Source organism: Typha angustifolia, chromosome 11 (genome assembly GCF_048772165.1).
Source record: "Typha angustifolia cultivar Huaian chromosome 11, ASM4877216v1, whole genome shotgun sequence".
Lineage (NCBI taxonomy): Eukaryota > Viridiplantae > Streptophyta > Magnoliopsida > Poales > Typhaceae > Typha > Typha angustifolia.
Window position 1 is genome coordinate 8,833,837 of NC_133249.1, and position 72,089 is coordinate 8,905,925.

The 72,089-nt window shown below is 35.7% G+C and overlaps 3 protein-coding genes across 10 annotated transcripts in view; 1 reads left to right on the plus strand and 2 right to left on the minus strand.

Moving 5' to 3' along the window:
• LOC140769901 (uncharacterized) overlaps window positions 1-700 on the minus strand; it is a 964-nt gene extending 264 nt beyond the window's left edge. The window contains exon 1 of the mRNA XM_073110789.1: window positions 1-700. This exon is cut by the window's left edge and continues 167 nt beyond it. Within this exon, the coding sequence (XP_072966890.1) occupies window positions 1-700 (700 nt within the window).
• Window positions 701-5,637: 4,937 nt separating this feature from the next.
• LOC140769548 (uncharacterized) lies at window positions 5,638-29,369 on the plus strand. The gene is made up of 4 exons (XM_073110276.1): window positions 5,638-5,913; window positions 6,017-6,129; window positions 10,001-10,170; window positions 28,692-29,369. Exons 1-4 carry the CDS (start codon window positions 5,877-5,879, stop codon window positions 29,134-29,136), a joined length of 765 nt encoding a protein of 254 aa, XP_072966377.1. The 5' UTR covers window positions 5,638-5,876; the 3' UTR covers window positions 29,137-29,369.
• Window positions 29,370-48,532: 19,163 nt separating this feature from the next.
• On the minus strand, window positions 48,533-63,383 carry LOC140770150 (membrane protein of ER body-like protein). 8 transcript variants are annotated; one of them, XM_073111175.1, is made up of 11 exons: window positions 63,045-63,383; window positions 61,732-61,881; window positions 60,315-60,881; window positions 59,507-59,653; window positions 56,138-56,242; window positions 55,898-56,044; window positions 55,072-55,239; window positions 54,004-54,108; window positions 53,344-53,583; window positions 52,315-52,376; window positions 48,533-49,188 (listed from the first exon to the last, which is right to left on the minus strand). In XM_073111175.1, the coding sequence occupies exons 1-11, from the start codon at window positions 63,232-63,234 to the stop codon at window positions 48,718-48,720; spliced, it is 2,352 nt and encodes a 783-aa protein (XP_072967276.1). In that variant the 5' UTR covers window positions 63,235-63,383; the 3' UTR covers window positions 48,533-48,717. The 8 variants fall into 8 exon arrangements, with proteins under 8 accessions (XP_072967276.1, XP_072967275.1, XP_072967280.1 ...); XM_073111174.1 differs by having other exon boundaries at window positions 55,898-56,047; XM_073111179.1 differs by lacking the exon at window positions 63,045-63,383 and adding an exon at window positions 62,738-63,020 and having other exon boundaries at window positions 55,898-56,047.
• Window positions 63,384-72,089: the final 8,706 nt, after the last annotated feature.

Sequence of the window (72,089 nt, forward strand, 5' to 3'; positions counted from 1 at the left end):
AGTTTTCACGCCCCCTTCCTCTACCACCTACTCTATCTTCAAATGAAATCTTCAAAGCTTGTTCCTCATTGCTTCGTCCATGTCCCTTCATCCTTTGTTCATGCACTAAGAGGCTACTTTGCAACTCATCAATTGTGAGTTTATCCAAGTCATTTGATTCCTCCACAGAACAAACCACGTAATCAAACTTGGAAGTCATGGACCTTAATATCTTTTCAATGATCACAACCTGAGTCAGATTCTCACCGTGAATTCTCATCTTATTGGCTATGGTAAGAGTTCGTCCAAAGTACTCATCAACCCCTTCTCCTTCCTTCATATGAAGAACCTCAAATTCTCTTCTTAAGGCCTGCAACTGAGCCCTCTTAACCCGAGTTGAACCTTGATACTTCAGGCGCATTGACTCCCAGATTTGCTGCGATGTATCTTTCACAAGAATAGTTTCCATAATTGTACGATCTATAGATTGAAACAAATAGTTTTTCACCTTAAGATCTTTCAGCTTTTGTTCTTCATACAGCTTACGTTGTGGCTCTGTTACTTCCGAGCTGTTTGGAGCCAAAGGCAAACCTTGCTCAATCAAACTCCAATATTCCTTTGAACGAAGAAAATTCTCCATTAGCATTGACCAGTGATCATAGTGCCCATCAAACTTTGGTATTGCCGGCTGCACAAAATTGCTATTTCCTTCTGTAGCCATTTTTCTTCTCTCACTCAACTTCTTTTCTGTGTTTCTTTCTTCTCTCTATCTCACAGACTCACAAACTCTTTTCTTTCTAACTCACAATCAGACCCCTAAGTAAGGAGGCTCTGATACCAAATTGTGAAGACTTAAAACCAAAGAACAACACAGTGATATTCTTAGATAAAAAATCTTAATTAACTCAAAGCAAATTTTTGGCTTATAAAGCCTTACACACATAACAGAAAGGAAAGACAACTAAACCATCACGTTGAGCACTACTACAAACGTGGTAAACAAGTAGAGACTTAAACAAACTAAGTACTAAGTCCCTACAAAGAAGGAATTATTAACAGAAGCGAACAAAATATCCTGAACAGACTTTGACTTGATCAACATTGCCTAGCTCGGGCTCGTCGGAGTCGAGCCGCCGGCGAGAGGCTGGCCGCTGGCTGGCCAGCAGCAGCCGGTGCCCTCCCTGTCGGCCCGGGTCCGCAACCTCCTCCCTCACCTTCTCTCTTTCTTCTGTTTCTTTTCTCCTCTTTTTCTTCTTTTTCTTCTTCTTCTTCTTCTTCTTCTTCTCTCTTTCTTTCTTTCTTTCTTTCTTTTTCTCCTCCTTCCTCAGCTCCTTCTCCTTCTTTCTGCACAGTGCTGGGCTCGGCCCAGCACTGATGGCAGAATTTATTTATTTAATTAATTAATTAATTAATTTATGTTATTTATTTAGGTTTTTTCTTCTTAATTAGTACAAGTAGATTATTTAGTCATTAACTATTGTAATAATATTATATATCCTTCAATATAATTTTATTAATGATAATTTTTATAATTTATGATTAATTAGGTATAAATATAAGTAATACTCATATTTATTTATTTATATCTCTATTAGATTAATATATAGATTTGTAAATTATAATTATCAAATTTAATACTAATATTTTTATGAGATACATTTTAAATAATTTTAATAATTTATTATACATTATTATTTTGTAACAAATAAGATAATTGGCTTATGTATTTATTTATTATTTTATAAAGTAATGACTACATAGTCCCTAATTGATCAAGATATAATTTAATTATAATTAGTTTTTTTATCTATATTTATATTTTATTTATAATTAAAAATCTAATTAGGTTTTACTCTACATTTATATTTTATTTATAATTAAAAATCTAGCTAGTTATAAAAATAAGTAGAAATTCTAAAATCTAATAAATCATCATATTTTACTCTAACGGATTATAATGGGATAAACAACTAACTTTATATTACTTAAACATTTTCAGATCTCGAACCCCTTATTTGAGACCCTATGGACCTTGCTAACGATGAGTGTCACTCGGTTAATTGATGGACGTGAGAGATGCGTGGTTTGTATCTTCTGATCAGACGATGAGTAGTCTTATCTCCTAGACGCCTTTCTCAAATTAGGATATATTATATATTGTATTTTATGTACATGCATGTTTTGGCCTCCAGCATGATTATATGATTTTATCTAGAGATAATTTCAATCAAGCATATTTTATCATGCATTTGATTAGGCTGATCTGAGATATGAGTACATTGGTGATATATAGAGATGATTGGAGATGATTCTACTGCTATAATTGTATACCGAGATGATCTCTAGCATGAGTGTGCATGTGATAGACTAGCGGGAGTATGCATGTGTTAGATACATGGTTGGAGACTACATTGCATCGTTTTTTTCTTGATTCCTGTTCCACATAAAATTCTTGTTATGCATTGACTTGTTATCGTACTGCATATATGCATATGATCTGGCATTTAGAAGGAAAACATGAAATGTGATTGATAGGATAGTTGATAGAAAGCATGAGGATACTCGAGTAGGCACCAGAGTTAGGGGTGCTTGGAGTGATGATTATGGTCGCTGATATTGGATATCTCATGGCCCATGTCCGAGGTCAGTTGAGTCTGTGCGCACGGATAATCGGACACATGCTGTTCGCTAGGGCATATGTGGCGAGTTATCCTCACGAAGTTTCTATCAACTATGTGGGGTGCCCGGTCTGGATGGATATTGATACTCTTAGCGGATGACAAGGTATGATTATATTTGAGATACTCCTTGCAGATGGCAGAGTATGCTCGAAGCCTTCGAACATGATGTTGAGACCGGGTGCTAGGTGTTGATTGTGCATAGTGGTCTAGTATGATGATATATCGAAATGTCGGTGATAATTGTGATGTTGAGAAATGTATATGATTTCATTATCATTCGAGTACTTGATTATCGAGTGGTCAATATACATGATATATGGTTGCATTTGATATCATAGCATGGTCATGGTCGGTATGCATCATGTGTCATATTTGAGAGAAAGTTATGATGATAGTATGACATGTAGATTTGTTTACTCATTGTCGAGGATTATATACTTTTATCAGTTGTGATATGTTATCTATTTTTTATTTATATATTATTGATGATACATTTATATACCCATTCATGACATGATATTCTTTCTGATTCATATTATCCAGTACTTGATTTACTCTCTGTTTGGCATCACTGATTCGGGGTAAGGTCTATTCACTGAGCCTTTTGCTCATGACTCTCTTTATTTCTTTTCTAACCCCCTAGATATTATGATACGTGATAGCGACTTGAGATATCATGATGAGATATTTTAAAGCAAGGATGAGGTGAGCTATAGACGTGAAGCGGTATAGAAGATAATTTAACCAGACTTTGAGTTGTATCGTTGTTTGTTATATTTGTACCTTATTGTATTAGATGATGATTTGTATAGTACATGTCAGATTATAGAGCACTCGTGTATCAGTTGTTTAGTTGTATCTTGATGATGTGTTGTGGTCTGTGTAGGCCCTGCCAGATTATGTAGTGGTCTAGTGTATATTATTATGGACTTGGATATTCATATGTTAACAAGCTTATTTTATTGATAGTATGATGTATTTGGTGATGGATTATGTGATCATAATTAGGTTAGTAGGTCTTATTTGATGATGTCATAATTATATGTGCACAGGAGAGTATATGTGCGTGACGAGCCATGCCCGTCCTATCACGTGCGCCGCATGTGCCGTGTGGGCGTGCACGTGCCCGTGCCGGACGGGAGCGTTATAGTGGAAGAGAGAGAGAGAGAGAAAGAGAGAAAGAGAGAAATATAAGGGGGGGGGGGCGGGGAGAGAGAGAGGCGATAGGGAGGTCAGCGCTACGGCTACGGTGCTGGTGGGCCCATCGGAGCTAGTTGGCTCGACTTGGTTGGCTGGGCCAGCGGCTGGGAGTGCGTGGCTCCCCTAGCCTGCGCCAGCAGCATTGCACGATGTGGCCGACCACAATCACAATCACATATATTTGTTAAAATATCATCTTCATATAAGTGCTATTATTTGTTAAAATGTATAACTCCACTTCTGCACTCAAATTATTTATGCAAGTCTAGGTAATCATGCCAAGATTAGACATTTTGGTGAGATTATAAGATTGTCATGGTTGCTAGTGTAATAACCTATCCCAATAAATAAATAAATAAATAAAACAAAACAAAAAAAGAGCTTAGTACTCAATTCTCATAGATGATCATATGGCTCTTAGATGGTGCATTATATTAAGTTTCAAAGTTTCAATTATGTCAAGTCAAATGTTATCAATCAAGTGACAAAATCCAAAAATACAACCCATCACATAATAGAATCACGCATTACATTCATGAGAACTAGTCCTCACATTAACTCTCCGTGGTGAGATTTAAGGGATGGAGAAATTGATTGTGATAGAGAGGAAAAGGAGGGTGACTAAGAGTGAGTGAAGACAATAGCTTACATTAAGAGAGAGAGAGAGTGAGGGAGAGTATAATGCTCGAGGTTTGCTATTGATGCACCCATTTCAAGGGGTTTTTTTAAGTTTGGGCGCGAAACCGTTGAGAGAGAGACAAATTGTCGCTCGAGTGACTTTTGGGAGAGAAGTAATGAGAGGAAGAGAGGAGAAGAAAGACAGTGGATTTTGTCAAAACTAGGCTTAGGGTTTAGTAAGAATAAAATGTTGTCAATGAAAGTATTTTAATAAGTTAAACCCCTATTCCGGAGAGCATTATGTAAGTCGTGTTTTGGGAAAGCTATTTAATTAGCAAAAAATAATTTTCTAGTATACATTATAAATCTTTGTTTCAGATAGCGATTTATAAGTCGCTCTTTCTAAATAGAGTTTTATAAATCACTTTCCACAGCATCCTTTACAAAGAAAATAATAATTTTTCAAGAAATCGATATATTGATAAAATTACTATGAATCTAAGTCTAAGAAAGTGATTTCTTATGTGATGCTGAACTAGCAAAAGTTGTAGCTTTGGAAATAATTTGAATAGTGCTATACTTTTGGAAATATTTTATCATGTAGCTAGGGATGTAAATGAGTCGAGCCTAAGCGAGCTTGAAATTAATTTCGAGCCTAATTTTTTTTAAGGCTGGACTTCATTTAAGTCAAGCAGAGCTCAAGCTGAATTGACCCTATTTTTAAACCGAACTAAAACCGAGGTAGTCTGAGCCAAGCTAAGCATATAACTAGGCTATTTTTAAGTCGAGCCAAACTGAGTCAATTATTCAAGCTAAATCTGACCGAGGCTAAGTTGCTAAGCCTTAAAATGAGCCTATTTCTCAAGCTGAATGGTCAGACCAAGCTACCAAGCCTTAAAATGAGGCTATAGAACTAAGCCTGATCAAACCTTATAATGTATATAATTTTTTGAGTCGAGCCTAAGCTTCATACTGCCAAGCTCGAGCTCGAGCCGCTCATTTATTTTAATACCCTTGCAGCGGTAACAGCGGCACAAACGGAGTTCCATTTTCCAGGTCGGCCCAAATCCAACCTATCCAAAAAAGGCCATGGAGGGGCCCGACCCAGCCCAGAAGGTTGGCTCGAACGCGACCCATCGCTTCTCGATGATCATCATAATTCATACCCCGGAAGCGATCGGATGCCTCCTTGCCACTGCAAACGCCTGTCCGATCATCTCTCCGCTCATTCTTTCGTAATTATTTCGTTCGAGTCCTGTTCCACACGCTGCTCGACGTCTGACCTTTTTTTGTTTGTTTTTTTTTTAATCTTCCCACGTTTTTTAAGCCTTTCCCTCCCCCCCCCCGTTCTCTTAATCCTCTTTTCGCCGTGATGACCTCCTGCTCTTCCCCGTCGAGATGGAAGCTTTGTCCACTGCCGGTGGCTTCTTGAGCGGTATAGTCCGACCCCCACACATTCCTCGATCCCTTCTTTCTCTCGTCGTCTCAATCGATCTTTGTGTTTTTAGCGTTTCGTTATTTTTGGAAACTTTTTTTAGTGAAGGAAGGAGTGAATGAGATGATAAAGTATCTGGCGAACGAGCCCTCCGTGGGGTTGTTCTTCGTCCAGCAGCACGTCCAAGCTTCCGCGCCTCACCTCCTCAATGTCACGGTAATTCTCTTCTCTTGCTTCTTGGAATCATCAAGGATTCCATGGTTCTTTTATTTCCGTGGTACAAAGTGGAGAGATCGGTTGGTATTTCTTCTTAGAAGATTAAAACTTGTGTTTCTTCAGACACTTTAGTTGTGAAAAGGGTAGATTTGAAGGAGAGCACAGATAATTTTATCTACCCATCTTGTTTGCGCTCATTTTGGTAAAGTCGCATCGTAGATAGATAGAAATCTCAGTTACGTAAATGGCTATGGTATGAAATGCGTACATGATCAATGTTTCTTATTACATTTCAAAACTTTATTTTCAATCCTTTCGTATCCAGTGAACCTCCTATTTGTATCACTCTTTAGTGTGCACTGAAATAAAAATTTGCTACTTAATGAAAAATATATTTTGTTAAGTTGCACAGATAGCGTTATGTGAAAATTGGGGGTATATTGTCTGATGCATCATAAATGATGTCACAATGCTAAAAGCTAAATATTATCCATCTAAGCAATTTTTGGTTCCTATTCGGCTTTGTCTTTAAGAAATATCCCAGATTATACTGTGGTTATGTTGTTAGTTTAATTTTTTTAATATGACTTCCTCAATTTACTTGATCTTTAACTTTGGAACTGTATATGAGGCAACATCATCTATTTTGAAGATTGCCTAATTGATATTCATTTTGGATACCTTGAAAAAGAATTATGTAGAATGCATCTGACATTGATTTGTGTTATTTGATCTAGACTAATTTGAGCTAGGTTTAGGTGTTAAGTTGAAACATATAGGTCTAGGCTGAATTGGGTTGGATCTGACATCATTTGGGTTTTATGTTCTTTTGAACAACATGGATTGTTTTTAGACATTCATTTGAATCAATTTAGTCTAGATCTATTTGGATTTCCGGAGTTATCCCTCATTTGAGTCGGGGTGTGTTTGGTTGCTACTTGCTAGAAACTGGAGTTTAATAAAGTGATTATACTTCAGTGAGGTGACTCTTTCTACTCAAAAAAGGAAATTGAAAAGAAAAGGTGAAGCTAAGTTTGATGAAGGAAGTCACTTTTTTAATTTATTTTTTGCAACCAAACATCAAAGTAAAAAAAGTTACTAAAAGTAACTACTTTCCTCTTTCATTTTCTAATAACCAAACACCTTCTTACTTGGAGAAGATCTATTTTAATTGCGTGATTGCATCTCACCGTCCATTTGAGTTACTTGCCTTAAAATCTTTTTGGACTGCATCTGACCGTTTCAGCAGGTTAATCTACTTCATTCCTTAAGTAGATGACATAAAAAAGTGAGTTTTTTTTTTACATGTATACTCTTCTAAATCTCTTATTTATGTGTATATAGCTCTAAAACTGATACTTATATGCATACCTCTCAAAAACTTAATATTTGTATGATACTCCTTAAAACTCTTGTGTAACAGTTAACCAAAAATTAGATTTTGATCCATTTAATAATAAAAAGACAGAAATACCCTTATTCTATTTTGCATACATTACTCGCAAAGACTCGAGTAAGGGCATATTTTCCATTTGATGCATTAAATATTCAGATTTTAACATATAGTTATCAAAAAGTAACAAGAAGGGCATCCATGGAAAAACAATAGGTTTTGAAAGGTATTTACCATAGTTCTAAGTTTCGGCCAATCCTGATCCATGATTGGTTTTGGCCAAGAATCTAGTTGATACCCGATCCGTATTGAGTTGGGATCAGCCTTACCGGCCGAGCTCACCTGATACGAGCTCTCTCTCTCTTCTCTCACTCCCTCTCTTTTTTCTCTCTATTTTTTTTTTCATTTCTTCTCTTACCAGTGCCCCATCTCTCTCATTTCTCTCTAGTCTCTCCCTCTAGCATCTTCCTCTCTCTTCTTCTTCCTCTTTCTTTTCTCCAATCTCTTTCTTTGTCTGTTTGTCTCTCTCCTTCAATCTCTGTTATTGCAACAAAAAAAATCTGTTGTAGTAACAAAGAATGAGATAAAGAGATGAAAGAGAGTGGAGAGAGAGAGGGAAAGTGAAGGGAGAGAAAAGAAATGAAAAAAAAATTAGAGAAAAAAATTACCTTGCGATAGTTAGAGAGAGAAAGAGAGAGATTGAGTGAGAAAGAGAGAGAAAGAGGAGGGAGAGAGAAGAAATAAAAAAAATAAATTTGTCTTGAGGCAATAAGGGAGAGAGAAGGTAGAGAGAAAAAAGGAAAGAAAATTAGAAAAAAATAAATTTACTTTGGTAGTAATAAAGGAAGAGAGGAAAAGAGTGAGAAGGGGAAAGAGAAGGAAGAGCCAACTCGGTATTCATTAAAGTTTTGAATAAGTTACTGTAATTTTTAGTTTTTAGACTTCACATGTAGATAATAATTATTTTTTTTATCATTCTTCTAAATTTTTAGAAATTTTTCTATATTTTTAAATAATATTTAGAATTTATATGATTAAAAAATAGTCAAATCCGATACTGGCGGCCGATACATCCGATACGTATTGTTTTTCTGAATGGCTGATCCCGATCCCGACACTAAATTTTAGAACCTTAGTATTTTCACAAATATACAAATTTAAAAGGTATGCAAACAAATAAGATACTTTTGAGGCATATACTTGCAAAAATCCTTAAAAAAATAATTTGTTTTTATTATACGAGATCTAAGCTTAGGCTTCTGTTTTTCAAGGTAAATGGAGAAGACAAATAAAAAGGAAATGAAAGAAAATGAAATAGTAGCTTGGTGCTTCTTTTTATTCCTAGGTCAGTGGAAGAGAACAATTATTTACTTGAAATTCTTTCTGTAGTATAATTTATTTCGAGAACTACCTATTCTTTTTGTATGCTGGAAGCAATAAGCAATCCAGTCTGATGTTTTTTCTATGTATAATGTTAGAATAAATTAGCATTAACCATTTCTTCTGATTACAATAGAAAGAGAATAGATAAGTAGCAGAAGAATTTCTAAGACCTATTACTTATTCTATGTTATTTTAACTGTTTATTTTTATCTAGACCTGAAGTTCCTGAAATAGGATATTGTGCATTGTCTATGCAATCAAAGCGGGTTTGGAGGTGGGTGGATGTTGCCTGCTATATTCTGAATTAGATACCCTGTTGGACTTCTACGAGACAGAAGAAGATCATGCTGATTTCTAGCATGATTAAGAAAGTGAGACATTGGAAATATAAACAATTTATTCTTTTCAGGAAAAGGATACCATTTCAATATAGGATTTCCTTTTTGTTGAAGCCTAGGTGGATTTGTGGTTGTGGGCATCCTTTGACATCTGTATATCTAATGGAATTATCTTGATGGTGTCAATATGTCCATGAATTATTTTACTTTTATATAAAAGTTCATAAAGAATAATGTTAATGTCTTTCTTTTTCCCATAAATCTGTGGAGTTATTGCTTTTCAACTTTTCATTCATCATTATCATCCACCAATGCATCATGTATTATGGATCCATTCCCATTGGATTTATACCATGCTACCATTCTACAATGCATCATATATTATGGGTCTATTCCCATTGCATTTATGCTATGCGACCATTCTACGATGTTATGCTCTTTTGTTTGTGACTATAATCATGTTGACTGTAGAATCTTTTTGTCTTTAATTAGTTTTTACCTTTTAATCAAGTATACCACATAGGTTTTACACCTACTAATTCAACTTGCTAGTTTATGTATTCTGGTTTCCTTCTTTTTGTATTTTTCTCCTTGTATTACTAACTTGTTGATCTAGCAATTCACTTTGTTCTTTTATTTTGCAAGTATGAGATCTTGTCGGGTCCTTGTTGCGCTATAATTTATTAAATTGAATGATTTTCAAATTTCTTCTCTCCCCTATTGTAGTAAAAATAAGACAAATCAATTTCGTTTCTAGGATAAGTTTGCAGACAAGATTCATGAAGTAACCTTGCATACGGAAGATATAGAGGATTCAATTTGTTCAGTGAGGTCAATGGCTGAGTATGGGCTTCCTATTGCTGATGAGATGATTAAGGACATCAATGAGTCTCTTCTTCTCATTTCAACATCCCAACCAAAGAGAGGGTAAGTCTGCTATTATCTATTCCCACGAACTAAATTGTTATTTATATTACATGTTCTTGTTTACTTTGATATGTGCCTCCGTTATAATACATCTAAATGTTGTACCCCTATTATTACTATACTGCCAAGACCTTTTGCCATCATATTAGCATCTTCAATGGATCATGAATATTTTCGATAAGGATTTCCTCTTTTTGTTTTTTTTAAGTCTCACTGAGAATCAAGAGTTTTAGGGTCTCATTCTATTTCATTTATTGAATCAGAATATTTTCTCTTTACTATCCAGTGCATAATTTTGTTGTGGAATTATTTTGGAAGTTGCAAAGCACTCTTTTTCTGTCCTAGCCCATCTTGTTGAATTCTTCTTTTGTTGAATGGATTTTGCAACATAAATACTTGGACATCTCAATTTGTTCATATTAATGTATCCATTACCAAATACCTATATTTGTCAACTATTATTTGTATCTATTTTATCTAAGCAAAAAGGAAAATTCTAAATATTATCTTTTTGGTTCTTTCACTCTCTCACTTCTTCTTCAATGCAGCAGATTTTTTTATCTTTTTGGTTCTTCTACATTCCCTCACTCAGTCTCTTTTTCTCTCTTCTCCTTATTCATTTTAGCAAAATATTTTTTTCTTTTTGGTTATTCCCTTCTCTCTCTAATATCTTGTCATTTTTTATAAATTTTTAGAAATTTACCTACATTTGAAAATAATACTTAGAATTATATGTAATTAAAAAATAGTTTGATTCGATCTAGACGGCCAATATGTATAGTTTTTTTAGACGACTGACCCCAATCTCGAGTTTTCGAACCTTAATTATAAGGATTATCATTATGTAATGATAATAATGATTAGCTATCTAGCTTCTTCCTAAGATCTTCTAATGGAAAGAATCTGACAAGCTGCATCTAGCTGCTATAAGTCATGGCTCCAAGTTTGAACTATAGCCAATCTCGATTCAGGCTCGAAACCAATCCAATGATTTGTTTCGGGTTGGGATCGGTCGTATTGGTCGAAATAGACAGAAATCGAGAGAGAGAAAGGGAGAAAGAGAGGGAGGAAAGAAAAAAAGAGAGAAAAAGAGAAAGATGGAGGAGAGTAAGAAAAAAAAGAGAGAAAGAGAGAGCAGAGTGAGAGAGATAAAGAGCAAGGTTCTGGGATCGGTTGAAATGGATCAGGATCCTGGCCGAAACCCGATCCGTTTTGGTTGGGATCGGCTATTTCGGCCAATCCCGACCAAAATGGGTGGGAACAGGTCGGATCCGACCCGGAGGACATCAATAAACCCACTCGCCTCTCTTTCTCCCTTTTCCCTCTCTCTCTCTTTTCTTTCTTTCTCTTTTTCTCTCTTTTCTTTTTTTTTTTCCTCTCTTTCTTACCGGCGTCTGAGTAGATCTCCGGTGACCTCAACCTTCGGCGATGTTCTCTGATGAAGATCTGATGACCTCGGGTGAATTTTTTTTTCCAGTTTCTAATTTCTTTCTTTCTCATTTTTTTAATTACACCAAGTGTTGCTGCTGCTTCACCACACTTGCAGTAGCACTAAGTGCTGCTATTGCACACCTGCAATAGTAGCACCAGTAGTAGGGTGCTGCTGCTGAGAGAGGCAAAGAGGGGTGGAAACTGAAAGGAAGTAAAGAAACAAAAATAGAAAAAAATTGAGAGGGTTTTATACTTTTATTTTCGTATATTTTAAATTATTTTATATTTTATTTTAATTTTTGTTTATGTTTTTCAGTTACAGAGTTAAAATATTAATGGCTCCAAAAGAGAAGTCATATGATACCGACATTGGGTGGTAACATTGTAGCATTATTGGGTAAGATAAAAAACGTATTAAATGCAAATGGTGTGGAAAATAAATGAGTGGTGGTGTCAGCCGTTTGAAAGAACATTTAGCTAGAAAGTAAGGAAATGTAGCAGTTTATACTCAAGTGTTTTTGGAAGTTAGAAAGCAGATGTTGGCTTATATAATTGGCAAAAAAAAAAAAAGAATAAACAATCTACATAACAGAGAGAGTCAATGGTTCATGAAGAATTGATGCATAATTCTGTACACATTGATGATGATAGTAATGAACAGAGTGGGAAGGATGAGGAGAGATAGATGAAGAGGGCAATGAAAGAGAACAGAAATATACATAGAAGAGAGGAAGAGATAAGAAGAAGCACTGGTGGACTTTCATAGATCTAGATCAATTAATATACAGGGAGAAAAAGAATATGGGGATAGCAGCTTTACCGCTAGGACTCTTGGTGTTATAACAGAGTCTGAAAATATTGGACTAATAGATACATATCTTCAGGAAAAAAAGGATTGTACATAAACTTCCATCAAGATAGCTCTCAAAAAAATTAAAAATGCAAATAAATACATTGGTAGGGCTATCTCTAAATTTTTTTATTATAACCATATTTCTTTCAATGTAGCTGATAGTCCTTATTATCACATTATTGTAGATATTATACAATTAGTAAGGCCTGGTGTTTCTCCTCCTAATTCAAATAATATTGCTACTAAATATCATGACTCAGAGGTAGATGAGCTTCGTACTTACATTGAGATATTTAAACAGTATTGGGATAATTTTGGTTGTACACTAATGTGTGATGAGTGGAGTACACAAAATAAAAGAAATTTAATTAATTTCTTAGTGTACTCGGGCATGAGAACAGTATTTCTAAAGTATGTGGATGCTATTGCTCATTTAAAAAAATGCAGATTATATTTGTCAGTTGATGGATGAGGTGGTATAAGAAATCGATAAAAAAAGAGTAGTTCAAGTGGTTACTAATAATGGGGCTAATTATAAAGCTGCTGAAAATTTACTTATGATCTAATATTAGAGGATATTACAAAAGAGCCTGAAATTGATATAGTTATACATGAAGGTCAGTTGTTGACAAATTTTATATATAACCATGATTGGATTCTTAATTTATTTAGGCAGATGACTAGTGATAGGGAGATCATCAGACTCGGTGTCACTAGATTTGCCACTCATTTTTTAGCTTTGGAGAGCATCATATGCTACAAGGATGATATTATGCGAATATTTATAGTGATCTATAAAAATTAAGAATATGAAACCTAAAGATAAATTTTTAGGTGAAACTTTGAAAAATATGACTCTTGAAAATACATTTTAGGATGATATTATAATTGTCACCGCAGTATTTGAGCCTCTCGTCAAAGTACTACGACTTGTAGATAGTGATGACAAGTCTGAGATGTGTTTTTCATATGAGGTAATGGACATAGCAAAAGAATCAATAAAAAAATATGGGCCAAAGTTATAGGAAGTGGTAGAAAATGATTGATTCTAGATGGAACAGACAACTATATAGAAATATATACGTTGCTGGTAGGTATCTTTTTAGGTTTTAAGTTTTAATTTACTAATTTATTTTTATTTATGAATATTTAAAAACTTGAATACTTATAAATTTTAAATTTCTATAAGGTATTTTCTTAATCTAAGATTTCAATTCTCTATAAATATTAATAATGATAGTGAAGTCTTATTAGGAGTTAGGAAGGTCATCATCAGGCTTGAGCTCGATATTTATAAACAAATCCTTTGCGATAAAAAAATGAGTTATGATTTATTTCAAGTTTTAACTTTTAATATAATTAGTATGCAATAATATATTTCTGATTTCAGATGGAGAGATATAAATTAAGAGCTAGGCAATTCAGTATTGCTAAAGTTGCTGCAGTTATATCTTATAACACTCTAGCTGAATGGTGGTCTATTTATGGATGGGAGGAGGCACCAAATTTGATGCTAATAGCAAAGAAGATTTTAAGTCAAATTGTCTTCATTACAGTGTGAAAGAAATTGGATTACTTTTTCCTTAATCCACGCAAAAACATGCAACTGATTGACAATGGAAAGATTGAAGAAGTTAGTTTTTTGTCATTATAATATGAGATTGATGGAGAAAAATTTAAAAAGAAAGGTAGAAAATAAACAACTAATTGATTTAAATCATGTTTTTGAAGAAGACCTTTTGACTTCATGGATTAGAGAAATAGAGGACAGATTATTAGATGACAGAGATAACCCATGATTAGATGAGATATTAGGGGAGACCACGACGAAGGCAAAGGCTGGTACGAGTCGTTCAGCAGCGAGAGATAGTATACTTACTAGTACTAGTCATAATCCTTATTGTCCCATTTACATTTGTTTAGGAAAGTCAAGGAGGCATAAGGATTGAAGACAGAGAAACTGAGGATGTATATACATATTAACAACGTCGTCATAAGAATGTTGCTTTCTATGATTATGGTACATCGAGTATTTATTGTTTGGAGTCATCACAAGAACCATATACTAGTTATTATCCTCAGTATCCTCAGTATTCTCAGTATTCTCAAACACAAAACAAAATCCAAATGCTGGTTATTATTTTCCTCAGACGTAAGTCACACAATAAGATCTATACAATATGACTAGTATGATGGAATCACTTTTTGGAGTATCAGGTTCCAGACATTATTATTTACAAACTTATGGTGATTATGAGGATGAAAATCATAGAAATTTAAGAGAACCAACTCGGTATTTATCAAAGTTTTAAATTTTGAGTAAGTTAATACATTTTTTTTTAAGTTTTTAGATTTCATATGTGAGTAATTTTTGTTTTCTTATTTTTTTCTTATTTTTTCTAAATTTTTCTGCATTTTTAAATAATATTTAGAATTTTATGTAATTAAAAAATTGTTCGATGCGATATGCATAATTTTTTTGGACGGTCGATACTGATCTCGATCTCGATACTGAGAACCTTGATAAAGAGAGCTCATCAGATGGTGTGCGAGAAAAAGAGAAAATATCTTGTTGGAGCTCATCAGAGAAGCATTGCTGGAGAAGAATCAGAAAGGGAGAGACCGAGAGAGAGAAAGAAGGGAATCGCAGAGGGAGAGATTGAGAGAGAAGGGAGTTGGTGAGGGAGAGGGAGAGGGAGATGGAGAGGTAGTAGGAGAGAGAGGTAGTGGGAGAGTTAATAAGAGATAGAGTTAGTGGGAGAGAGGGCGAGTTAGTGGGAGAGAAGATTAATAAGAGAGAGAGTGGGAGAGAGAGTTTAATAAAAGAGAGTTAGTGAGGGAGAGAGTAAGAATTTTATTTTTATTTGTATGAGAGGGAGAGTGATTGGTAGAAAGAGAGATAAAAATTGAGAAAATAGTATTTAGTTTTTGATTTTTAGATTTTATATATGAATAATTTATATCTTATTATTATTATTTTTTAAAATTTTTTAGAATTTTTCTATATTTTAAAAATTATTTTAGAATATAATTCGATATGGATGACCGATACTGCCGATACTGCCGATATTTATCGTTTTTTTGGACGGCTGATTCTGATCTCGATTCCGATACTTGTAACCTTGCTATGAGTATGATCCCTCAATATGTGTCTCCAAGTTCTGCTTCTGCCACTTTCCTTTTCTTGTAGCATCTCTCTACTTGGATAAAGTCACCAAATTTTTTCATATGGATACATTGCGAAGCATGCAGGATCTAATGATGGACAAACTAACAACTTCAGTTCCTATTCAGTGGTTGACAATACTATGATGGTGTGCCTTGGCAGTTGTTAATTGGTATCTCACTAGATACAAAAGAATCATTATTTATGCACTCATTGTTAGCTGCTTTCCTGTTAGTTATGGCAATCTGTTTGGCGCTGGAGACAGTAAGTCTTAGAGGCTGATAAGGGCTAAAATTATTGTACTCTTTTCTGGAATTAGTCCAGTGGTTCCTTCATTTATTATCTAGTCAGAAAGTAGGGTTCCAGATCTTGATGATTTTTTTTGTCTAGTACTGTTTGTGTTACTAATTCTGTCAATTTTATGAGTGATATTCCTTCTATGTACTCATCTAAACTCTAAACTCTTAAACTCTTGTAATCTAGAGGAGCATTGACTATACTTTCCCCAGATAATTAGTAGAGGTGTTGCTGCTCACCTGGTCTTTGAAGGTCTTCGCTTACCAAGTTGGATTGATTGGGGAGTCATACTGAAAAGAAGTATGTGATGCTAAAAAATCTATAAAGTAATTTTTACCATTAATAAAGCCAACTTTCAACTTCAATAGGTACAAATATATCCCTTGAAGTCCCATCACTTGATGTTCGTATTTTTAGCTCATATATTAGAGACTTCTACATGTGATTACTACATCTTTGAATATTGAAAAGTTTCAAAAGGTTCATACTTAACCAGTTAACCATGAAGTTTTTAGAATAAGATATTTCCCCTTAAAATCATGAATTTCTATTAGACACTAGAAATTTATGGAGTATCACATTAACCCAATGTTTTTGTAATATCATACCATCATCATCATCATCGAGTTATGCACTAGTCAAACCCTGAGTGGTCATACAATACCGCTCATCACTCAAGCATTGGCATGACCCCATTTGAGGCGGTTTATGGGCGCACTCCCCCTGTCTTGCGTGCCTACGATAGACTCGCGGCGACGGATAGGACTGAGCTTGACTTGGAGCTTGCTGATCGAGATGAAACATTGAGACGGCTCAAGACTCACCTAGCCACAGACCGCATGAAGCAAACGCATGACAAAGGCAGACGTGAGCGAGAATTTGAGGTGGATCAATTGGTGTTCGTTCGAGCTCAACCGTATCGACAATCCACATTGAGGCCAATTTTGAACCAAAAGTTGGGATACAAGTACTATGGTCCGTACCGAGTGCTACAACGAATCGGTCCAGTAGCTTACCGATTGGACCTACCTGAAGGAACCAGGATACATCCCGTCTTCCATGTCTCGGCATTGAAGGCCCAGATCGGGCCTAACCATGTAGTGGGTTCGACCTTACCCGAACCAATGGAGGAAGATGGCTCCAATGAGCCGGTTCGAGTCCTAAGTCGTAGGAGAAGACGCCAAGGATCCAGATTAGAGACTGAAGTGCTGATTGAGTGGCTGGGCAAACCTACTGACGAGTCTACATGGGAGCTAGAGGCAGACATATAGCTGAGGAAAGACGTGGATGATGATATACCTTCTTAAAGTCCTAGGTGGTGAAATATTACCAAAATGACATAAATATCACCAAAGTTACCCTAAACCCTAACTACGGAAATAATAGTATGATATTTTGTAGCGATTTGCCTATTTAGTAGGTGCTGACATTGCACTGACATGGCACATGCTGATTGGTGTGCTTGACACAATAATTCAAACATAAAACTTATGAAATATGTTCATGTATTTCTAGTTCATAATCATTTAGTTGTTTTATGATGTGATTCATATTTTCTAGTGCTCCTTTGATATATCTATTGGCTTCTCTGTTTTAGATTTAGGTGATTAAACTTTTGTTGGTGATGATTAGCTTATCATTGTCTGTTAGAGACATTGGCTTGTTTCTCTGCTACTTGTGAGTAATCATATATGTCATCCATTCCATCAACAGTATTTTGGATGAATATAGCTTTCCACATAATTTACTATCATTATCTATTTATAGTTTATAACGGATAAAATGTTATAGATAAATTTTTATTATTGATGTATATTATTTTTGATATGTTTCCACTACTGCATGTGTGCTATGAAATTGGCCAGTGGCTCCACTGTCCACATAGCTATGGTGCTTTTCTAAGCCATTGCTTGTACATAATTTTGACCAGTTCTATTGTTTTCATTCTTGTGACAAGTCCCACATTAAGATTGAGGGTTTGATGATTGCCTGAAAATATGACATTGCTATTTGTGTGAAAAAGCTTTCAGTCAAGAAGAAATATTGGACAGCCTGCTGGGTCTTTTTGGCTCTGTTTAGTGTGAGTCTATGCCCCGAATGTGATTAGTTGGCCCTATTTTTTGGTTATGATTAAGGTACTTAGAATTAGACTAAGAAAATGTATCGTTAAATTCTGAACTAGGCTAACAGTGTAATTACCGCCTAGGCGGAAGGTGGGCGCCAAGGAGATTATAAATTTACAATTCACAAATATGTATACATCAATTTTTGAAAGGCGGCCGCGGGTGGCTGGTGGTCACCTTATTGCCTAGCGCGTAGGCAGAAGGCGGGCGACAAGGTGGGTGATAAGGCAGTTGATGTGGGCATCATCTTCAATTTGACTAAAATAAAGTTGCTTGAGTCCAATTTTGGTCTAACTGATCTAATTAGGCTCAACTTATTTCACATTTAATTTGTTGAGTTGCTTTTTAATTTAAATGATCAATTGAATTAGTCAATTGATAGATATGGTAAGCTTATATCAGATAGATGTCCGTATTGAGTTATTACCTAAACTGAGTTAGTCAATTTAGGTAAAACCTAATCAATTAGGATCCTATTAGAAAATGAATTCCTATTAGAATCTCAATTGATAGTTATGGTAAGCTTATATGTGGGGGATGTCCATATTGATTTATTACCTAAATTGGATTAGTCAATTTAGGTAAAATGATCAATTAGAGTCCTATTAGGAAATAAGTTCCTATTAGAAAATAAGTTCCTATTAGAAAATAAGTTCCTATTAGAATCAGCTAGAATCAAAGTTATTAACCTATTTAAGGGTTATTGCATGAAAAACGAGGAACGATTTGGAATAAGATTTATTAAAAGTCTCTCATTTTCTCTCCTGAGGTCTTCTTCTTCTTCTCTCTCTCTCTCTCTTCCTTTCTATTACTCTATCTTAAAATTCTTCTCTAATCTCTTCTACTTCCTCTCTAAACCTCTCATTTTTCAATCTACTTTTCATTGGTCACTGTTGCTGTCCAGAAGATTCCAATAGTGAAAGAGAATCTTTGGATGCCCGGACGTGAAGAGGAAGACTTGGTTTCAAAGTAAAAGCACTACTATTCCATTCATTAGTAAACCTAAACTTTAAAGTTTTTCCTTATACCATATTTTAGGTCTTTCTACTGTCAACATACTTATTTGAGAGTTGAAGAAGTTATTGCCTTGTCTAAGTGGCTTTCTCTCCTTCCATCAAGTAGTAATCCTTTTAATCGATTAACTTATTGTCAATTATTACTTACTATATTTTATTTTAGTTACTTGTTTGGGTCAATTGTTCTCCAAAACATTACATTCATACTAAATTTGCATCAGCGGTCTAGCATTTTTAATATTAAAAAAATAAAAAACTTATATAATACAGAATATACATTATACAAAAATTTTAATAGTGCACTAAACCAAAATATTGAATAACATAATCATTTACAACCATAATAACAATTAACAAGTTCAGAACCATAATGTCCACAAGAAATAACATAAATACATAATCAAATATTCAAAATTATCACAACCATAAGTTTCTAGCAACAAGTTCACAATCATAATAAATAACATGATACAAAATATCAAAACTATAACAAATAACATATGATCAAAATTATCAAGTTCATAGCAACTTCACAACTATAACATAAAGGTGTTCTTCTAATCTTCTTCACAATCTATGGGAGAAGCTTCATTAAATAAAAGATTATTATCGGAATCATCATCAGACTCTAGCTCAGCATCATCCTTATCATCTGTTTCTTCATCTGAGTTAATTAATTGCTCATCTAGAGAAGTAAGAGTGCTACTAGTAGTAACTTGAGTAGATCTAGTGCTCCTCTTTGATCTTAAATATTCTTCAGCTCTTGATGCTTCTGTCATTATCTCCCAAATTAACTCTTCATCTGAGAAGATCTTTTGCTCTACATGATCATTATCTAACCATTCCTATGCAATATTTCTTTTTTTTTAAAGCAATTAGATCCTTCTCTTTCGCTATCTTTCGATCCTTCGTTCTTGCATTAAATTGTACATAGACGAGATCATTCAACCTCTTTACTTCCAATCTATTTTTCTTTTTTGAATGAATCTGAAATCAAAGACCAAATCAATTTAATAATAAAATTCATCAATTAACTTAGTCAATACAATGATTAATGATATATTACCTATTTAAAGGAGCTCCAATTCCTTTTATATCCCGATGAACTACATGTTAAATTAAGAATCTTAACTGCCATGCTTTTTAAGTAGGGGCACTGGCTCCATATACACTTCACTAATGAGCTATAATTATAAAAGTTAAAAAGTAACTTAGTAACATATGAGTAAAAGACATTTTCTTACATATGCTAATTAATAATTATTATCTGGGCTGAATTCATTGTTGTTGACCTCTTGTTAATCTTGCTAGCAGTCTCCCAAAATTTCTAGTGGCATCCTTATATGCTTTCATCTCCACATTTGAAATGTGAATTTGAATGACTTGATTTGGATAATAGTTCTCAATACAGCTAAGAACACCATTCATTACATTTAAGTCACTCTCCATTTTATCCAAATCTTTATGAAAATAGTATAAATTTAAGTAATATGCAGCAGCGTAGAGATGAGTATCAAGCTTTCCATTTATGTAGTGATCAATTACATCTAGAAAAAGTTTTGAAAGAAGTCTCATTATTATAGAAAATATTTTTTGTTTCTTCCTTGACATCTTTCAACCCACTATATATGAATCTCGTTGGTGGCTTTTTTTTACCATCAACAACTCGAAGCAACTTCACTAAAGGAATAAACACTTTAATTGCCAATGATAATTGTCTCCAAAATTGGCTATTGAGGATAGTAGAATAAACCCTTTTTCCTTTAGCAGTTTTTGATAATTTGCAACTTAAAAATTCATCGGAAGTAAACATAAGCCTGAATTTCTCTTTCTTCTCCAAAAGACTCGCAATGTGAGAAATGAAGTGTCAAATCATGTAACCCTGGGTCTCACGATATCCTTTTTTTTGTGTAAACTGACACATCAAGCTCAATGTCTTAAGATGTCCAAAAATAAAGACAATGACTTCCCTTCCACGTTTAAATGAATCTTTAATCCTTCCTTTCTTTGACATCATCTCTAACATTAAATCTATACAGTGGGCGGCACAAGATATCCAGTATATACTAGGATATTTTTGCTTTAGCAAGCTGCTAAATTAGTAGCAGCATTGTCATTTATAATTTGAAGCACATTTTTCTCTCCCCCTTCTTTGATACCTCAACAATAATATTATGGATGTATTCACCTATATGTAAATCTTTAGAATAATCAACTAAAAGTAGAAAGCTAACCCTCAGCTCACAATTGGCACATAAATTCATAATTCTTTTTTCTTTACAATCTGTCCAAACATCAATCAAAATGGAGGAGCCATTTTTTTTTTCTATGCAGCTTTATGGTTTTCCAAATCATCATTTGTTTTAGCCACTTGCTTCTTCAAAAGTAGCTCATGTAACTCATACATAGATGCCGGTTTGAATCCCGGACTATACTGATCAACTACTTCCATCAATACATGAAATGATTTATCAGTAACAGTATTAAAGAGAATGCCACACTAATAAACTCAATGAGCTAAGTACATTAGCACTCTATCTCTGTGTTCATTTGCAAAAGTATCTTTTATATTTGTTTGTACCATCTTTCCCCGCTCTCTAATTGAAGCTTTTGGATCAATAGAGTTGTATTTGTCTAAAGGACCTCTACTCCTTGGCCTTTTACTTTCAACATCTAAAATTTCTGGATCTTCCCTTTCTCCAAATATAGTTACTTTTGCCCTCAATTCTGCTTCCTCTTTTGATTTATTTTCATTTTTCTTTTTGTTCTCCTCTATATGCTATTTAATAACCTTTTTTGCCTCATTAGTAGCTTTTGGATAAGGTGCAACATCGCCTCCAATATGGGTAATATACTTCTTAAATCTACTAATTCCTCCCTTAGTCACCTTCCCACAAAATCTATATTTCACCATGTTAGCATCAGTTTTATTTGGAAAGTATCCATATTGCCACCCTGGATCATTGGGGCCAACAGGCACAAAAAATTCAGATAAAGTTGACCTAGCCATAGATGGTGTTTGAGAGGAATAAGTATCCATATTTGACTATTTCACTACTTGTAATGAAATTGGGCAAAAAGCAAATATAATTGATAATTCACATTTCAAATTTAAAACAGTAATTAATTACTGTTTTACCTCCTCTAGTAAAAAAGTAAAAAGTAAAAACAGTAATCAGTAACTATTAACTAATTACTAATTACTGATTACTTCCTCCAGTTAACTCACTAACAGTGAGTCACTGTTAATCAACTCACTTTTAAGCTAATTCAACAAAAGATCAACACTAAAAGTTAACTTAACATTTTCCTTCAAAAAAACATACAACAGAAACAAAAAAAATTAAGTAAATGAATTAACGGAAGAATAATAGATTAGCAATCATTAATCAACATTCAACAAATTAAGTGATTACTGATTAACGAATTAATAAACTAAGTGATTAACCGATTAAAACAATTCAACAGATTTGCAAATAATTACTGATTTATTTAAATTAAGAACTAATAGTCAATAGATTAACTGATTAAGAGATTAAGTCAACTGAAATTTGAAATTAAAAAAATCCTTTGGACTGTGTGAGAGATTGAGAGAGAGACTGAGAGAGGGAGTGAGAGGGAGAGAGTGAAAGTGGGTGTGAGATCCTGAGAGAGTGACTGAGTGAGATAGAGTAAGTGAGAGAAAGAGAACAATGACCATACCTTTGCTGCCAATTGCCGTCCGTTTTGTAATTGTTGTCGCACGTTGCTGCCTTAGTTGCCTCATCGCTTGCTACCGCTGGCCATGGAAGGGAGAGCCAAAGAGGACGAGAAAGGGGTAAGGGCTTTAGGGTTTCACTGAGTGAGAGAGGAGAGTAGCAAGAGAGAGAGTAGCAAGAGAGAGAGGAGCGAGCAGTGAGAGAGAGGATTTTTTATATATATATAATGGGTTAGTTATTTTAAGTGGATAATCCGACCCGTTTCTATCATCCTAACTGATAAGCCGATAAGCGAGCCAAGCCGATAAGCGAGCCAAGCCGCCAGCCCACCTAGCGCCTTTTGGTGCTCTGGCGGCCCGCCAAGTGGATTGACGGGGCGGCCGGTGCACCGCCTCGCCATGGCGGTCGCGTTTTCTTCTTTTCAATACCTTGGTATATATATTTTATTAACATCTTAATAATAAATTACAAAATGCATTAATAGCTTATTGATGGCAGTCTAGCCTCTCTCTTAGGTGGAGCATGTGGCTGGCCTCCTCCTCACTGGCGAGCGATGCCTCCCGCTTTGGGGGGTGACGACGAGATCAATGGGGAGTGGGGAAAGGTTAAGGTGAGTAGTTGCTTCATCTTTTTCTCTCCCTCTCTTGCGACACAGCTGGTGGTCGGTACGGGCTGTGCTTGTGGCATGGCCATCCTTACAGATAAGATTGTTATAGCAATTAAATCCGACTTTCTATCACCATTGAAACTATCAATAAAACTGTTTTACATGTAATTAAAGAAATCATAACTTACACCCAAGGAGAAGGAGATGATTGATAAAGTAGTAGAGATAACCAATGAGTAGTAAGTTATTATTGTTGTTTTTATTTTTTTTCTTATTATCATATATTGCTGAAAAATTACTAAGTACCATATAAATTGTGTTACAGTGAATTCATTGTTTAGAAGTCCGATAATATATTTGTGTCTAGAAGAGACATCATAAATTTAATTAATGGTGACATGATTAATGTTCACTAGAAAATGTATGAACTTAGACAGGTAGGACAAGAAGATAAATATGTTCCATGTTTATTTATGAGCATGGAATTTGATGTATGTTTTAATTTTCTTTTTCATTTAATTCAAGATTCTTGCAAGATGGAATAATAATGTTGTCTAACATTTTATCCTATGGATATATATAGAGGGCATGTAAGGAAAATTCACAACGGCTGATAGAGATATTTCTTAGGCTAGCGTTTGAAGGGAAAAAGCTACTACATTGTGACATAGATAATTCCACTTTGGACATCTTTGCATTGGCACCTACTAGTAATTGATCTGGAAGAAGGTGTGCAGGAACATGTATTTATATTGTGGCATCTGGATATACAGTGTAGGCAAAAGAAATAGTAAATAACTTCGATTGTAAATTTTAATACTTATATGTATTGAAATAACCTTTTACTCATGAATCTTTGTGCTATTTAAAACAGAGATGTCATATTATAAAACTCTTGAAGATATGGTATAATGAGATATATATCAATGGAGTGGAAAGTGAGAAACCATGGAAAATGGAATAACAAAATATATACCATGGCAAGAAGACAGTATAGATTGTGCTATTTTTATACTAGAATATGAAACCAGACATGGTAAAAAAAAAGGCTAGTTTGGACAAAAAGATCTGAGGCGCCTAAGAATTAATCATGCCATAGATATAATGACAGATGGGTTTTTGAAAGATCAATGAAGATCATAAGTATGTTTGTATCATCACTTATAAACTCTATCATTTGTTTCTTCCTTGCTTATGTACTTCTCATCTCAGATTACAGGCGTAAGGAAGTAAATATACTTATTTGCGCTAACCATTGCTGTTAGTTGTATATTTTACTAAATGCCATTTGGTCCTATTGTTTTTGTAGTCAACCTTCTCTCCTTTATGTTATGAAAGATACTCTAATTTTACTTGCTTATTTATATATAATCATATATCTTTTACTAAACATCACTTAGTCCTACTATAATCTTCTCATCTTTATTTTATAAAAGAGGATCCCTTTGTCTACTTGTTCTATTTTAGTATTCTTATCTTTTGTGATATCTGATTTGAATGTTGCAAATTGACTGTCATGTACAAGTTGTATAGTTGGAGTCTCTTTACCAAACATTGTTATTATGGTAGCAAAGTGGCAGCAAAATAAAGCATCAATAGCAACATTGAACAGTTTATGTATGTTATAATGATTGATCTTATAAATCTATTCATCAGCTCTTTGAGTGCGTTGTCTACCATAAACTCTTCAATGTAATAATATGGCAAATTTACAATGGGTTTGCATCTGTTTTAGACTTTTAGTCTACAAGTGTCAATACGAGCATGGAAACATCACACATACTAGCTGATATGGATGTTCCAACCTCCATATATGACTTTAAAAATATCAGCACAAAGTCTTCAACTTGTGTAGGAAGACTACATTCAGATCATGACTCAAAACAACTCGTTTTCTGTGCAATCTTCCCAGATCATGCTGCAGTTTTTGTTGTTTCTGATTAGGATACGGGAAACATGTATGTATTATACATTTATCACGCTAGTCTATAGTATTGGAAAATTTTAATGCTAGTTATTGGCTCCTTGATCAATTTTCCTATATTGTAAGTTGCATCTTATTGGTGTCAAATTTTGAATATTTTTCTGATGCCATGCTTGTTCTGATTGTTTTTGACATTTTATTTCTATTATGCAGCTGAAAATAGATGACATTTTGAATGTAGTGTAGCTAATGAAGATGAAAATTTTGCATGACATTTTAAATGCAATTGTCATATTTGGATGATATGCTTTGAATGAAGTTCAAAATAGATGACACTTCTAATGCACTGTGGAATTGAATTAACTAATATAAGCTGTAACTTCTGAATTGCCTTAAAAATATAGGTCTGACTCATGTAACATGTATGGATAGACTATGATAGCAATTGTAGACCCATTTGTGGGCTTACACTACAAGTAATGTTTACTAAACCGGTTAGCGGTCTTACAAGAAGAAACAATACTTATAAGCCTGCTTGCAAGCTTAGAAGCATGCAAGACCAGATGTTCAATGGCTCGTGTGGGGTTAAAGCTCGCAAGCCCACAGTCTTTATTTGTGATACATCTAAGGTCGCTTATGTGTTTATGATGCGATTCGGGTCAGATCGGATCACATCATGGAGATATTGGGCTCAATAGATTGAGTTTAGTTATCTTATTTATTCTGCTTATATAGTTTAGTTAGAGTCTAAGTAGATTAGAATTTATTTAATTTGCTAAGTTCAGTTCAGTTAACTTTTGCGTAGTTTCAGGAAAATATTCTGCAGATATTCAGAAGTCGTCTGAATATTATGAAACCACTTGGAGAAGATCGACACGTCCTGATCTACAATTTCTATGTTCAAGGTTTTTCCAGATTAGGACTCTATCTGTGGCAGAACAAAGAAACATTCCTAGAAAAATAAGAAATGCTGATTTAGCTAAGTCATGTTTATCTTTACTATAAGCTAATAAGGCAAATCCTAATGAAAGTCAGTCTAGGGTTAGCTTGTATAAATATGTAGAGTGCAATCTTAATTGATTATCATTGAATGAATCTGAGTTTAGCTAAGTTATTATTTTCATTCTTATCTTTCACCATAGTTGTTAGATTATTTTTATCTTTCTAGAAGTAGATCATAGCCGTAGAAGTATTCTGATCTTTTAAACCTTAGCTATCTTTCTTCACCAGTAGCCACCCTACCTTACAGCCGTCCACCACCACTCTTGGCCGTCCATTACCCTCCGACGACCGCTGTAATATCGAATATTCACTATTTTGCCTTATTTCGACCTTGCTTCACTATTTTAACCATTAACTTTCATTTGGATCTTTGATTGACTTCATTCCAAAGCCATTTGATTTGGGACTTTCGAGATTACTACCCCTCAAAATCTCAGGATCATCCTACGGGCGGATCGTTTCAGATCTAGTTCGTAACAGTTTACAATCACGTAAAATCATAAATCCAATGGTGCTTGCAGTCTTAAAACCCTGCTGGATCGCAAAGAACACTATCTTTAATATTTAATCTATTTAAATGAGCACCATCATCAAAGTTAAAGAGCATTTTGGTACATTAATTTTACATATCATCTATTTTCCTTTAAAACCTATATCTTTTTTTCACTTTTTCGCACCACATTTTCCTAGCCTAGTTCAAGGTGCTTAAATCATGACTAAAAAATATGGCCAACTAATTATATTTGGGGCTTCGACTCAAATTAAATAGAGCCTTAGATTCTAGAAAATGCTTATTACCCTCTGACCACTATATAGGCTAGTTCAAATTAGGGGTGTAGACGAGCCGAGCCCAAGCCTGAGCTCGAGACTTTGCTCGAAATTAATTTCGAGCCTAGTTTTCATTTAGGCTTGGCTCATCTCAACTCAAGCCGAGCAAGAGCCCAACCAGTCTGAGCTCGAGTTGGAACTTGATTAGAGGCAACGGCTTGCTAAAGAAGGAGGAGGCGACTGTGGCTTGTTGATGTTGGAACAGGTTAGAAAAGGATGAGGATGAGGAGGAGATGGTGACAGTGACGGTTTGCCAATAGAGGAGGAGGAGGTAGATGCTGACTGAGGAGGTCGATGAAGGAAGAGGAGGTCGGCTTTGTTGGAGAGAATTTTATTAGAATTAGGGTTAGGGTTAGATAGAGATAGAATTATAGGAGCCATTAGGTCAAAGATATAGTGGTTATAAATATATTTATATATATAATATTAATAAATATTATATTTGACCCGAGCCTATTAAGTCGAGCTTGAGCGAGCTGGCTCCACTTAGGCTCGGCTCGAAATTTAAATCGAGCCTTAAAACAAGGCTCTGACTTGGCTCATCTCAAGTTGAATTGAGCTGAGCATGAGCTACTCGTTTATTTTGACATCCCTAGTTCCAATTGGATATCTTATTATTATTTTTATTAGCAACTCTTGGAAATTTCGTTCTTGTCTTTATATGCAGAAGTTTTTAAGAAAGATTAAGAAATGAGTGTCTTAAAAGAAGAAGTTTCTCGATGGTGACAATTCAGTGACAACAACAGATTCTATATTCGTTTAGTGTAATTTATTTGTGACTATCTAGGAGAAGCCTATTAGGTGTATAAAAATTGTGGAACCTTTATGATGGCAAAGCGTGATCTTATATAAATTAAACAAATTGCCGAACTTTGAATTTGTTCAAATGCTTACAGATGTCAAATTGTCAATGTATTAACTTTAGGTGAATGCTCTCTATCTCAATTTTCGTCCCATGTCAGGTTACATCGATCCACAATCACAGATGTTGTCTGTCTCTTGATGTTGTACTATTCTTCACCTTTCTCTTTATGGTTTTGATATTCCATTTACTTTCCCCATATGTAGATAACATTTTCAATAATTTGTTTGTAAGCTGTCTTATGATTTCATATTATAGATTATCCTTATTAAAGAAATTGTTTATTTGGAAAAAAGAGTTCATTAAGTTTATTCAATTATCAACAATGTCATCTATAATTACTTTTACTGATAGTAGCATTCAGCTGCGAAGGGAAATTGTAAATGATCTGGGTCATCCCATTTTCTGTTGGAGCATCTTTTGTGTATTCTTCTCATCAAATGGTTTCTAGTATAATTGATGCCAGGGCACCATCTTGCAGATAACTTCTGTTAGTGTTTCTTAGTCACGTTACTCTTATGATTTTCTCATTAGTAAACTGCAATATTCATATTGGAGAAACAGCTTTATCTTTTGAAATCTAAGTCGGGAGTTTATTCTCTCTGTAGTCTATGCTGTAGTGTAGCCAAATTTTTTGATGCTGGACTCTAAAACTTGGGAGTTAAAGGAATATTCTTTTAGAGTGCTTAAAGAGAAGCTATACTTTGGTTTCAGATTACTCCTTAATCCTCGGTGGGGGTTTCAAGTAGGTAGAAGCAGATCAGGTTTGGGGGATGATTCAAGTTATACCATCAGAAATGACCAGCAGGATGGAGGAAGCAGCCGAGGTTATCTATCAGCTGTCCTCAATTCAGCTAAGCAGAAAGCGGCTACCTTCAGATGGTCTCAAACAGATATACCCAAAAGCCCCAGTAGTGAGCCTCCAACGTCTTCTGCTGATCTACAACCACTGGCACCAGTTGTTAGTATGATTTCGACTTCGTTGACAGAAGGTGATGTGGTGCCTGTGTCAACCCGCCTATTAGATGATCAATCCCAAGAATCAGCTACCGTTGCTGAAACTCTGCATATACCTGATATGTCATCAATGTTCGTGGACTATGATAAATTCAAATCAGAACAAGAACATAAGCTGCGAGAATGGCTTCAAGAGACTTGAGATGATAAATGCAGAGAAAAGGGTGAAAAAATCTAGTAAAGCTTTCGTCACCAAATGGATATGACCTTCGTCAAGCTATTCTTTGTATGTTTAATTTTATACAGTGAAAGTGGTATTTCAGCTATCTTTTTTTTTTTCTCAAAAAATTTGTCTCTCAGAATTTGAAAGTGGTATTACACTGAAAGTGGTATCTCAGATTTTTTTATTTTTCAAAATTTGGCTTATACAGTGAAAGGAGCACTTTGAACTTGAAAATTTTATTATTAAGCTCTCCCCAAATCTTCATCCAATAATAAAAATAAGCATGTCCAGCAAGGATTGGGAGTAGTTGGCCCTCCCGGTCGGAGATCAAACCTAGAGGTGATTCCCAGTTTGGAGTAGAAGCCATTAAGGATATGCGAGGATAAGAGCACTTTTAAATAATGTGCTCTACTGTTTCAACTTGTTACAAAGAACACAGGATAAAATGATCTACTTACCCTTTCTTGGCCAGGTTTGCACTGGAATGGAGTTTGTTGAGGTGGACTAACTATTAAAATTTTTGACCTTGGATGGCCATCCAAATTTCAGCCCGGAAAAGTTCAACAGGTGATAGAAGGATTTCATAGAGAAAACTCCTGTAGAAAATATTCAACTGATCTGATCAAGATCTGAACTAATGGACTTCCTTGGGTCAAGCTTCAAATTTCCATTAACTCTAAAGGGGGCTAGGCATTTAGATCTTCTAGCCTCCTTTGAGATACTCCTTTCTTCGCTATTCGCGAGAGCTTTCCCCTATCTATCTCTTTTGAGATACTTTTCCGATCCACTCTCTTCACCTTAACCTCTTTTTATCCCTCATTTCGACATGGCAACCTTTGAGGAGGAATAACTAAAGAGCTTCTCTGCCCTTTTGAGAGGTGACAGTACGGACGAAGCCATCTCTCTCGATGCCAGCAGTACGATCTCGTCGAGAACCCTAAACTATGCCTTGCTGGAAAATTCATCTCCAACAAGCATCACACCCTGCTGGACTCAAAGCCACTTCCTCAAAAGCTTGGAGCCCAAAAGGCAAGTTGGAGTTTGGAAGCTGATAAGAACATTTACCTAATAGCTTTTAAAATTGGAGATCAATAGATGGAAGGCTTGGTATGGGTCACCTTGGTCCTTTAACAGGTTTTGTTTGCCCTAGCCTACTTCCAACCAAACAGGTCGACAAAGCTGTGGGTCTTCTCCCATGTACAATTTTGGGTTCAGTTTCATGGACTCTCCCTTGAATATATCTCTCCTCTAACATCGCGCGTACGCTTGCTGAGCGAATGGGTCATCCGGTCCCAACAGACTCTTTGGATGAAGCAAGATGGTTGAGATTCATATGCTTGAGAGTCAGAATAGACATTACCAAGCCCCTCATCTTGTCAACTCAGCCTTCCCGCTCAACAATCAAAAGCAACATGAGTTACATCCTCTCTGACACAAACTCTCCCGTATATCATGGCACAAACTAGACTTCAATGGGCTATACTGAGGAGATCTAACCCATCATGTCCCCAACCACCTCTCCCTTATCGACAACTCAGTAGTTCCAACAACCCATAACCACCTCTATCCTCTCAACCATGCCCATTAAGAGCCCGCCACCTTTCGCCTAATTCAATGCGCGTGCCATCATGCATGCAGAATATCCCTATTCACGTATTAAATATAGCAAGTTCCTTGAAAGCTAATTCAATCCAAACCCTAAAAGACTTCATCGCCTCCATTACTCCCCAAACAACCCCTCTCCCTCCTCTACTTCCTCTTCCAATCACTTCCTAGTAAAGAAAACCACCTAGATCTAAACCCCCAATTGAATCTCATAGTGATGCTACTTCTACCGTTAACCTTTAGCCCCAAATCTCCCCTTCATCCACACTCCCCCCAAACAATGTTTCTCCAAGCAAAAAGAAAGGTAGTATTGTCTACCACCTCTATCAAGGAAGATGCCTCTATTCGAGCAACTACCACCATGACATCGATACTCTCAAGATCACCAAGAAAGCGTAAAGCAGTGCTCCATCGAGAGGACTCCAATGAACACACTGGCCTAGAATTATCGGGGGGTGTGGAGGCTCCGTGTCAATCCACAACACTATAAGCTTCCTCTATAGCTCTTGATCCAACTTAGCTTTCCTTTTAAAAACCAAATGTAACTCCGCAAAAGCAAAATCCATAATTCCCACTCTTCCGCTCAAGCATAGCTATGTTGTAAGCTTCCAAGGTTAGTTAGGTGGTCTTTGGCTTCTCTGGGATGACTCCATTAATGTCCAGGTCTTAAAAGCTTCACCCAACTTCATTTTTGCCACTATCAATGACCTTTCATCCAAATCTGGCTAGATCTTCAGAGGTGTTTACGATGATCCTCGGCATGGGCATACAAGCATCTAGATAGCATTAGCCACTATGCCTTAGGATTTGTCCCCCTCTGCTGCATAGGGGATTTCAACGTCATTGTTGCGACATACGAAAAGGAAGGTGGCAACAATACCAACTTCTCTTGTTGTGCCACATTTGGCAGCCACATCGACAATGCAGACCTGGTAGACCTGGGCTTTGCCAGCTTGGCCTTCACCTGGACCAACAGGTGAATGGGCAACCATCTAGTTCGTGAGTGGCTCGACAAAAAGTCTGGCTTTTGTCTCTTGGTGCTTCACCTTCCCCACAACGTGTGTCTTCCACCTCCCTATGATTAATAGGAATCATAACCCTCTCCTTATTATGTTGAGGCAAAAAATTAAATGCAACCCTCGCCGCTTCCGCTTTGAGAACTAGTGGACCCAACTTAAGTCTTTCATACCTTTCTACAAGAAGACCTGGTCCTTGTAACAACCTATCCTTTAAAAAAAAGAAGAGAAAGTTTGCATGGCACGATGTGGCCGGTCTCGTGCCATGCTGGGCTAGTGTGGGCTGGGGGTGCCATGCACTCCCAGCTGCTGGCTCGGCCAACTAGGCCGGGCAACTAGCTCCGGTGGGTCTGCCGGCGCCGCAGTCGTAGCGCCGATGTCCCCACCACCTCTCTCTCCCCCTTTATATTTCTCTCTCTCTCTCTCAAACTCTCTTTCTCTCTCTCCCACTGTTACCACTGCCGAACTGCTGCTGTTGTCGCCATTGCCACGGTGGCCAGGGTGAGCTTCTTTTCCTCTCTCCTCTCCTCCCTTCTCTTTCTTTCTTTCTCCCTCTCTCTCCCTCTCTCTCTCTCTCTCACTTTTGGGTTCACCGAAACTGAGCCGTCGACGAGAGGCTGGCCACTGGTTGACCAGCAATGACAGAGTCCCCTCCCCGCAGGCCCGGTCCTCTCCTCTCTTTCTCTTCTTTTTCTTCTTCTTCTTCTTCTTCTTCTTCTTCTTCTTCTTCTCCTTTCTAAGCTTTTTCTTCTGTTTCTACAACAGTGTTGGGCCAAGCCCAGCATCAGTGTCATTGCTTTCATCATTTATTTTATGTTTGTTTATTTGTTTAGTTAGGTATTTTTTAATTAATGTAGATAAAATATTTAGACATTAATTATGTTCATAATAATATATATTCTTCAACATGATGATTATTAATTATAATTAGTATAATTAATGATTAATTAGGTTATAACTATTATGGATAAATATAGGTAATACTTATATTTATTTATTTATATTAGATTTATGTACTAATATTCAAAGTATATGCATTTTAAGTAATTTTAACAAATTATTGTATACCATTGTGTGTAGAATAAAATACTAGTCTTATTTATTTATTTATTTATTATTTTGCATAATTAAGTAAATACTATATAATTTCTGATTAATCAAGATAGAGTAAGAATTATAAAATTTATTATAAAATAGATCTTATCTATACTTATATCTTCTTTATAATTATTTATCTTTATAATTATATATCTATAATATTTTCAAATAAAAACAAACAAACCTTTCTCCTTATGTTATAACTAGCATTTTATGATAATAGTATAATTATAGTATTTGAATCTTATCTATAATATAGATCTAGTTATGTAATCAAAACTAAAAAGAAGTGATTTTAAACCTAATAAACCTTTATATTTTACTTTAATTAATTCTAATTAGATGAACGACTAACTTCATGCTACTTAAATATTTTCAGATCTCGAACCCCCTAATGTGAGACCCCGTGGACCCCGTCGATGAGTTGACGTTTGATTGACGGATGTGAGGGATACGTGGTTCGGATCTTCTGATCAGATGTGAATAGTTTTATCCCCTAGATATTTTTATCAAATTAAGATATATTATATAATTATATATATGCATGTTTTGGCTTCCAGCATGATTATATGATTTTATCTAGAGATGATTTCAGTCGAGCATATTTTATTATGCATCTAATTAGACTGATCTGGGATATGAGTACATTGGTGATATATAGAGATGATTGGATATAACTATATTGTTATGGTTTTATGTCGAAATAATTTCTATCATGAGTGTGCATGTGATAAACTAGCAGGAGTATGCATGTGTTAGATACATGGTTGGAGACTATATTGCATTATTTTCTCTTGATTCCTATTCCATCTAAATTCCTATTATGCATTGACTTGTGATCGTACTAGATATATGTATATGATCTGTCATTTAGAAGGAAAGCATGAAATGTGATTGATTTGATAGTTGATAGAAATCGTGAGGATACCCGAGTGGGCGCAAGGGTTAGGACGCGCTTGGTGGATGATTGATCGCTCGACATAGTTGCGATCTTGTGGCCTTACGTCTGAGGTCGTTAGTCTGTGTGCGTAGCAGATATTCGGACACATGCGGTTCGCCAGGGCATATGTGGCGAGTTATCCTCACAATGTTTCTATCAGCTAAAAAGGTGCTCGGTTTAGATGAATGTTGATACCCTAACGGGTGGCAAGGTATGGTTATATTTGAGATACTCCTTACGGGTGGCAGAGTATGCTTTGAGCCTTCGTGTATGATGTTGAGACTAGATACCAGGTGTTGACTGTGCATAGTGGTCTAGTATGATGATGACATATAGAGATGATATTAATGACTAAGATGTTGAGAAATGTGTATGATTTTATTCTCATCTAATTACCTAATTATTAAGTGGTCAATATGCATCATATATGGTTGCATTTGATATCATAGCATGGTCATGGTCGGCATGCATCATGTGTCAAATTTGAGAGAGAGTTATAATGATAGTATGACATGGAGATTTGTTTATTTATTGTCGAGGATTATATACTTTTATCAATTATGACATGTTATCTACATTTTATTTATGTATTATTGAGGATACATTCATATACTCATTCATGACATGATGCTTTTTTTTAATTCATATTATTTAGCACATGATTTACTCTTTGTTTGGCATCATTGATTCGGGGTAAGGTCTATTCATTGAGCCTTTTGCTCATGACTCTTTTTATTTCTTCTCTAACCCCCTCAGATATGTGATACGTGATAGCGACTTAAGATATCTTGAGGAGATATCTTAGAGTGATGATGAGGTGAGCTATAGATATGAGACGGTATAGATGATAATTTATATAGAAATTGAGTTGTACCAGTATTTGATATTTGTACTCCTTTGTATTAGACGATGATTTGTATAATACAGGTCGAATCATAGTGTACTCTTGTATTAGTTATTTTAGTTGTATCTTGATGGTTTGTCGTGGCCTGTGTGAGTCGTACCAGATTATATAGTGGTCTAGTATATTATTGTGGACTTTGATAATCATATGTTAACAGTTTTGTTTGGTTAATAGTATGATTTATTTGGTGATGGATTATGTGAGCAAGGATATGTTAGCAGGTTTTATTTGATGATGTCAATATTATATTTGCATAGGAGTGTATTTGTGCATGACGGGCCCCGCTCGACTTGTTGCGTGCATCGCACGTGCCGTGTGGGTGCGTGAGAGTGCACGTGCCTATGCTGGGCGGGGGCGTTACAGTCCTCTTGCAACATTCCAAGTGACCCTCTCAAAGAACCTCTCTGCTATCACCAGTGAATAAAATCTTGGGCTGGGCTTGCACCAATACTCGCAACCTTTAGAAAGAAATCAATGAGGTTGAAGACAACATTCTCTCCTTGTAGGCCCTTAAGACTCGCAATGATCCTGATATTGCAAAGGAAAACTTTCTTCAATCTAAACATGCGAGCCTCCTCCTCAAGAGTGAACTTTACTAGCGACACTCCCGTATTTTATGGCTTCATCATGGTGACCACAATACAAATTATTTTCTCCACTACAACACACCACAAGAGGAAAAATGATATTCTCCACATTAGAGATGATAATTGGCACCTGGGTTTACGACCAGCTTATGATCGGAAATCAGTTTGTTGACCACTTCAGAGAGCTCTTTAAATCTATTGAACTTGCTCCCATGAGCAACCTCAATCAGTCAACTTGGAGCTCCCTCCCTAGAGTTCCTAGGGAAGCTACAGCTGATATGTGTCATTTGCCTTCTAAAGAAAAAATTTCTCAATCATTAAAAGCCTCAACCTGGACAAGGCTCTAGGTTCGGATGGTCTCACCGCAAAATTCTACCAATTGTTCTAGTTTGATCTAAAGACTGTTATTTGCCAAGCCATCTCTTCTTTCTTCACAACTGGCATCCTTGATAAAGAAATCAACAAGACTATTATCATTTTGATAAAGAAAAATGCTACCCCGACAATAGTAAACGAGTTCAGACCCATTAGGCTATGTAACACTTTTTATTGAATCATTTCCAAGCTCCTTGCATCAAGAATGAAGTCACTACTCCTCGATCTCATCCTCAACGCCCAAAAGGCTTTTGTCCTCGGTAGACAGATTCTCAACAACCAAGTAATCGACCACAAAATGGTTCATTTTCTCAAGACCTCCATGAGCAAGATAGGCTACTTCGTCTTTAAAGCTGATTTGTCAACGGCTTTTGATAAAATGGATTGACATTTTTCTAAGATATATTTTTTTTCTTTTTTTTAAGGGTGTTATATGAGTGCTTAGAATAAGCATTTAGCTTGTAATGTGGTAGGGCTGCGGAATGATCCCTTTAAGATCTGGATTGATTGCAGAAAGTAGTTTGCACAACCGAGAGAAAATATTCACCAAATATTCTCCCGTAATCAAAAAATTATAAAACCAAGTTGGATCGATCCGTAACTCTCTGATCCACGTTTTTTTTGTATTTACACCCCTCGCATATTCAAACTGAAACTGGGACGAAAATATAATATAGTGGATGTTAGGGTTATAGATGATAATGGAGATGAGGGTGGATAGTTGATGTAGTACAACGGATAAAGACGAAGGGAAAGAAGTGGTCGAGATCTCAAGGAAGGGGGGAGGACTTGACAAATGAGGGAGATTAGAAGTTAGAAGAGACCCTGCCAATAGAAGAGGTGGCTGCTTGGTGAAGAGGGAGGTGGGAGATTAGAATAGAGAGACTAGAGAGAGGATAGAGGAGAAAAGAAACCAATATTTATTAAGCAATATGATTTTGGCTGCTATCCACCTTTAAAGAGCTAGATAACAAGCCAAAATAACAATTATTAATCTTAATTCTAGTGGACTCCCGGCGATAGTGTACGAATGCGCCCGACAGCGTTCGAACGCACTAAAGGCGTTATCTGTCGATGTGAACTGATGTAAGCATTCGAACGCACCTGACCGCGTCCGATCGCACATTTCGCATTCTCTATTTTTACGAACTGAAGCAGGCGTTCACAAAGGCGTTCGAACACGACCCCTTCTGTGTTCGAATGTGACCTACAAAAAATTTATTTTTTAATAAAAATAAATAACTAATGTAATAAGAAAAGACTCTAATAAGGTGTATCAGCCCACCACGCTTCCCCCACCTTGTTCTCAAGGTGTAAATTCGGGGAAACGTTCCAAGATATCCGTCTCCAACTCCCATGTCACCTCGTCGGATGGTTTGCCAAGCCACTCGACTAGAACCTCTATCTCCAATCTCGTACCATGACATCATCGGCGCCTAGCAAGTACTCGAATTGGCTCGACGATCTCTATGATATCCTCCTATAAGTCCTCAAGACACCTTCATAATTAGTCTCTAGAGTTTGGTGGATGTGCTCCAATAATTTCTGCCATAATCCATCATTTGTATGCACCCGATGCACCCGTGGTCCAGCAGTAAACTTCCTCGGTTCTCCAGCTTTGGATGACGCTCTGGATCATCCAATACCTCCTGTAACAATCTCATAACATCTGGGTTAGATGTACATGCATACCTCAGCTCGTCAAGAAAAGGAAAAGTAGGAGAAGAATAGGCTATGAGCTCGGCGATATCGGGTTGGCATGATAGTGCATCCGCCGCTCCATTTTCTGTTCCTTTCTTGTATTGAATTTTATAATTATAGCCTAGCAATTTTGTGACCTATCTCTACTGTGCCAGAGTGTGAATACGCTGTCCCATAAAGTATGGAAGGCTCTTTTGATCGGTTCGGATAATGAATCGCCTACCGATCAAATAAGACCTCCACTTTGTCACCGCATGTAGAATTGCCAACATCTCTCTCGCATAGATCGATAATTGCTGGGATTTTTGTGATAAAGCCTCGATAAGAAAGGCTATGGGACATCCTATGCCAACTCCCAACGCATCACATTCCACGATGAATTCTTTGGTAAAGTCCGGTAGAGCTAGAACGGGCACCGTTGTTATTACTGTTTTCAGTTTTTCAAAGGCTATACTTCATCCATCCATTTAAAAGAGTCCTTCCTTAGCAAAGAAATGAGAGGAGCAACGATCTTACCATACCCGGCGATGAAGCGGCAATAATACCCTATTAGCCCTAAGAATCCCTGCAATCTTGTGGTGGAAGTAGGGATCCGTCAAGTGGTTATGCACGCCACCTTTTGAGGATCCGCCGCCACTCCTTTCGCTGTGATGATGTGGCCTAAATACTCAACTTGTGGTACTCCCCATAGGCACTTGGACTTCTTAATCTTCAACTGGTTTTGCTTCAATAAATTCAATACATCCTCCAAATGCCGCCAATGCTCTATTTCAGTCCTGCTGTATACCTAAATACTCAATGAGTTCGTCTACCTATAATGTCCTTAGCATGAAAGTACCCGAATATGCGTGCATTGATTTTTCAGCTTGGATATCTTCCTCCACGCCCCCCTCATGGACCTCCTTTGAATACTCTCCATCACCAACAACCTCATCGTCCACCTCGGGACCACAATGAGCATCACATTTCCAATCGGTTTGGAACACTGATGACCGGGGGTGAAACGTTCATCGCATCGAAAGGAAAGGCCCTTCACTATTCGCTCCTCCACCTAAGCAGGTATGAGAGTTCGAACGGGGGGTCTTGTGCCTCCTCTAACATCGGAAGAGGGTCTCAAGGGTGGTCATGCTCCAATACTAGCAGCCGCTGCCTTTGAACCCACAGAATTTTCAGTCGACGTTCTAGGCGCAAACCGCCCATCTCGATCACCCCAACTTGCTTTCGCTGCCATCTTGAGAGCCTTGTGCTTATGCTCCATTCTCATGGCCTTCTCAAAGGCCTCCTCAAGAGTGGTAGGATAGAGAGCACAAACATCCGCCTAGATCTCCTCTTGTAGCCCTGAAATGAATATACTCATTTATGTCGGTTCGAGCCAAGGTGGCTCACAATGACTACTAACTTTTCAAGTTCTACTTGGTACTCCAATATGGTAGTCTTCTGAACCATCTTGCTTAATATGGCAGCAAAATCCTCATATGTCGCTGTAACGCCCCCGTCCGACACAGACACGTGCACGCCCACGTGCCCACACGGCACGTGCGGCTCACGCGATAGGATGGGCAGGGCCCGTCACGCACAAATGCACTCCTATGCATATATAATCATAACATCATAAAATAATACCTGCTAACATATCTATGCTCACATAATCCAACACCAAATAAATTATATTATCAACCAAATAAACCTAGTAACATATGAATATTCAAGTTCATAATAATATATACTAGACCACTACATAATCTGGTAGGACCCACACAGACCACGACAAACCATCAAGATACAACTAAACAACTGATACACAAATACACTATAATCTGACATGTGTTATACAAATCATCGTCTAACACAATAAAGTACAAATATAGCAAACAACGATACAACTCAATTTCTATACAAATTATCATTTATACCGTCTTTTACCTATAGCTCGCCTCATCAATCTAAAATTTCTTCTCTGGGTATCTCAAGTCACCATCACGTACCATATATTTAAGGGGGTTACAAAAAAAATAAAGAGAGTCATGAGTAAAAGGCTTAGTGAATAGACCTTACCCCGAATCAGTGATGCCTAATAGAGAGTAAATCATGTACTGAATAATATGAATCAGAAAGAGCATTATGTCATGAATAATTATATGAATGTATCCTCAATAATATATAAATGAAACGTAGATAACATGTCATAACTAATAAAAGTATATAATCATCGACAATGAATAAACATATCACCATGTCATACTATCATCATAACTCTCTCTCAAAATATGACACATGATGCATGCCGACCATGACCGTGCTATTGTACCAAATGAAACCATATATGGTGTATATTGATCACTTAATAATCAGGTAATCAGATGATAATGAAATCATATGCATTTCTCAACATCTCGGTCATCAATATCAGCTCTATATGTCATCATCATATTAGACCACTGTGCACAGTCAACACCCGATACCTGGTCTCAACATCATGTCCGAAGGCTTAGAGCATACTCTGCCACCTACAAGGAGTATCTCAAATATAACCATACCTTGCCACCCACTAGGATATTAACATTCATCTAGATCGAGCACCCTTCTAGCTGATACAAACCTCATGAGGATAACTCGCCACATATGCCCTCTAGCGAACGACATGTGTCTGAATGTTAGCTATGCATACAAACTAACGACCTTGGACATAAGGTCATAGGATCGCGACTATGTCGAGTGATCAATCATCCACCAAGCGCGTCCTAACCCTCGTGCCTACTCGGGTATCCTCACGCTTTCTATCAACTATTATATCAATCACATTTCATGCCATCCTTTTAAATGACAAATTATATGCATACATCCAGTACAATAATAAGTCAATACATAACAGGAATTTAGGTGGAACAGGAATCAAGAGAAAAATGATGCAATGTAGCCTCCAACCATTTAGTCAACACATGTATACCTATGCTAATCTATCACATGCATACTCATGCTATAAATCAACTGGACATAAAATTATAACAGTATAGTTATCTCTAATCATCTCTATATATCACCAGCATACTCATATCACAGATCAGTTTAATCAAATGCATGATCAAATATGCTAGTCTAAAATCATCTCTAGATAATGTCATATAATCATGCTAGAGACCAAAACATGCATATACATAATTATATACTATATCCTAATTTGAGAAAGGTGTTTAGAGGATAAGACTACTCACATCTGATTAGAAGATCCGAATCATGTATCCCTCACATCCGGCAATCAAACGTCAACTCATCGACAGGGTCCACGAGGTCTCACATAAGGGGGTTCGGGATCTAAAAATATTTAAGTAGCATGAAGTTAGTCGTTTATGTAATTTGAATTAATTCAAGTAAAATATAAAGGTTTATTAGGTTTAGAATCACTTCTTTTTATTTTTGATTATATAACTAGATCTATATTATAGATACGATTCAAACACTATAATTATACTATTATCATAAAATGCTAGTTATAACATAAGGAGAAAGGTTTGTTTCTTTTTATTTAAAAATATTCTAAATATATAATTATAAAGTAAAAATAAATAATTATAAATAAGATATAAGTATAGATAAGATCTATTTTATAGTAAATTTTATAATTCTTACTCTTATCTTGATTAATAAGAAATTATATAGTATTTACTTAATTATGCAAAATAATAGATAAATAAATTAATAACACTAGTATCTTATTCTACACACAATAGTATACAATAAATTGTTTAAAATTACTTAAAATGCATATACGATAAATATTAGTACATAAATCTAATATTATTAAATAAATAAATATAAGTATTACCTATATTTATGTGTAATAGTTATAACCTAATTAATCATTAATTAAACTAATTATAATTAATAATTATCATGTTGAAGAATATATATTGTTATCAACATAATTAATGTCTAAATAATTTATTCATTAATTAAGAAAGTAATACCTAACTAAATAAATATACAAACATAAAATAAAATAAAATAAATAATAAAAGCAATGTCACCAGTGCTCAGCTCGGCCCAGCACTACACTTGGGGTGAAAATATGCAATATTATAGTGAAGATGGAGATGATGGGTGATGGTGATGATGGTGATAAAGGTGGTGATAATGGTGATGGATTTGATGGCACTTGGTATTGAAGGGATAAAGATGAAGGGGGAGAAGTTTATTGAGATCCCAAGGAAAAGGGAGGATTTGACGATCGAGGGGGTTAGAGGTAACGAACGACGTGATGACACACGACTAGAGCTTGAACGAGGAGGGAGGAGAGTTAGGGTAGATAAAGAAGGGAATTGAATTCAATATTCATTGATAATCCCTACTTAGGTTGCCATCTACATCTTAAGAGGCTAACCTAACAAGCCAAATTAACAAGTAACAACCCTAGAAACATTGGATTCTTGCTGACCGTGTTAGAACGGGGTCGAGTGCGTTTGAACGCGCAATTCATGTTCACTGTCGATGCGAACGTATGCAGGCGTTCGCACGCGTGCGTTCAAATGGGATCGAGCACATTCAAACGCATAATTTGTGTTCTCTATCGATGCGAACGTATGCATGCGTTCGCAAGGGGCATTCAAACGCAACCTCCCTGCGTTTGAACACGGCATCCAGAATCCTTATTTTTTTGAAGAAAACAACTAAAAAAGAATAAGAAATAGGTCTCATAGGTTGCATCCATGCACGAGATGACTTAGTGTGGTCCGAGTCACATCAGAGAGAGAGATTAGAGTCACCTTAGGGAGATTTTTGGTCTAGCTTGAGACTGTTTTGTAATTGCGTCAAAGTCATCTAAATGGATTATGTACTGATCATGAATAGATCTGTTCCCTGGACTCCACGGTAGACTTGAGCTATCATAGGGAGATGCATAAACAATACCTAGCCCTGTATCTATTCTCGATGTCCAACCAACCCGTAGCTAATATTTTACTATTTCAATGAAGAATAATAATGCACAAAGATCAATATTTCATGAACTATAGTATTGCACAAAGTAGAGTAGGACATGAAATACAACATAGCATAAAAGATAATAATGTACGGAGAATAGTACTACACGAATAATAGTACAAAGGAATTATAGAATGAAATACAAGATGATACAAGATGATAACTATGTAAACGAATTCACTCACTTGAACTCCACGTGGGATAGCTCAAATCCTCAGTTGAAGTACAAGTATAAATCTTCATATTTATCCATAAAAAAATTTCACACTTTAATAGTATTTTTAGAATAACTTGAATCCTTTTAATTGGGTTAAAATAAAATCCAATACTTGGACAACCCACAACATTAAACAATTGGTTGAGCCAAGTCCTAAAAATCATATTCGATTAAGCTGCTAATTGCAGCCCACCCACAACTATGATTGGGTCCTTTAAAAAACCGGTTGATTACCATAACTCCATAGGTAATATCAGTATTAATAAAGTGATCTGACATAGAATGATTACATAAACTTTGCAAATCAATATTACTTCATTCAATTATTAATATATCATAACTAGGATGAAACGAATTAGAACAAAATGTAAAGATTCAACTTGAGCCCACAACCCACCTTAACTAACTGGCTCTAAGGAGGTCCTGCTGCAACCCAAGGAGGATAAGAAAAAGAATAAGAATAAAGATAAGGAAGAGTGGAGGTTATTGTAGATATCTATTGTCATTTGCGGCCTAGGACTAGGTCCAAAAACAAGATAGCAACTAAGGAGGGTGAGATTGGCTGGCAGTTGCAACAGCGAGGACGACGATCATGGCCGAGAGTGTAATCAAGAGCTGTTGGAGGGATCATACATGGTGAAAGATAAAGTGAAGTTTTAAGAAGCAAGTGAATACTACCAATGCGAAGAGGGCCAAGACACAAAGCTTCTTAAGTAGACGTGAGGTCGATTAGAGATCATTGGTTGACAAATCACTCCAACAAAGCCCAATTAATAGAATTGATATTAGCATGCTATAGATGTAAAGAAGAGAAAATTGATTGCGAGGGGTGAGATAACTCGTGATTTATTTGGTGTCATTCACTTACTCCGGCGACTCCTTGATGACCAACTCCAATAATGGTCGCTCGGACGGGGTAAGGATGAAAATAAATTAAATGAGGAGGTAGGAGATGACAGCCTCCTCATCTCGGTTAAAGCATCACTATAGTACCGCCCCATAAGACCTTCCTTTTCTCTGTTTTTTTTTTCTCTCTCTACACTATAGCAGTGCTACAGTACCACTGCCAATTTTTTTTTTTTTAAGCCTCTCTTTTTATAGATGTTCTTGGTCGACTTTCCTGTATGCATCCTGAAGACTGTTATTCTGAACAAACTCCTGACATGCTAAGTAAATATCATTCTGAAATATATTTCTCATGCTTTCTCTATGAAATATATGAGTCCTAATAGGATAGAGATTCTGATCTCTTTTCTTATTTCAACAACCCTAGCTCAACCTAATCACCGATCACTGTCCACCACCACCACCCTCACCAAGCTCTACCAATATCTTCCATCCCTGTGCATGGCCACTCTCTTAAGCTTTCAAGAGCCATCCCTGTGCAAGTACTCATAATGGTTACTCCTTACTGATTAGACTGTTACAAATGGAAACTTGCATCTAAGTAATAACTCGGATGTCCTTTGAATACTTGAAATCCTCGGTCACTGCCCAAACTCTATTAGGGATATAAGAGATATCCTCACAAGTGATGATCGCCCTAAACTGGGTCATCTCGTTCCTCCAATAGCAATCCGAGTCCAACACCACAAGGACTCCAAAAGAACTATTGTTCTCCTTTATTGACTTCTCTCTACAACAACCAAGATGAAGGTTAGAGAGAGAGTAATCCATGAACATTATGATACGATCTTGAAGATGTCTTCCTATCCACAAGTGGTGCTAGTATGAATATGATTTCCAGTTTATGATTCAACCATCGGTTTGGAAGCTAGGTCTACCGTGAACCTTCAAGGTTAAGAGGGTTCTTGCAATTCAACAAATGGATCGGAACAAGATTTAAATGTTTGATAGATTTGGATGGATAATTGAATCTATTAGAATGGATCAGCGAAATGGTGACCTAGTGGTGGTGGTGGTGGTGGTGCTCGGCTAGGGTAGGGCGTCAATGGTGATGGTGGTGCACTTTGGTGGTGGTGTAAGGCTATAGGGGATAGTTTAGGGAAGAAGGGAGGAGGGAAAAGATAGACCATTCCTTAGAGTCAAGGGGCTTGGTTGAGCAAGAAGGTAAGCGGTTTAGTCGGCCAAGCTTGGTGATGGTTGACAAATGAGAAAGAGGGAGAGAACAAGAGAGATAGACTAGCTAGGATTTCAATAATCCAAAGATGATCAACTCAGGTGTACATCATATTATTTACAGGTAGCTCCCTAACTTGACTAAGTTACTCAAATCGAACAGGGTCAAGTATGACTAATTCACTTAAGCAACGATTCCTTCACATAAGCAAATGACTAAAAAACAAATACACCAAACATAGGGTCTAAACTGTAAGAGTCATCTAATAAGAAAATAGAAGATAAATATAAATAGATAACTAGTCAAGAGAAAAGACATAAATACCCCTAACCACCTAAAGGCACCGAACTCAATGGAATTGAGTTATAGCCCACATGGCTGATTTTTTTTTAATTTTAATTTTTTATCATTCATGAGCCCGAAGGCTAGATTTGAACTGAACAAAGGGCCAACCCTCCCTAGATACAGAGACACTTAGGCCCCACCAAGCTTTTAGCTACCTAGTTTAGGCTTCAAGCTATACGCGTTGTCGAATAATTGCTTTGAACCAAACGCCGTCGAGACCTACTCCAAGCTAACCACACTACCAAGCTATCAATTGAATCAAGCTAAGCCACTAAAATCATCAACCACCAAATAATTTCTCCACAATATAATTTCTCCTCCAAGCTAACCCCACATGACTGATTCACAACACATTAAGTGAGAGATACGTTGGCAGTGCCTTAGTCTACCAATTAGGGTTATTTGAGGATGAAGTCACTTCCTAACATAGAAAACAAACTCGGACAGTTTCTCTATAAAGCTCATGCAAGGGGAAGGGGACAATGGATCTCCTCTCCCTAATCTTCTTCATCCACCACTTCCAACATGGAGGACCTTGACGTAGAGTGAAGTGTAATTTTAATGCTACTCACCATGACTAACTTATCTTCTAAACCCACCATCGAGTGAGAAAGCTTGGAAAAGATTCTCTAAGAAGTTGGAGAATGAGAGGCAGATCATGTACTTTTCAAATTTCTTAGGGTCATTTGATTCCATTGAGTGACAAACTTGTAAGAGAAGCTTATGTGTCCAAGAAGGATATAGTAGAAGCAATGAAGAGTTTTTTTACAAGAGGAGGTGTTGTGGCCTAACTTAGCTTAGCGAAAACACTTGTCAGCTAAGGAGGAGGGGAAGTAGAAAGATGTAGGAGGCTGATAAGCTGATCCTCACTTGACCCACTTCTTAGATGAAAAGGAAGGCCAAACAGATATGCCAGGAGGAAATAAATGTGAGGCTACTTATGTGTAAGCACCTTATAGGAAGAGAATATAGTGGATGAAAACTTCTAATCAACTAGACGAAGTCATCTAGACTAGGGTTACAAGCGGGAATGAATCTACTCCACTTAGTTTCCCTTTCGTGCATCTTTTGGCGGTTAAGTCTCCATAAGGATTCCTTTTCCCTATGAGAAACTTCTCACCCATCATCGTCTACAAAGTGTGGTCAGGCCTGAGTGAATCTTTTTTATCATGAAATTGTTCACCGATAGAGACTTGAACTAGATGGGAGCTCCTACAAGAATCCTCAACGAGAGGGTTGTTGGCTCTTGCCTTTTCTTGACGAGAAGTTTGCTCATCCCAGTGTCACTGCCACATCATCGAGACATGTTTCTTCAATAATGTTAATTTTTTTTATCTTTATGCTATTGCTTGTGATAAAGACAATTTTAATTGGTTAGTGGGGCTTGTCCTAAAAAAGCTCTCATTTTTTCAACATGTTTCACTTTTATACCTGTGGTAGTTGGTAATGTCGAATGGTCATACTTATTGATTATCTTACGCTCCATATAGTGTCCATCTGCATCCATTTATAGGGGTGGCAAAATTTGACCTGACCTAATAGCCCGGCATGATAACCCGACTCTTAATCGGGTTTTGGGTTTAATATAATCGGGTTTGGGTCGTAAACTGGTCAACCTGCCTAACCCGTTTAATAAACGGGTCTTGTTCGGATTTACACAACTGACCCGTTTAAGTATATGAGTCGGGTCAGGTCAACTCGCTAAACTGTTTATATATATATATATATATAAACCCTAACCTAACCCTTTCTCTCAAATCTCAATCTCTCCACTTCCTCTTCTCCAGCCGCCTCAGCATTTCGAAAGAAAAAAAATTCTCCCCGTCTCTCCCTAGCGGTGACCATCTGCCACCGCGCTTGTCGCCTCCCTTGTCTCTACCTACTGCCTCCCATGTCTCCGCCTACCGTCTCCACTCCTCGTCTTCGCCTACCACCGTGTCTTCGCTTCCTGTCTCCGCCTGCCACGACCGTTTAATGCCTACCGTGTTGCCTTCACCTTTGTCTCCGCCTACCGTGGTGCCTCCATCCCCATCTTGGCCTGCCATCCCCTCTCCATCTCCGGTTGCACCGATCGCCTCTAACCTCTCCCACCTTGTCTTCCTCGGCATATTTGGAGCTCGTCGTCATGGGAGCTAGCTCCTAGAGCCTTGCCTCCACCGCTGCTGCCGCTTCGCCAACTCTGGCAATGCCCCCCATCGGAAGCTGATCAGCCAATTTGAATTTATTTTTACTAAATATTCCCATAATATTGTAAATATAATGGATTTGTGTAAATGTGTGATATTTTTTGTTAAATAGGTGTTGTCGTGTGTAAACACGTTAAATAGATGTAAAATATTGTAATGGGTTGTATAGATGGGTTAAATTAGTTGAATAAAAAATATAACATGTTTATTAAACAGGCTAAACGGATCCTGTCAAGTTAAATGGGTTGTATAAAAAATATAATTCGTTTATTAAACGGGTTGTGTCATGTTACTCGTTTAATAAACGGGTCGTATTTGTGTTTAGAAAAATTGGATTATTTATTAAACATATTGTGTTCGGGTTAGTACTATTTTGACCCTTGCCGAACCCAACTCGACCCAACCTGAACACGACCTGACCTTGAACACAACCCAACCCGACCCAACCTGAGACGGATTATCAAAAATTGGTTTGTAAAATTGTGAAATTAGTGAACCTTATAGCACAATCAGTAGGATTGTGCAATTTTTCATATAAACAGAATTAGTAATATCCATTTGTGCAATTTTTCATAATACACTATTCTATATGGATATACAGGTCTATTTTCGAATAGCATTCTTCAACATATATCCATATCGAGATTAATGAGGACGAATAATTCTTATAGAGTAAATAGTATGGTCAAGCTCTAAACTTTCAACTTCTCTTTTCATGAAACAACTTCTGCAAAATTAAACATATTAATTAATAGGGGTATGATACAAGAAAGAAAAATAAAATATGCTAAAATAAATGAAAGACAAGATATTCTGGAATCTCTCACCATTATCCAGGTTGGACCTCTAATATCCTCTATATATAGAACAAATTTATTCAAAAATTAGGGGTTGATTGAGACATGAATCAATCAAATCAATTTGATCAGATCAGGGATCAGAGTTATATATGATACAACAGAATTCTTCAATCCAGTTCAAGGTGAAAAAATAACTTCCAAGTCCACTGCCATTTCGGGTCTCCGATCTCCATCCTCCTGGTCTCAATGGAGGCTCTCGGTACTCAGACCTCGCCACTACAAAGTTAATAGGCATATCTTCTTACGACACAGGCCTCTGAATCTCGCTCACAGATTTAGAGAAAATGGTTGACTACTTACCCTCTTCCTCCATAGTCCCCATTGAGGTGTTCTCAGATCGTCTGTCTCTCCTAGTAATCCTTTCTCTCTTTGTATAGTTCTAACAAATTTAACTAGGCCAAGCGTACCTCTCTTAAAAAATGTAACATTCAACATCTTATAACGGGAAAAGACTTCAATCATTGAACAAATAACAAGAGAATAATTGCAAATAAAAAATGCAACAATTTGATTTTATTCTCTATTCTTAAGGTACAACAAATGATATAAGAGCTAGACACGAATAAATTTAAGAAACTTACGAAGTTCCTCAGTACATTCTCTCATCGGAAATAACAGAAGTAAACAAAAATTACATTGCAGTTCACAAAAATTATCATCTTACAATTTTCAGTATGATGCCCAGGCGGGTATCCCGGAGTTTCCACCTTGGAGGATACTAGGAGGTGCAGGAGCAGATGAATTCTGATCAACCAAACCAAGCTCGTCGAGGAGCCTCGTAAGCATTACACCAGCTACATAGGACAAACCAGCTACTGTGATGCCAAGACCAAGGTAGTATGAAAGAGTTTTTATGTATGTTTTCTGTGGATAAACATGGGCCTTTCCGATTGCAAGTGGAGCAACGCATAAAAGAGATGCTGCAGCAACTGCTATGAGCTTATACTCTCTGTTGTTGCTGTTTTGGAATGAAAAACCATAGATGAGAGGTGGTAATATCCCAACTAATATGTAGGATAATATGGCTACAATTGCATGCAGACGGAAATTCCCTCTCCTTCCAAGCAGCATCCAATAGCGACCAACTTGTGCAACAGTCTGACCAACGTCTTCATCATGTGCATCTCTCAGTTCAAAAAGCTGTTAAGAATGCCATATGATAATGCATCGAAAGTTAAAATTATGAAATAAGTAACAACTTATAAGGAACTTAGCAGTTATACAAGAGTACAACACATCAATTTCCACAGTTAACAGGATGCATACTTAAGGGGGAATCATGGAAAGACATTGAATAAGTGAAATCCTAAGAGACGGTTAGACTACAAGGGTTCATTCACAGTATTTGTTCTCGCATTTCTGAAGATTCAGAACCTCAACCCCAGAACAATCCTTTCAAAGAAATTCCTTTCCAGAAAAGTAAAAGTCAAATGCAGTGAAAATGGCCCTGCATTTGACTTTTCAGGTTAACATGCATGAATGATTCGTGCTGTACCATCTTAAAACAGGCAAATTTGATAAATTGAACTCATGCTCTCTTCCTCTGAAAATCCCCCTTATGAAAACTGTATATTACTAAACTTATCACAGTCATCTATCTGCTCAAATTTTTCTTTTTATTTCCATGTTTTACTCAGAAAATCCTTCCAAGTTTGATCCTCAAACTACACAAAATGTGTTCCTTCTTTCACCTATGAAGATCCCCTTATGAAAAACTATATAACGACATCATCTACAGTTTCTTTTGGATTCTTTTCCTTCGTATCCACCGACTCACAAAATCCCTCCAAGTTTCACTCGAGTTACATGATGTGTATTCATTTGTTGCACATATCATCAAAAAGCATAACGTCTCTATGATGTCACAATCATCTCTCATGATCTCTATTACAAAGATCTTCTTCCCCTTTGCACAAAGAAAACCAACTATTTTCTCCCTGTCCTATCTAGTCCCTTTGATCTTCCTACCAATTCTTTGACGATCATACTTGCATGTTTTCCACATCGGACAGCTTCTACATCTCAGTTAGTGATATAGCTTTCTCATTATGGCTTCACAATTTCCATCTCCCAAGCACTAGAAGCAAATGGCAAGCCATGTAGGATCCTAATTGGCATGATGTGTAGAGACCTAGTGCTGTCAATACTTCTGTGGCTACCTTTATCTCCCTCTCTCTCCTCTCTCTCTCCCTCTGACTCCTCTCACTCTTCGGGCCCTTCATCCACCTCCCTCATCCTCAGCTTTCTCTCCTAGCTTGGCTTCCTATGGCCCTGCAACAGTGGTTCTGCTTTTGACGTCTTGCCTGCATGAGATCTGCCACCTTCACCAAACTGCCAAGCAGGTGCATAAATATTTTCTGGAGAGCTCTCATTACGTAAGATTACTAAAATGCCTTGCAAATTCTCAAAATTAAAATGTTATAATGAACAAAATCAAAGAATATTATGAGCTTTCATGGAATATTATTATGTGGTTCTCTTGTGTAATGCGTTAATGGTACTAATATCAATCATGTAAGAACTGAAAAAAAGGGTGCGGTGCACATGCACAACACGCGCGACCCCCTTCTCCTCCTCTTGCCCATTACACGACGAGGAAGAGGTGGCTGTGGATATACCTACCACTTCAAATGTAATTCGGTTTCCCTCTATAAATTAAAACAAAATTGATACACTTAGTTAGAATTTTTTCTTATTGCATTAGTTATTTATTTTTATTAAAATAAATTTTATGTAGGTCGCGTTCGAACGCAGTTCGGGGTGCGTTCAAACGCAGTTCGGGGTGCGTTCAAACGCCTTTACGAACGACTGCATTAGTTTCGCAAAAACAGAGAACGTAAAATACGTGTTCGAATGCGGTTGGGCGCGTTCGAATGTCTGCATCAGGTTTGCATCGACAGAGAACGTCTTTTGTGCGTTCGAATGCAATCAGCCTAGAATTAGGGTTAATAATTGTTATTTCGGCTTGTTGGCTAGTCTCTATAAAAGTGTGGATGGCAGCCAAAATTATTATGCTATTGAAATATTGGTTTCTTGCCTCTCTATCCTCTCTTTAGTCTCTCTACCCTAATCTCTCTTCTCCCTCTTCACCAACCTACCACTCTACCGTTGGTAAGATCTCTCCTAACTTCTAATCTCCCTCGTCTGTCGAGTCCTCCCTCTTCCTTGGGATCTCGACCACTTTTTTCCCTTCATCTTTATCCCTTAAACAACATCCACCGTCTACCCTCATCTCCATTATCATCCATAACCCTAACCGCACTATATCGTATTTTCGGCCCAGTTGTAGTTCGAATTTGCGAAGGGCGTAAATACGAAAAACGTAGATCAGGGAGTTACGGATCGATCTCACTTGGTTTCATAATTTTTCTACTATGGAAGAATATTTGGTGAATATTTTTCTTCGATTGCGTGGATTTCTTCTTGCAATAAATTCAGATCTTGAAGGAATCATTTCGTAACCCGTCATTAGTATCAAAGCCCGGTTAATCTCGGACCTCTATTAATGGTGGAAAAAAGGAAGATGATATCAACAAAGAGATCAATAAAGAATACACTGACAAGGAAAGACTTAGCCTCTAAATATATGGAAAAGTAGTTATCTTTGCAACTAGGCTTGAGCCAAACTTCTCCTTCCTCCTTCTCCCTCCTCAGTATCCAACTTGAGCTTTCATCTACCGCCAAGGTTAATCCTTCGTTGTTTTGCCTTCTTTACTCTAGTGACCAGCCATACCTGGAAGCTCCCTTCTCCCACATCATTTTATTCAAGATATTAATTCATCTACCACAGCCATCATCATCTCCCAAACTCTAACCATAGCATCCATGGGCACTTTCTAACCTTTGGTCATTTTTTCCTTCATAAATTTTGATCTACTAGTCTGATCGACAAGATTTTGGTTGCTTTAATTTCTAACTTTTAGAATAACAACATATCCGAATCTCACATAATTCCAATAGTTAAATCAATTCTTATTGCATTTGAAAATTCCGTGTTGAGTTCTATCAAGATTAGCAAATCGGATAGACAATTATCTTCCTCGAGAGCAACCGTAACAAGGCTTAGCTTGATTAAATGTTAAATCAAGCATCACACAAAATTAAGTAGGTCCAAAGGCAATGGTGATTGCATTTACATATTCGATTTACCATCTATAAACATGCCTATATATCAAATGTGAATGATAGCTCAATTAACTTGACTTAAACAACTAATATTGCACATTCAAACATATGAAATAATACCAAAGAAAGAAAAAAACTTACATTATGAACAATAAGAAACAATCCTCCAATAAGATTTGCCAATCCTAGAACAAAGATGTTCACTGCAGGAGAGAAAAAGTTGAAGATCACAGAACTAAAATGAAACAGGAACTGTAAGGACTAGAAGAACTATATTTGTGACCATAAACTTTGAGATCTATCTACTGAGATAGATTAGCTATTCATCTGACTAATTCTTCTATAACATCATCAGAGCACATGGTACTAGGGAATGCAGGCTGGTATCTAAGACAAGGAAACTTAGGAAAGGAACAAGATATAGATGATTCTTACAAAAATGTAAAATACAAACCGCTACTTTTTATATGAACTGAAAAGCACCGTCCAAGTCTAGGCAAACAACAGCAAAACAGACCAACAAATAGAACTCTTGACAGCACTTACCAATACAAGAAAAATATATTAGTTTGTGTCGCTTCCCTTGTGATCTCGAATCTTAGCTTGGCAAAGGTTATAAAACTTATGCTGTTGGGGCAATTCTATTGATACAATTTATCATGTCTAGAGTTATTTTATTTTCGTTTATAGTAGGGAAATTGGCTAGTCACAGACAACCCTTGAATCCTTAGACTGTCCAGACTTCAGAGAGCTATGTGCTAGCTTGGCACTTGCAAATTCCTTGTTTGAAGCCCAACAAAGCTGACAGAATAATGTTCTCCACATATATTTATGGTTTCCTTCCAATTTTAACTCATCTCTTTTATTCGATTTCTTGACACCAATTCTTAGAAGAAAGCCTTTGAAACAAACATCATCCTCTACAAGGGTTATTGCACTGTGCACTGAGTTCACTTCAGTTAGACAGTGTATAAAAAGCTTATCAAGAAGTTGTTAATATCGCCATATGTCTATACAGGTTATATCGCCCTTGACAAATACTAATGCTGTTATGCAACAATTTATTTTAGAAAATGGTTATTTTTGTTCCTAGTTTTATACAAGAAGGATATAATCAACAAAACAAACTAATCTACTTTCTAGTTCTGTACGTGCATTTTCCAAACTTACAGGTGGAAGTGCCGGTTGCAGCAGCAGATGATACAACACTGAGGCTAGTAATTGATTCAACTAAGCCACCATAAACAATAGCTTTCAGTATATCCCAGTCAGATTTTTGTTGGATTTCTTCAATAATTTGCACATCCTCATGAATTTGAATTTCTGAGTGAGGCAATGCTTCAACAACTGGAGCTACTGAACTGTAGGATGTTACGTTTGATTTCCCACCAAGTCGAAAGATATCATCTCCTGCATTAACATTGAAAAGATATAATAGTATTGATACAGAAGCTTAGTTTGTTAGGTACCAAACAAAATAATATATATCAACATGCCCTCTCACATGTGACTCCTAATACTGCATGTGGACAGATTACTGTAAACAAGATGTTCAACCAAACACACTGCACTAGATTAAATATTATATTAGAAAATATGACAAAAAAATAGGTTGACAAGGTTTAAAGTTTAAACCTATGATCTCTAGAGAACCTAGCTTTAATACCATATCAGTTAACCAGTTGACCAAAAACATAAGCTATTCAGTGATAGACAAACAATGTATATCATATATTTAACATACGTAACTAGGCAGCTAATGAGTTTGTTTGGTTAATTGGAACTTACGAAGTAAGAAAAGGAAAGTGAATCATCTTGTTACTATCGTACCTGTATCATATCCAGCTTGGTTTTTTCTCTGTGTCTTCAATCCTGATATGGATACTGGTTCTCTGACTTCAGTAATAGTTTCAACAGGAATTTGGGAATCTGAAACTGAAATGATAAATCAGAAGGTTACTTACCAAGGTCAAGGTAGCTTGGAAGTACAATGACAACTCCTATCTTTATCTATCTAGTAAACTGCTTCAACAATTTGTGAGAGAAACCATGCATAAAAATAGTCAACATTATTATCTAAAGTGACAGAAATTCACTCAACACATTTAAGCAAGAGTAGTTTTCAGATAGGTTTAGCTCGGCAACTTCAATGATTTATAGAAATTTATAGAAAGATACAATAAGAATCAGAAAAATTAATAAGTGATATATAACTAATGCATCTCTATTCCATAATAAAGAGGAAGTCCAATGTTTTAAAAAAAAATAAACTTTTCCTTTGAAATAATCTAGAACATATTGTTAGATAATCAGTCAATCTAGAAGCTTAAATTATTGGAAAATAGACCAGCAATATATATCATATCTTTAACATGCCACTCATCTGTAGGTTATACCGCACATAGGTAGATGAAAGACAATACAATGTGTAGCTCTTTATACCGCATAAGAATAGATAATAGAAAATATAGATTAAGTAGGGTTAAACAAGGGTTGACCTTTGAACTCTAGACCTCTCAAAACTTAGATCTGATAGCATGTTAGATAGTCAGTTGGCCCAGAAACTTAAGCTACTAGATAATAGACTAACAATATAAATTATACTTTTAGCACATATAGTATCTGAATTACAGCAGTTGATTAGCAAACCAAAACAATAAAAAAAGAAAAAAAGAAAAGTAGTCCCATGATGGCAAAAGCAACTTAATGTGTCTGTTATAATGATTCATCAGCAGCTTAAATGCTTCTCAATGACAAAAGCCCTAAAATTAGGAGGGATGCTGAATAGTTTTGAATTCAAACAGTAGTGAGTGATTGCACAAAGTAGCAAGCAACTTTGAAAGTTTAAATGTATTTAGATCAAAATTTGTCTTCAGAATGGTATAGAATAAAGATGACCTGAATTATTATTCAAGTTCAAGCTGCTTAATTTCCCTTCACTATTATTAGTATGAGTTGCACTGGTTGCAACTTCAACTGGAGGCTGTGTCAGAGCAGCCTCCTTGTCTTTTGATGCAGATTCCTGTAGTTCGCAAGTAATATAAGAACATCCTGGCAACATGTCTCCTGTATACAGCAAAACTAATGTAATTGTCATGATAATTTCGGACTGTTATAGCACCACCACATGCTTTCTTGAGATAATATAGGTGTAAGACAAAATCCTGATAGTATTAAAAAATAAGTTTAATCAGGAAAATCTAGAATAATTGGAAAGACAAGGACGAGGATAGTACTGCTTCTACCTCAACTTTAAGCTATAAACTTAAATCAACCAATATTTGTTAAACAAATCAAACAGGCTAGAATTAAACACATAAACATCTTAGAAAGAAGAATTGGTTACTGTACTAATTTGTCTCTACAAATTTAAGGATCTTTTTATCTGATAGTGTTTCTATAAAACAAAAGCATCCCAATGCACAAGGCTTCTGCCTACACAGGGTAATGCACAAAGTCTTACCCTCATTGTTTGAGGAGGTCGTATCCAAAACTTTAAGTTTTGGGTCTTCTGGTTATCCTAGTGTTTCTACGAAATACTGAAAATAATAAGGTCTCAAATTCTCAATTACAGTAGCACTTAAGATAAAAGTTTATATGAGGTTGTTCATGTTTAGACTATTTTGATGCAAGTGCATGTATGAGCATCTTCAGACAGAATTCACAATTCCACCTAATAAAAAGTTATGCTTCTTCAGAATTTCTTAGGAATGTCATATAGGACCTGCAATACTCTTCACAGTAGTGCTTTCATTCCCTCCTACAACAATGGTCACTGATGCAGTTGTTGTCAGATCCATCTTGCCATTCTTGGATAGATTAGCTCTTTGCTCTCCATCACTAAGATGAGAATCTCCAAACACCAGGGCTACTACTATTACCAAACAAAGAAAAAATTTTAGATACCACTCACAAAGTTTACTAGATTGAATAAACTATAATTGATTCCAAACATCAACCTGACCTGGATCATTCCTTCCCATGGTAGTTGGACTTTGATTAGATGTCTCAGCTTTTGATACAGTGGCTGTACTTTGCCATCCTCTGAGGGAAAGATCCTCTGCTTGTTCTAGAAGATTTCAAAAGATTGTGAAGACAAAATGACAAGTATTTACTTGGGCCATCAAAAGGGATATCAAATAAAACAACAGACAGTCATAACATTAATAAGATCACCTTAGTTCATTTATTAATCCTTTCAATAAAAAAAAGTAAAAAAGATCACATGGATCTTTCTTTTGTTTGCATCACTAAAACTTCAGAAGAAGATCCGCAGAAGAAGTCCAGCTTTTTAAAATTATTATCTGTTTACATATATATGTTCCTGAGCTGATTTTCTCGGCTATGGTGCAAACACCATTTTATACACTTTAACTCCATCTTCACTTTCCTCTATGTCCACTTTCAATCCATCCAATCTATATGTAATGATAGACATTCCGGTTGTTTCCACCTTCATCCCTTGGGGGTTTGGATTAGAGTTTTCCTTTTGATTTTCATCCTGTTGCATACTGCATTCTTCCCGGATTTCTTCCTATTCCCTAACATGATGCACATGTAAGGTTGAAAATGGATTGGTTATGGATCAGATAATGGTCAACCCAAATTTAGATTCATATTTTTTCCTTCGAATATAGATATTAGACAAATATAGTAAAACCAAGGTTCCTAGTATTGAGATCGGGATCAGTATTGGCCGTCCAGAAAAATGATACGTATCAATCGTATCGGTAGTATCGACATCAGCCGCTTATATCGGATCAGACTATTTTTTAATTACGTAAAGTTCAAAATATTATTTAAAAATGCAGAAAAATTTCTAAAAATTTAGAAAAAATGAGAGGAAATAAAAAAATTACTCAAATATGAAACCTAAAAACTAAAAAAATATATTAACTTACTTAAAATTTAAAATTTTGATGAATATTGAGCTCTCTCTCTCCTCCCCCAGCTCAAAATTCAGAACTTACTTAAAACTTACTCACATAGATAAGATTCCTATTTTTTCTTTACTTCTTCCCCCTTCTCTCTGTCTCTCCTTTCCCCTCTTAGGCTTTTAGCAACTAGTGTTGCTGCTTCACCGTAGAAGCAACAGCAGAGGTCATCGGATCTACTCGGTGCAGGAAGGGTAAGAGAAAGAGGGTGAGAGAAATTAAAAACTGAAAAAAATAATAAAAAAACTCATATGAGGTCGCCGGAGGCCGAGATCGTCGGAGAATGTCGCCAAAAGTCGAGGTCGCCGATGAAAGAAGTGAGAAAGAAGAACAAAAGAGAAAGAAAAATAGAGAGAAGAGAGAAAGAGAGGCAAGTGGAGGGGTGGGATCTGGGTCGGATCGGGATCGGGATCGGGATCAAAATCGGGATTGGCCGAAACTGAGAACTATGCATAAAACCATATCCGAATTAAATGGAGATGGGTATAAGTCGGATACGGGTTGGATCTTAAATGGATACAAATCGGATATAAACTAGATCTTAAATGGATTCAAATATGAGCCAAATTTTAAATGAATTTGGATACAAATTGGACTAAACCTTGAAAAAATAAAAAATTATAACCAAAGACAAAATTTAGATAAATTCAAAAATGAATGAATCTAAACATACTTGAAGTTTGAGGATATGGAATATACTAATACAATTGATGTATTTACAAGTGAACAAATAGTCCCTTACCAAAGATAAAAGAGCTAAACAAATTATAACTAAATTAGATAGGAGAGTTAGGAAGTTTGAGAATCTATTAAATAGTAGGGGATTGAAGGTATATAGTTGTGGATAAACAAATACTCGAATCTGAATCCATATCTGAGTGAAATCTATAATATCTTATTCGGCTCCAAATTCAAAAATTCTTTGAATTCCTATCCAAAACCAAATCCAAATTTGACTCAGATATGAAATTTGCAACCCAAATCATATGCTTTTTGATAGAAAACCGGATCAGATCGGATATTATCTGACCCGTTTCACCCCTATGCACATGGAAGGAGTGTTAGGTAGGTCTCTAGGCCAGTAGCTATCTTATCATGGCTAGACTATCTAAGTAAACACTATCCAATTAGATCAATAAGAAGCTCATAAAGGTGCATCCACATAATAGGATGCAATTTCCTGTACTTATTTTTTACTCTACAAAAAGAAGACATCACTTGGGGTGACAGTAAGCGTTATCCCTTTTATCCAAGAGGTCATGGGTTCAAAACTTGAAACAAATCTCTTCAAAAATGAAGGTAAGACTACAAAAGCCTCATGCACTAGAACACTCTTTTATTTTTACTCCAAAAAAGTATATAATGACGATTGCAAATACCTTAGAACTAATAGATATGGAATAAAGTAAAGGTACCATGAGTTGACATTTTAGTAACCTAAAGTCAGCTAAATGTCATTGCAAGCTTGCATCATATTTACCAACAACAAGAAGCCACAGATTCAAACTATTTGGGGTTAAAATATATGGATCCTCGTCCTTCATTCAGCTTTATTTACTGTAAGATTCTTTGCTACATTGAGTGTTATTTCGCTTACTAGTTCCTCGCAAGTCTTTTTTGGTCTCTCTTTCCCTCTTAAGGCACCTTCTACCTCAGCAAAATTGAATCTCTTTTACTAGTACATTTTTTCGTCACCTTTGGACATCCTCAACTCATCTCAATTGATTCTCACATAGCTTACTCTATAAGTGCTACTAATTTGAATAAATATTTACACTTGTGCCCAGCACAATCTTAATAATAGCTCAATTCAGTTATCTTTCAGGAGCTTAAGGAGATGAGCTTTCAGAATAAAGTTATAAAGACAACATAACCCTGTTAAGGATGCTAAATAGTAAATACATTCTAGTCAAGAACAATCAACAAATAGGTAAGTTTCAAGAAAGTTGTGGAACACAATCTAGTGATTTGGCAACTTTCATTATCAATATTGCCAGTTAAATATCAGTAAGAAGAATAACCAGAAAGTTTTATATATTTAATGTAGTACACTTTGTGGAAATTTTCTTGGAAAAATTTATCAATCCAACCAACTGAGCATGAACTCTAATATTTTGCCTAGCCTACAGTATATTTAGAATTTTACAGTTTACACTCTTAGTATATGATTATGCAAGTATATCAAGATACATTTGTCCCAATTCTATACCTCTGTAATGTTAGTTATTGTTGTGATACTAATAGTTATCAGTTACTACTGAACATTCAAGGGACTATGGGGTGCCCACCTTATCATGTCTGTCGACAATAGACATTAACAACTAATATGAAACCATCGAAACTACAAACATCTGCTTCCAAAATCAATGAGATGAATCAGAATATTAAATAAAGACTACCTGATTCACTTCTTTTCTTTTGGCTACTCCCTGATTGAAAAATAGATAAAATCCAGTTTTTATTCCTCTCAGATATCTGAGATGAAGATTGCTGATTTGGAATCTCCTCTTTCCTTTCAAAAATACGGAATATGTTAAAACCGCCTTCTGTTCATAATAAAGAAAAGGGATCAAATTTAATTTTAGGCCCACAATAAATATAAGTTGAAGAACATATTGCAATCAAAATATCAATTAATTAACCCTAATTATATGAGTTGTATGCTACCTATTAAACATAAACTTGATAAATTATAGATGATTACAATCAACTTATCATGTATAATTAACTCAAACTCCACAACCTTGAAATGCTAAATCACAAAACACAAGAACTAGCTACATAACCAATATGTTCCATAACTGTAGTTATTCATTAATATATGAAAAAGAAGTTGCTTCCAAAGAAGCATATGAAAATAACTTCAATTATACTACGGAAATCAACAGTTATGAGAGAACTGAAGAAGAATAAGGTAAGTTTGTATGCGGGTGAAAGGAAATACTTCCATAACAATAATCATAGTTCTACATGGAATGAAAAAATTTAGGTAGTGTGTCACTACTTGCATACACATGGAAAGGTGCAGAATAAGAAATATACATCATGTCTAATCTTTTTCTTTTGGCACTCAAAATTGATAGCTGAATGGCAAACAAAGATACCGCAATCTTAGGATACCTTTCACATAGAGATGCATGTCAATTTAATCTCTCATGCAGAGAGGATGGATATAACATACAGACTAAAGATAAAGTCAAATCATACCTGTTGGGATGAAGAAACTAAAGCACGATAAACATCTGAACACATCAGGTGGCTCTCTATCAAGACTTTGATCTACTAATTGAGTTGATATAGTAGCAGAATCCACATCATGCCGTCCGTCATGAATTCTCTTGGCTGGTGCATCACATTGAATTTCTTTGATCCACCTTTTCCTTTTCCGTAGAATCACCCTTCTAGTTATACATGAGTTACAGTTAGGACAGTACAAATCATGAGTTTCTTGTTCCTCTAAAACTTTCTCAAGATCGAAGTCAGCTACAGCCTCTTTACTTTTATTCACTACTGCAGTCTGCAAGTTTCCTTCAAGTCCGTGCACATTTTCTCTAATTGCATTGTCATTAAAAGCTTCAGAAGAAGGGTTTAAAGTTGATCCATTTATTGCCACCACACTCGTTGAAGAATAATTTATTTCTTCAACAGTGATATTCTCCTCTCCACTGAGCTCCTTTGTTCTAGAATCATCTTCATTTGTCAAGTTCTTTCCATTACCATGCTTTACTTGTACTCTTGGTTCCATCCCGACAACCACATCAGTAACTTCATTACCTGCAACCATGCAATGTACCAAATTTGTAAAGCATCCTGTTTGCAATCTGTCATTAGTGGAACCCAAGTAGTTGGGACTAAAGTTTTGGTTAGTTAATGCTGCACCCATCATAAGCTTTAAGAAAATATCTCTGAAATATGAGACCACTAATATTACATTTTTATGCTTGAACGTTCCTAGGTACCATCAGCACAGATTCTCATGATTACTCTCTCAATAAAATGCTTCTTAGACACTACTGATCTTAGTTACTGAGCACCCAAAGCAACAGGTCAGCAACAATATTACCACAAGAAAAGCAAGAATTAATAGAGCCTAATAGGATGCTACAGACCTTTAATATTCCACTTTAAATGGAAAAAGTCTTTTCAGTTACATCTTCCTCTTAGCCCAAAAATCTAGAACTAGTTAAAACTGATCAGAATTACATGATTAATCATGATTTTTCATTACAATGTTTCTGCACTTTACCACCTAAAATTTGGCCTTATAAAAAAAAACCCTCTTTTCAATGTATTTGCAAATCTACTCGCAGACATAATTGTATTTTGCAAGAAAACTACCTTCTATTCACTGATAAATGATTTTCCCAGTATATTCTCTTTTTTGTTATTGTTTTCTACTAGAATACCCTTCAGGTGATCTTTTTTGCAAAAGTGGGAAAGAAGGGGAAGCAGAGGAAAACTTGGCCAAAATATAGTGAGAAACTTTCTCATGATAAAAGATTAAAGATGTTTAGTGCAAATATGTCAAAAGGAGTAGGAATTTTGCAATAAGCTAAAATATTGATGATGAATGGAACAAAAACCCTTCCCTTTACTGTAAATTTTCAGAATCTTAACAACTAACCTTTAGTTGAAGAATCAGAGAATAATTCAAGTTCAGCCAATGATTCGGCTTCCACCACCATTTGGCAATATCCTTCATGATTCGGGATATAAGCTCTGCTTGGACCACTTAATTGATAGGTCCAATAGCAGTGCCGACACTTCCATACTCCTTCAGTACAAGAAATGCAAAGTAATTTGCATGTTCACCAGACAACACAACAAAAGATGCACTATATACACCACAGAGATAAAACTGAAACAAACAAAGAAATCAGAGTTGTGTTCTAAATTATACTTTAGTAAATCACTCTGAAGTTTGAAACTATGACCTTTTGGTGCTGGAACTATGTTTCCAATGAAGTAATTTTCCACAATAAACAGATATAGCAGGTGGCCCTTTTCGAGAAACCAAATACAAGTTCAAAAACACACCCCCAAACCCCCCCACCCCACCCCACCATAAATCTATTAGAAAATGCACTAACAATATGTGTGGAGACTCAAGACTTAGCTCATCGCACATCACCATAAATGAAAAGAACCAGTTAATCCCTACAATAACATCAACAAAGTAAACTGAGAATTGGAAGCGGATGTCACAAGAATAAATTCAGATGTAAATATTTCTGAAAGAGACTTCAATTTATTTGAAGGACATGTTCATAGGAAATAGATTGGCAAAAAAATCTTAGCAGGCATTCGCAGACAAGTAAACAAGAGAAAACTAATACCAAGAATGGTCCTGGATTAAACCAAGCTGTCATCATGTTCCAGGATTTTTGAGGAGCTGATGTCCACCATTGCTGGTCTTGACCTCCCCCAATTACTCAATGGAACTTGGCGAAACATGTAGCAGAAAACGAAACCAAATCTAACTACTAAGTGGCAAGGTACCAAGAAGATGGAGATGAAGCTAAACGTTTACAAGAGAAGCAAGACAATGTCCCACTACACCAAATGAGCAAAGCAGTTCTACGAAATTACTAATCAAGAATCCATTCAACCTCGTAGAAAAAAGAAATTACCTGTGAGATATCAAAACCCATAGATGAAATCGAAACACAACCCAAGTAGTAGCATTTCCACACAAGTTAAATCTTGCTTCTTCTAAAGACACAATCTTGCCCCAAAATAAATTTCAAGCGACAGTAAAGACGATTAATCTCCTTTTATTCTACCACCACTAATAAAACGGACAAAGCGTTGAACAAAAATTTTGCCGGAGCCCAGCATGCGGGGCACCCAGTTGCACAGCCCAAAGGGTATAAACGTCATTATACGTTTCTAAAAGATAACAGCAGAAGTATAGTTTTGGTGAAGAACCCACATTACCTTTCTCAGAATCGAAGTAAATACTCCTTTGCTCTTCACCCTCTCTATCTTCGAAGGACTTCCAGTTAATCTCCTTTCCAGCGCTGTCATCTTTCCTTCTTCTCTGCCTTCCTTCTAAGCTGCCAACTTCTTTCTCCTCCTCTTCAAGTATCTCTTCCTTCTCTCCATCCCACTCCCTCTCTATCTCCATGGTTCCCTTCTCTCCCTCTAGCTTCCTACTGTTCCTCGATCCTCAGATGTACTTGGTCTGATGAGCTTACTTCAGTCTAATTTATATTGCTCCGTTCCCTGGTGTGAATACTTCGGTACTTGACTTTAGCCATGGAAATGGCCTTTAGTTGGAACCAAGCACCAGGTTGAATAAAAATACTTATAATTTATATATATATCTAGTGATAGTTGCTGAGTTGTGCGTATTTGCTATTATATACGCTAGCTGTATTCTGTTATTTATTTAAGTGCACGAGAAAATGAAGGTGTAATTAAGTAATTTCAAATTTATTCGCCCATTCACTTCAGCAAAGAGAAGTAGCCATCGATACATTTGCATTCTTGCTTTACTCGTGTGGATCACCCATTTTCAAATTTACCTTGAAGAGTTAGTTGAGAATATTTCGTCTTGATCCGGAGAGTTGGTGTTTGTCCACATCTGATTAAATATCACTCAATGAAATAATTAAGTCCAACTTCGGACTTAATTATTGGATCTCCTAAAAGCCTTTTCATCTAAAGTCTTACCTTTTCTTGCCAGGGTGCACAGTTTGTGGTCCCGCTTTAAATATAGAAGGATAAGATAAGTTGACAGCGGAAACGTATTTATTTCAGCACTTTGTATTATATTTATCGAGTATAGTACTCCAATACCATGAACTCCGAACGGCGTCACTTACGAGGAGGCGTTTTGCATTTATGTAGTGGATTTACTGTCAGACTTTGCATTCTTTTTATAAATATGAGTTTGTAGATTTATTCAGACTGCTAGATATATAACGAAGGGTAGTCCTCCAATTTCTTCAGAGACAATTTGAACCGCCGGTGAACTGTAGTGTGGTCGCTCATTCTTATAATAGATTCTACGGTAGGCGTAAGTGATGCCCAAAGCCATGGGACGTGACAACTGATGAGTTATATTTATTGCCAGATCTGAGCCTTCGACACATTTATTATGGACTAATTGCAGCAAAATTGGTGCTGTCAGTAGTTGAAACAGGAACGAACTATGCCAAATTTGTTAGAGCGTTTCATGAAGCTAATAAAATTAGCAAGTTGGCAGCGTTTCTACTCGAAGCAAGTAAAAGAAAGAATTTTTGGTTTTCGTTGAGAACCCCGTGATAAACGCATGCATTTATTTCTCCATGGTTGTTAGAACAAGCACATGATCTCCTGGAAGATTTGAGGTTTCAAAAAATAAAAGTCAATTCCTCTGCTTATTGTTCACTTCTGGAAGTCAACTGCAAAGAGAATCGTCATGGAACAACTCTTGTGAAGATTGATGCACGCTAAGCTGGCGTCCAGCTCGATTCAAGTTGCTACCAGCTCACCGGCCACGGGGATGCCAAGCTCATGTTGGTGGTAATAATCTAATCTCACTTCAAAATCTATTCAAGTTAAAAAATAAAATTAAGTATAAAAATATTTAACTATCTCTAAAAGATCTATTTTAGTTAGAATGATAAGAGATAATTAAAATATGAAACACAAGGCCCAATCAAATATAATAATTTTAACGTGAAAAAATATCTTTTCGACCAAGGGTAAAAACCATGGATCTCTTCTATAAAATCAATCGAGAACTATAAAAATAACGGTTACAAAACACTTACACTCGATTATTATTTCCCACAATTCTCTATGATATTTGCTTGACTCCTCTTCAATACACTGATTTTCATGGTTGGTACCCAACTTTGATGACCCTTAAGGTTGTAGACTTGCCTCTATAACACTTAAGATAATACTAAATTGAATCAATGTAGTGAAACTCCAATAAGATAAAACATTGATCTCCCCAACTCCCCCTTTAAATGATCTCCAAAAAGAATTTTTGGTCTGTAGGAGTTGAACCCTTTTTTTTAAGACATTCTCTTTTATAGCCCCTAAAAGGTAAGTTTCTCAAACCCTAATCTAAACTAAAAAAAGTGAACATTTCTCAACATGTTTAACAAACCCATTGAAAACTACTTTGAATGATTAGTAAAGCTCTTAGGTAAATCTTGTTTGAAGTTTGTTGGAACAACTTCTAACAAACAACTCAACATAATTTTCCTAGAGCTCTCGAGAAAGTTTTGTTTGAACAACTTCGAACAAATTTTGAACAAACTTCGAACAAACTACTCCACACTATTTTTTTGGAGCTTTCGAGAAAATCTTGTTCAAAGTTTTATTCGAACAATTTTGAAACTCAGTTTTATCTTCTAGAGCTCTCAGACAAGATTTGCTCGAAGTTGTTTAAACAAGCTTTGAATGAACTTCGAACAAGCTTCAAACAAGCTTCGAACAACTTTTAAATAAACTTCAATCTTTGTCGCACCAGCTCCATTTATCTTCCAAGCTTCATAGAACATTATGCCATAGCTCATATAGTAAAAACTAGAGAGTACATTATGACTAACTTTGTTTAATCACCAATTTGTCAATTACAAAATCTAACAAAATAAACTTACAGATTATAAAATATAAAATTTTATATAAGTTGAATTTAGTGTTGAATACTATATCCTTAAATTTAATTCGTACTCTACCGATTACTTCTAGAATAATGAATGTTAGTTTTTCATAATACAACGACTATCTTGCATATGAAAGAAAACTATAATTCAAGTGTTTTGTTTATAGAATAGTGCAGTACTCTTTTTCAAATGCAAAACATAAGACTTAAAAATATATGAATAGAATAAAATTTTTATATGCTTAAATACAGGCCTCTATATTAAATAGAAACAACAGCCACAATGAAAATATGTGTTCATTCACGAAGAGGTGTATCCTTTTGAAAGGACATATCTTTTTATGTGACATGATATACTTTTTCGATAAAAGAGTGTAGACATTCAATTGAAAAGAGAGTATACATTCAATTGAAAAGAGAGTATACATCTTTTTCAATACACATTTTTGACAAAAGGGTGTGATCATGAAAGAGCACATCCTTCTATATAAAAGAACGCATAGTTTTAGACTCTGCTGCTACTCTAAAGCTAATTTTTATTAATTTTCTTTCATGAATTTAAATAAATGAATGTATGATTAAAATACTATTTGAGCTCTTTCAATTTCATTATTATCCATCATTGTCTCATTAAATTTGAATTCATAATATATATTCGCTAACTAGTGAATATAATGTCTTGCACTATTCAACTTTTATATAAACCAAGACAACACCACTACAACTTCATTTCAACAACGGTTTTAAATATTGTGTTTATTTCATCCCTAGATGTGTCTAGTAATTTTTTTAGTACTTTAGAGATTTAGTTAGTCATCTCATAAAAATAGCTCACTTCATATTTACATAAATGACATCTTATTAAGAGTATCCTACTATAATCTACTTGAATTTTCAAGGTTTAAGAGTTATTAAAAATATTGCTTATCCTAACACATAGTACATATTCATCACTATATCATCATAAAAAAGGTTAGGAAATAATTCCTATGTAATTTCAGAGAATGCCCCCACAACTTAGTTGTCCCCTTGAACATAGTTCTTGGGATTTCTAGTTAACTAGGTTGGGTTGTCACTATATTATTATTCTAAGTGATATGTTTTCACTCATTTTCATCGATGAATAATACACGATATCATGTAAGCCCTTTGTCAAAGGATCTAGGATGTTATCCTTTGATTTCACATGAATAATAAAAATTATACTAGTTGAGATCAATTATTCTATAGTATTGTGTTTACTACATATATATTGTGACTTGCCATTGCACATTTGACTCTATCTTCTCTATAGCTAATTAACTATTGTAATGTATGCAAATTGCTAACACAGTATTGTATCTACGACGTATATATTGTAAATTATCATAGTAATGTAACAACATTAGTTTAGAAGATTTCTAATAGGGGTGGCAATTGGGTCAGCTTAGTTGGGTTCCGGTTGGGTCAGAGTCGAGTTGAGTTAGGATAATGCTAACACGAACATGACACATTTATTTAATGGGTCAAACTTGCTAAACACGAACACAACACAAGTTTTAAAGGGTGACCCGACACGATCCGGTTAACCCGTCTATCTTACAACACATTAACACATTAACCTAATAACATGACCCAACAACATGATCCGACAATACGATTGCAGATTTATCAATTATAAGACATGTAACCAAGATAATATTCTAATCTATTAAACAAATTGGCATTGATTATACAATAAAATTTAACAACCAAATCAACCAGTACTTACAACCTTAATCACCATATTGTGCCAATTTTCAACTAGAAAACTACAAAACAAATTAACAATACTAACAATTACATTTCAACAATATGACATGATGATATACAAAATTACAAATAGTGTGGCAAATAAATGTCACGATACTAAGAAGTTGTAAGTTAACAACTTAACATATCATAAGTCATCAATATATAAGTTGGCAATTTGAATGCAAGAAAGAACAACAAAATTTAATTCTCATTTGTTAATTTACTAACGTCAAAATATATAAATATGCTTCTCTAAGGTCCATCTTGTCAAGAAAATTATATATTGTTAATTTTAAATAAATGAAACTGTTGTGATTATATATGCTAAAGAATTCACTTTTGAAAGCCACTATTATTGCGATCATATATGATAAAACTCTTACTTTGAAAATTCATACATTATCATATAATAATAACTTGCCAACATCAAAATGTGTAAATCTACTTCTCTAAGGTCCATCCTATGAAGAAAATTTTGTATTGTTAGTTTTAAATAAATGAAACTGTTGTGATTATATATGCTAAATAATTCACTTTTGAAAGCCTAGTATTGTTAGGATCATATATGATAAAACTCTTACTTTGAAAATTCATACATCATCATATAGTAACTTGCCAACATAAAATGTGTAAATCTGCTTCTCTAAGCTCCATCCTATCAAGAAAATTTTATATTGTTAATTTTAAATATATAAAACTATTGTGATTATACATGCTAAAAAATTCACTTTTAAAAGCTTACTAGTGTTGTGATCATATATAATAAAATTCTTATTTTGGAGATTCATACATTATCAAAGTATTGTAACTTGCTAACATCAAAATGTCTAAATCTGTAAGCTCCATCCCCTCAAAAAAAATTTGTATTGTTGATTTCAAATAAATGAAACTATTATGATGATATATGCTAAAGAATTCACTTTTAAAAGCTTACTAGTATTGTGATCATATATAATAAAACTAATAAAAGTCTTACTTTGGAGATTCATACATCATCAAAATATAATAATTTGCCAACATCAAAATGTGTAAATCTGCTTCTCTAAGCTCTATCTTGTTAAGAAATTTTTGTATTGTTAATTTTAAATAAACGAAACCGTTGTGATTATATATCTTAAATAATTCACTTTAAAATTTTACTAGTACTGTGATCATATATAATAAAACTCTTACTTTGAATATTCATACATCATTAAAATATAGTAACTTGCCAACGTCAAGATATGTAAATCTGTAAGCTCTATCTTGTTAAAAAAAGAAATTTGTATTGTTAATTTCAAATAAATAAAACTGTTGTGATTATATATGCTAAAGAATTCATTTTTGAAAGGTTACTTAGTGTTATGATCATATATAATAAAACTCTTTAGAGATTCATACATTATCAAGCATCAATAGTTATCGTATTTGAGCATTGACCCAATTGTGTAACTTGTGTTACTTGCCCTTCATCTTTCTCTATGTCTTTATTAATCACATCTTTTGTTAGCTCATCTAATGTAGGTAGTAGAATATCAATACTAAACATAAAAATATAGTTAGAATAAAAAAATATATAAATATATAATAACATTATTAAAGAAAATGATTATCCTTGCTTTGAAATAACCAATCCCTAGTGCAAATTAAAGCCTCTACATTATTTGCTTTTAAGGCACTTCTATATTGATCAAGAACTCTACCACTGATACGATTCAGATTTTACCGAGTTATCTCAAGCATAGATACACCTTATGAGTGTCATTTCTTATTGTGTTAGTGTTTTATTTAGAGAAAAATAAGATTTTTGTAGGTTGTATTTGAACGCGGATGGATACGTTCGAACGCGCTTGCGAATGCCTGTACATCGATAGAGAATGCAAATTGTGCGTTCGAACGGGCTTGACCTTGTTTAAATGCCCATGTGTGAATGCTTGCATACGTTCGAACGAGTTTGACCCCATTCGAACGCGGTCGATGAAAATTCACTATTTCTAGGGTAAATAATTATCATTTTTGACGTGTTTGGTTAACCTCTTAAGGTGTGGATGGGTAGATGGCAACCAAAAAGAGAATAATGAAGGAATTAAGTTTCTTGCCCTAATCTCTTCCTCTCCTTCCCTCTTGTTCCCTCATCCCACAGCACCGCCACATGCAACCTCTCTCGACCAGCCACTCACCCTAGTCCCTTAGAGGCGGCCCTCTCCTTGCCCTTCTTCAAATCTCCCTCTACTTTCGTCCTAACCTTTTCCACCATCTATATCCTTCTCCATCACCTTCCTTGCTAATGCCACCCATTACCTCCAGCCTACCATCTCCATATTCCACATACAATTCCGTGCCTCCATCCATGGATCCAAAATCACGTTCTGGTTCAAATCTTGCAGATCAAACTCCCTATTGTTCGTCCACTTATCTATAGATATCTTCGGATCTCACTATCCAGTTCACTTGAAATTAGATACCTTGGAAAGCTCTTTTTTAAGGTTATGACCTATCAATATCTCACATTGATTCGACGACTATATCTTTAGGAATTTCATTATAAAGTTCCGTGCAACCTCCTACTCAAATTTGATAATGAGATAGATCAAATCTATTCCAGGAGAGATCTTATCAACCACCAATACTGAAAGCAGATTCAGAGGCAATTGTAGAAATTGGTATGTTTAATATATCAAGAGTCAGAAGTGAAAGTTCCAAATATCGAAATTTGTTTGCCTTCCAATAATCAAGAATATTCAACTTAGAGTTCACACCAAGTCGAGGTTCATCTAGATACAACTCTAATTGTGACTTTTGTGCTCCTTTCGCAAATTCTAAACTTTCATACATATCAAATTCCTACTATTATAAAGTGAATTATTAGTATAAAACAAACATATAAATATAATTCATGCATAATAAGCTATAAATAATTTCAAGTTACCTTCATAGTAGAATTTATGGCAGCCGAAGAACCAATATTTGAAAGCTTACTATATGTAGTCATATAAATTCAAATAAAGCAAATAACTTCTCATGAACTTTCACAATCTCATGAGAACTACCATTAAGTCTTCTTGTAGGAGAAGTCCACAAATTGAAACTTATAACGTGGACCTAGAATGGAAGCTATGGCTAAGATGACACTGTACTCATTCCAATATTTTTTAAATTTGACATTCATTTGTGTAGACATGCGGCAAATAAAATTATCCAGACTTTGCATACCTTCAACTAAACTCAATTGGATCATAAACACCTTATGAAAATATGTGTTAGCTATAGGATAAGCAGATCCATAAAATAAGCATGTAATATCATAAATTAACTTCAAATACTTGTAAATCTTTTCAACACTGCTCTATTCTTCTTGAGAAGGACAATGCTTATAATTTTGAATCACTCAATTGCAAGTGAAGAAAAGCGAATCAAAAATAAATAGCAGGTATGTTGAATTCCATCTTATAGTTACATCTTGTCTTAATCCCTTTTAGAGTTTAAAGAAACTTGTTTAACACATTCTAAAAATTTATGAAGAAGGATGGCCGTGTTAGAGTCTGCATCGATTTAATCAAGCTGAACAAAGAAAGCATGCCCGTCATCTTCTTTTCCCTTGCCACACATGGACCTTCTGATTGACAACATTACAGGTCATGAGAGGAAAGCGGAAGGGGGAAGCGGGGTCGGTCAAAGGGAACAGGACCTGTTGGTATGGGGAATACGCACCGGGCGGCCAGCAACAACAGGCCAAGAATCAGCAGTTGTTTCCTTCCGTGTGAACCTTTGACATACTTGACGCTTTCATAAATTTTACATACAGAATCTTCTATTTCCTTCAAACCTTATTGGACAATTAGATTAAGAATGTGAGCACAACATCGACTTGAAAGAATTCACCATCACATAAGAGAGCATTTTTCAAAGTGAGCTAACATTTTAATAATCCAACAAATAAGTCATTTGTAGAAGCATTATCAAGTGCCATAGAAAATAACTTTCTTTCTATGCTCCATTCCACCAGCAGTGTGTAAATTCTATCAGAAAGAGCAATTCCAGTGTGTGGTGTTGGCATTGCACAAAAAATTTAAATTTTTTTTGTAGCTTCCAATCCATTCAAGAAAGTAAGCAGTGAGACATAAATATCCATCAGTAGTTATGGTAGTCCACAAGTCAAATGTCAAACTTATTTTCCCAGGAATTGTGTAGCAAATTTTTAACCTTTTCCTTCTCCCTTTTATACATATTCAAAGCATCTAACTTTGCGGTGTTCTAGTTATGTGTTTGACATCATCACATAAGTAAGAGTGTATGGTTCTAATACCTTCATAATCAACAAACTGAAAAGGTAACTCATGCTTAATAATTGCCACTATTAACATCTCAGGATACTTCTCTTGATCAAACTTGGATACTTCTAAAGACATAGACCCTTCTTGTTTAGCAAGAAATAATTGTCCTACATCCTTGTTTCTTAATCTTGGACATGTAGTCATTAGACGCCTCATATTTTTTGTTCCATACTTGCTATCTGCCATATATTGTGTACCACATAATCTACATGCAGCTTTTTTTTTTATCACATCCTCTTTAACAGGTAAAACATTAAACATTTTCCAAACACTTGAGGTTTGCTTTTTTTT

Bases quoted from the DNA above. Each gene is read 5' to 3' on its own strand.
- LOC140769548 (XM_073110276.1), top strand. From the start codon at position 5,877: ATGGAAGCTTTGTCCACTGCCGGTGGCTTCTTGAGCG. The intron at 6,130-10,000 runs GTAATTCTCTTC...TTTCGTTTCTAG, and splicing joins CTCACCTCCTCAATGTCACG to GATAAGTTTGCAGACAAGAT. The intron at 10,171-28,691 runs GTAAGTCTGCTA...CTTTGGTTTCAG, and splicing joins ACATCCCAACCAAAGAGAGG to ATTACTCCTTAATCCTCGGT.
- LOC140770150 (XM_073111174.1), bottom strand. From the start codon at position 63,234: ATGGAGATAGAGAGGGAGTGGGATGGAGAGAAGGAAGAGATACTTGAA. The intron at 60,882-61,731 runs GTTAGTTGTTAA...GCATGGTTGCAG, and splicing joins CTCTGATTCTTCAACTAAAG to GTAATGAAGTTACTGATGTG. The intron at 54,109-55,071 runs GTCATCTTTATT...TTATCATTTCAG, and splicing joins GAACTTGAATAATAATTCAG to TTTCAGATTCCCAAATTCCT.